This window comes from Myotis nattereri (genome assembly GCF_964212035.1).
Source record: "Myotis nattereri genome assembly, chromosome: X".
Classification (NCBI taxonomy): Eukaryota; Metazoa; Chordata; class Mammalia; order Chiroptera; family Vespertilionidae; genus Myotis; species Myotis nattereri.
Genome location: NC_138078.1, coordinates 109,501,929 through 109,570,557, shown reverse-complemented (window position 1 = coordinate 109,570,557; position 68,629 = coordinate 109,501,929). Strand labels below are relative to the sequence as shown.

At 47.5% G+C, this 68,629-nt stretch overlaps 2 pseudogenes across 2 annotated transcripts; one reads left to right on the top strand and one right to left on the bottom strand.

Moving 5' to 3' along the window:
* Positions 1 to 15,321: 15,321 nt before the first annotated feature.
* LOC308510981 (60 kDa heat shock protein, mitochondrial-like) lies at positions 15,322 to 21,629 on the top strand (annotated as a pseudogene). The gene is made up of 2 exons: positions 15,322 to 15,347; positions 19,951 to 21,629. The product of its transcript is annotated as a 60 kDa heat shock protein, mitochondrial-like (transcript).
* A 3,803-nt stretch (positions 21,630 to 25,432) lies between these two features.
* LOC308536192 (hsc70-interacting protein-like) lies at positions 25,433 to 26,523 on the bottom strand (annotated as a pseudogene). The gene has a single exon. The product of its transcript is annotated as a hsc70-interacting protein-like (transcript).
* Between the last annotated feature and the right edge of the window lie 42,106 nt (positions 26,524 to 68,629).

The window sequence follows — 68,629 nt, the reverse complement described above, 5'->3', positions numbered from 1 at the left end:
AAGAGTTCACAACAACTGTCTTACTTGGCAAGGAAGAAAACAGTTGGCAACGGAAACAATCCCTTACATTAAAGTTAAGGTCCCTCTGAGTAAAAAAGAGTATTTCTAATGTAAAGGAGGGAGCATGAAAAAATAATAGTTTCTCATGACTTCCACTGAAGATTGAGCATATGACAGAGTCAAAACAAACATACAAATTAAAACAGACAGTGGACGGACTTTCAAATGACCCAAATCAGCTGTCACTGTTTGTCCCAATAGCAGCAATGCTTATGTGAGAATATAGTTTAACAAACATACAAAACAAGTCACATGATAAGAGAGGTTCAGCTTCTAAAGTAAATTGAATATGTTCTTTAAAAATTCTCATGTCCTCCCCTCTGACTATAATTCTTAATTTTCCAATCAGAAAATTACCCCAGGTGATCCAGTAACATGTAGAACTTCAGTAACCTAACTTACTTAAAAAAAAAAACAAATATCCCAACCATTTTTAAAATATTTAAATTGATATGTTAGGGTTAAAATTATAGAAGATATTTAGATCCAAATATATTTTCTGAATAGAAAATATTTCAGTTTTTGATTTAAAAAAATAAACATAAAAAATATATAAGTGACACATTTTCCCAAGGAGCTCTGAATTAGTACCTTTCCCTCTAACTTTCTTCAAATTAAGAGAATCTATGGAGTTCCCTATACTGCACAAGTATTAATGAAAGAAAATAAGACTTTCTAAGAGCATCAAATACATGTTTTGCTATTTACAAACATATATACTCCTCTCTCTCTCTCTCTCTCTCTCTCTCTCAAATATATTCTTATTGATTCAGAGAGGAAGGGAGAGGGAGAGAGATAGAAGCATCAAGGATGATCCCTGGCTGATTTGGCTCAGTGGATGGAGCATCGGCCTGCGGACTGAAGGGTCCCAGGTTCGATTCCGGTCAAGGGCATGTACCTTGGTTGCGGGCACATCCCCAGTAGGAGGAGTGCAGGAGGCAGCTGATCGATGTTTCTCTCTCATCAATGTTTCTAACTCTCTGTCCCTCTCCCTTCCTCTCTGAAAAAAAAACAATAAAATGTATTTTTTTAAAAAAAGAAAGAAACATCAATGATGAGAGAGAATCATTGATCGGCTGCCTCCTACACACCCCGTACTGGGGATCAAGCCCACAACCCGGGCATGTGGCCTGACCTGGAATCAAACTGTGACTTCCTGGTTCATAGGTCGATGCTAAACCACTGAGTCACACCCGCCGGGCTCAATTCTAATTTATAAATTCATTCCAAGGACATATACAACTTGAAAAGCTTTGGAAATAGTTTCAAAAAAACTAGGTTTGTTTTTTTTTTATTGCTTACAGTATTACAAAGGGTATTACATATGTGTCCATTTTATCCCCCCGCTCTAGACAGTCCCCTAGCCTCCCCTATCCCCCAATGTCTTATGTCCACTGGTTATGCTTATATGCATGCGTACAAGTCCTTTAGTTGATCTCTTACCCCCCTACCTCCTGCCCCCCAACCTTCCCTGGCCTCCCCGCTGCAGTTTGACAATCTGTTTGAGGCAGCTCTGCCTCTGTATCTATTATTGTTCAAAAGTTTATAATGGTCTCTATTATCCACGAATGAGTGAGATCATGTGGTATTTTTCCTTCATTGACTGTCTTATTTCACTTAGCATAATGCTCTCCAGTTCCATCCATGACGTTGCAAATGGTAAGAGTTCCTTCCTTTTTAGAGCAGCATAGTATTCCATCGTGTAGATGTACCACAGTTTTCTAATCCATTCATCTACTCATGGGCACTTAGGCTGATTCCAGATCTTAGCTATGGTGAATTGTGCTGCTATGAACATAGGGGTGCATATATCCTTTCTGATTGGTGTTTCTGGTTTCTTGGGATATATTCCTAGAAGTGGGATCACAGGGTCAAATGGGAGTTCCATTTTCAGTTTTTTAAGGAAACTCCATACTGTCTTCCATAGTGGCTGCACCAGTCTGCATTCCCACCAGCAGTGCAGAAGGGTTCCTTTTTCTCCACATCCTCTCCAGCACTTGTCATTTGTTGATTTGTTGATGATAGCCAGTCTGACAGGTGTGAGATGGTACCTCATTGTTGGTTTGATTTGCATCTCTCAGATGATTAGTGACTTTGAGCATGTTTTCATATGTCTGTTGGCTTTCTGAATGTCCTCTTTTGAAAGGTGTCTATTTAGGTCCTTTGCCCATTTTTTGATTGGATTGTTTATCTTCCTTTTGTTAAGTTGTATGAGTTCCCTATAAATTTTGGAGGTTAGGCCCTTATCAGATATGACATTGGCAAATATGTTTTCCCACACAGTGGGTTTTCTTGTTGTTTTGTTGATGGTTTCTTTTGCTGTGCAGAAGTTTTTTATTTTGATGTAGTCCCATTTGTTCATTTTCTCTTTAGTTTCAAGTGCCCTAGGAGCTGTATCAGTGAAGAAATTGCTTCGGCATATGTCTGAGATTTTGTTGCCTTTGGATTCTTCTAGAATTTTTATGGTTTCCTGTCGTACATTTAAGTCCTTTATCCATTTTGAGTTTATTTTTGTGTATGGTGTAAGCTGGTGGTCTAGTTTCATTTTCTTGCATATATCTGTCCAATTTTCCCAACACCATTTATTGAAGAGACTATCTTGGCTCCATTGTATGTTCTTGCCTCCTTTGTCAAATATTAATTGAGCATATTGGTTCGGGCTGATTTCTGGGCTCTCTATTCTATTCCATTGATCTATATGCCTATTCTTGTGCCAGTACCAGGCAGTTTTGAGAACAGTGGCTTTGTATTACAACTTGATATCTGGTATTGAGATCCCACCTACTTTGGTCTTTTTCAGGATTGCTGCAGCTATTCGGGGTCTTTTTTTATTCCAGATGAATTTTTGGAGAGTTCGTTCTAGATCTCTGAAGTATGCCGTTGGTATTTTAATGGGAAGTGCGTTGAATTTATAGATTGCTTTGGGTAGTATGGACATTTTAATGATGTTGATTCTACCAATCCATGAACACGGTATGTTCTTCCATCTGTTTATGTCTTCCTCTATATCTTTTTTCAACGTCCTGTAGTTTTCTGAGTAGAGGTCTTTTACCTCTTTAGTTAAGTTTATTCCTAGGTAGCTTAATTTTTTTGGTGCGATGGTAAAAGGGATTGTTTTTGTAATCACTCTTTCTGAAAGTTCACTATTGGTGTATAGAAATGCCTCAGATTTCTTGGGGTTAATTTTGTATCCTGCTACATTGCCAAATTCATGTATTAAGTCTAGTAGCTTTTTGATGGAGTCTCTAGGGTTTTGTATGTATAATATCATGTCGTCTGCAAATAAGGACAGTTTTACTTCCTCTTTTCCAATTTGGATGCCTTTTATTTCTTCTTCTTGCCGAATTGCAATGGCTAACACTTCCAGTACTATGTTGAACAGGAGTGGTGAGAGGGGGCATCCCTGTCTTGTTCCTGTTCTTAGGGGAAATGGTGTTAGTTTTTGTCCATTGAGTATGACGTTGGCTGTGGGCCTGTCATATATGGCTTTTATTATGTTGAGGTATGATCCTTCTACTGCCACCTTGCTGAGAGCTTTTATCAAAAATGGGTGTTGAATTTTGTCAAATGCTTTTTCTGCATCAATTGATATGACCATGTGGATTTTTTCTTTCAATTTGTTTATGTGATGTATCATGTTTATTGATTTGCGGATATTGTACCATCCTTGCATCCCTGGGATAAATCCTACTTGGTCATGGTGTATGATCTTTCTGATGTACTGCTGGATCCGATTTGCTAAGATTTTCTTGAGGATTTTGGCATCTATGTTCATGAGGGATATTGGCCTGTAATTCTCTTTCATTGTGTTGTCTTTACCTGGTTTTGGTATTAGGGTGATGCTGGCTTCATAGAATGAGCTTGGAAGTGTTCCTTCCTCTTGAATTTTTTGTAGTAGTCTGAGGAGGATAGGTTTTAGTTCTTCCTTGAATGTTTGGTAAAACTCCCCTGTGAAGCCGTCTGGTCCTGGGCTTTTGTGTGCTGGAAGCTTTTTGATGACTGCTTCAAGTTCTTCCATAGTTATTGGCCTGTTGAGATTTTTAGATTCTTCCTGATTGAGTTTTGGAATGTTGTATTTTTCTAGGAATTTGTCCATTTCCTCCAGGTTGTCTAGTTTGTTGGAGTAGAGCTGTCCATAGTATTTTTTAACAATCATTTGTATTTCTGTGGGGTCTGTTGTTATTTCGCCTCTATTGTTTCTGATTTTGTTTATTTGGGTCCTCTCTCTTTGCTTCTTGGTGAGTCTGGCTAGAGGTTTGTCAATCTTGTTTATCCTTTCAAAGAACCAGCTCTTGGTTTCATTGATTTTCTGTATTGTTTTTTTGGTCTCTATGTCATTTATTTCTGCTCTAATCTTTATTATCTCCTTCCTTCTGCTCACTCTGGGCTTTTCTTGTTGCTCTCTTTCTAATTGTTTGAGTTGTAGAGTTAGCTGATTTACTACCATTTTTTTCTTGTTTTTTGAGATAGGCCTGTAGAGCTATAAACTTCCCTCTCAGGACTGCTTTCATTGTGTCCCATAGGTTTTGGATTGTTGTGTTTTCATTGTCATTAGTTTCCAGGATGTTTTGAATTTCTTCTTTGATCTCATTGGTAACCCAATCAATATTTAATAGCATGCTATTCAGCTTCCAGGTGTTTGAGTATTTGGGGTTGTTTTTATTGTAGTTTATTTCTAATATTATGCCATCGTGGTCTGCGAAGACGCTTTTTATGATTTCAATCTTCTTGAATTTGGGGATACTTTGCTTGTGACCCAATATATGGTCTATTTTTGAAGATGTCTTATGAGCATTTGAGTAGAATGTATATTCCCTGGCTTTGGGGTGAAGTGTTCTGAAGATGTCTATTAAGTCCATCTGATCTAGTGAGTCATTTAGGATTGCTGTATCTTTGCTGATTGTTTGTCTAGAGGGCTTATCCAGTGTTGTCAGTGGTGTATTAAAGTCCCCTACTATGATTGTATTGTTGTTGATCTCTCCTTTGATATCTTCCAGGAGTTTTTTTTATGAATTTGGGTGCTCCTGCATTGGGTGCATATATGTTTACCAGAGTTATATCTTCTTGTTGTATTGATCCCTTTAGTATTATGAAGTGGCCTTCCTTATCTCTTGTTATGGCCTTCACTTTGAGGTCTATTTTGTCCGATATAAGTATTGCTACCCCAGCTTTCTTTTCCTTTCCATTTGCCTGAAAGATATTTTTCCATCCTTTCACTTTCAGTCTGTGTGAGTCCCTTCTAATGAGGTGGGTTTCTTGTAGACAGCAGTTGTATGGGTCATGTTTTTTTATCCATTCAGCCACTCGATGTCTTTTGTTTGCAGCATTTAGTCCGTTTACGTTTAAAGTTATTATTGAAAGGTACTTGTTTGTAGCCATTTCTGTTTTTGTGTGGCTGTTTTCTTTCTGAGCTTTTTATTTCTTATTTTTATACCAGTCCCTTTAGCATTCCTTGCATTGCTGGCTTGGTGGTGATAAACTCCCTTAGCCTTTTTTTGTCTGTGAAGCTTCTTATTTCCCCTTCAAGTTTGAATGATAGCCTTGCTGGATAGAGTATTCTTGGATTCAGTCCTTTGCTTTGCATCACTTTGTAAATTTCTGTCCATTCTTTTCTGGCCTGATGTGTTTCTGTTGAGAAATCATTTGACAATCTAATGGGAGATCCCTTGTATGTAACTTTCCGTCTCTCTCTTGCAGCCTGTAAGATTCTCTCTTTGTCCTGAACATTTGCCATGGTAATTATGATGTGTCTTGGTGTGGGTCTTTTCGGGTTCACCTTGTTTGGGACTCTCTGGGCTTGTGTGACTTTTTTCTTCCCCACCTCAGGGAAGTTTTCTGAAATTATTTCTTCTAATAGGTTTTCTAATCCTTGTTCATCCTTCTGTTGTTCTGGTACCCCTATTATTCGTATGTTGTTTCGTTTCATGTTGTCCCAGAGCTCCCTTAGGCTCTCCTCCTGTCTTTTAATTTTTTTCTCCAATTGCAGTACATTTTGGGTGTGTTTTGCTTCCTTGTCTTCTAATTCACTAACTCGGTCCTCCGCTTCTCCTATCTACTGTTGATACTTTCAATGGAGTTTTTCATTGCAGCTATATCACTCTTCATTTCTTCTTGGGTCTTAAGTTGTTGATTTTTTCATTTGTTTCTTCTAGCTTCTTCCATATGTTGTCGATTTTTTCATCTGTTTCTTCTTGCTTCTTGCAGAGGTTGTCAATTTTTTCCTCCATCCGATTTATGCACTCTAGGACCCTTATTCTGAATTCTTTTCCTGTCATGTTGCATGCCTCTGTATTACTTAGCTTCTTTTCTGGAGAGTCCTCCTTCTCTTTCCTTTGGGGGTTTCTTTGTCTACCCATGTTTGATCTCACTGACATATCTAGACGTTGAGTCGTTCAGTGGTTGCTCCCTTGGTGGCAGTGACTCCTTGGTCTGTGGTTGCTCTTCGGGCGGTTTCGGTAGCAGCTGCTCTTCAGTTGGCAGCAGCTCCTCTGGTGGGTGCTGTTCACAGCTGTGGTGGCTCTTCTGGCTGGTAGGGCGAGGTTTCACGTACAGCTGCTGTTCCTCAGCAGAGGGTGTGGTGCTCAGGAGGTTGCTGTGCTTGGATCTGCTTGACATCAGTTACATTTGACTTTTCTTCTGTTGAGTCCATTCAGGCTGTTACAACAAATACACCACGGACTGGTGGCTTATAAATATTAGCCTGTGTTCCTCCCCGATCTGAAGGCAGAGATGTCCAGGTCAGAGCACCAGCAGATTCCGTGTCTCCAAGAAAACTAGCTTTTAAGTAACAAGAAAACGGTTATAGAAGAAAGTTTAAATTAAAGGAAAAAATTGTTTTTATTTATTCAGGAGTGGGAACATCCTCCATGAAAATGTGTGCCTTGACTGTGGATGGCTGGGTGGCCTTATCACACCTTAGGAATTCAAATGCTTTTTACAATGACAAGAAAGAGAGTTTCATCTCATTTCTCTCCCAGGGTAGATGTCTGTCAACAGAAGGTGGACATCAATAAAAGGAGGGGCTTGCACAATCAACCCAGAAAGTCAGCAATCTATGAATAATCCAGAACCAAGTATTTATCTCCTCTGCCACACACCCTCCCTCCCAGCCAGTGAGCAAGATAATTACTCTCAAGTCAAGCTAAGTGCCCCCCAGTCACAGTGGCCCAATGCTGACATACAAAGCATACAAATAATTCTCACTCTGGCATAAAAGTGACAACTTTCTTGGAAGAAAAGCAGATACTGTAAATTTCCCAGTCTTCCTGAGATATTTTTTAAAGTAATTTTTACTTCTTTAGAAAAAGTGCCATGGGAAACCATCTGTAATAAAATGCCCATTCTATAAAATAATTCATCTATACTAATAAAAGGGTAATATGCTAATGAGACTGGGAGGCCTTCCAGATGTTCTTCTGGACAAAGCCATGGTGGCGGGGCCAAGGTAGAGGCGGATAGAGGCCAAGAGGGGAGGGCAGTTGTGGGTGATCAGGCTGGTGGGGTGCAGGGCCATTGGGGGTAAGCAGACCAGAAGGGGGGCCAGTTGGGGACAAGCAGGCCATCAGTGGGGGTCAGTTGGAGCTGATCAGGACAGCGGGGGGGGGGCAGTTTGGAGTGAGCAGGCCAGCAGGGGGACAGTTGGGGATGAGCAGGCCAGTGGGGAGGGAAGGTAGGGGCAAGCAGGCCAGCAGGGGGGGCAGTTTGGGGTGGTCAGGCTGGTGGGGGGGCATTTGGGGGCAAGCAGGCCAGCAGCGGGTGGGGGGCAGTTGGGAGCGAGCAGACCGCCAGGCAGAGTGGTTAGAGGCAATCAGGCAGGCAGGTGAGTGGTTAGGAGCCAGCAGTCCTGGATTGCAAGAGGGATGTCCAACTGCCGGTTTAGGTCCGATCCCTGTAAACTGGAAGTAGGACATCCTTCGAGGGGTCCCAAATTGGAGAGGGTTCAGGCCAGGCTGAGGAACATACCCTCCCCCATGAACGAATTTGGTGCACCAGGCCACTAGTCTATATATATAAAAGCTTAATATGCAAATTGTGCCCCTGGGAGTTCAACTGGGAGACAGGGAGTTCAATTGCTTGCTTTGACATGCGCTGACCACCAGGGGGTGGTGCAGAACAAAGGAAGGCCCCGGCCAGTAGTCAGAAGGTCCTGATCAGCCCTGATCGCCAGCCAGGCCTAGAGACCCTACCCGTGCACGAACTTCATGCACCGGACATCTAGTATCCTATCTAATAAAGTGGTAATATGCTAATTGACCCTCATGCTGTCGCAAAGATGGCAAGAGCCAATAAGGAGAGAATATGCTAATTGACTGCCCTGCCCTCAAAGATGGCAGTGCCCACAGCCAATAAGGTGGGAATATGCTAATTGACTGCCATGCCCTCAAAGATGGCGGCGCCCACAGCCACAAGATGGTGGTGCCCAGTCCCCTCAGCCCCGCCAGGGCGTCAGGCGTGCGGCAAAGCCAGGCCTGGCCACTCTGCACATCTGCCTCTAGAGCCTCCCAGTTCCCTCAGCCCCGCAGCCACCCAGGGCCAGCCTGAGGCACAGACAAACCTCGGATGGTGGCTGCCTGGCCGCCCGAGGCTCAGGTAACCAGGGTCTGCTGAGGCTTGCCCTGCCGGCAGTGGCAGCAGCAGAGGTGCGATGAGGTGTTGCATTCCCCTGATCACCAGGTCACCTCCTGCCCCTGAGGGCTCCCGAACTCTGAGAGGGGGCAGGCTGGGCCCCCCTCCAGTGCATGAATTTTCATGCACCGGGCCTCTAGTTTTTTTAATAAAAGGGAGTCCTTAGTTTTTACAAATGTTTATTGAAGTATTTACAGATAAAATGATATCTGGGATTTGCTTCAAAATCATTCATTGGGAGATAAAGAATGGGTGGAGATATAAATGAAACAAGATTGAACATACTGATAATTGTTGAAGCTGGATGATGGGTATGTGGTCAGTCATTCACCGTAACAGTCTCTCTACTTTTATGTTTGAACTTTTCCATAATAAAGATTTTCCAAAATCCATTATGAAATTGGTAGCATGGTTTGGGGGAGGCTCCGTATAATATGAACCTTATCCAATGGTGTAGGTAGAGCTGCCCCCCTTCCCAATCACCTAGACCAGACCCATCCCCAGGTCTGGGCATATACTACCACCCCCTAGGCCTGGGAGCACAAATCCCAGCAATGTAGTCAGCCCTTCCAAGGACAGCTCCAGGAGAAGTACACAGGCCCTGGCAGCAGACTTGGGAGGTAAAGGGGTGCCAGGTACCTGAAACATGGGCTAGCAGGGGCACACCCCTTGTTCCAGGGGCTGGGCTCCTGGCCCTGTAGGGAGGGGCATGGTTGGAAGAGGACAAAAGTGGGGACTCTAAAGCACGGAGCTCAGGACAGAAATGCCTCTTGCCTGGGTCTAAGAGCAAGACTATACTATCAGCTCACTAGTATACAATGTAAGCACTGAAAAATCAAAAACAATTTGAAGGTGCTCAAATCACACTATATGGAAAAAATGTCTACTGGCCTGCCCTTTCATTTTAGGTAATGATGACAAGGAGCTTGTGCCTCACTGTTTCACCATGTGGTTCCAGCCATAAGGAATACATAATACATTTTAAAACATCGACACACACAAAAAGTAATTGTGGGCATGTGAAGTTTGCTTTGCTTTAACAGAAGAATGGATAAACAAATTGAGGTTCATGCATACAATAGAATATTATTAAGCTGTAAAAAGGAATGAAGTACAAATATATGCTACAATGTGGATGAATCTTGAAAACATTATGCTAAGTGAAAGAAACCAGACACAAAAGGTCAGCTATATGATTTTATTTATATAATATGTCCAATAATAGGTAAATTCATAGAGGTGGAAAACAGATTGATGGTTGTCAGAGGCTGGGGGGATGGGGAGATGGGGAGATGGGGAGATGGAGAATGACTAATGGGAACAGGGTTTTGGAGTGATGAAAATATTTTGGAACTAAAGAGTTGATGGATGCACAAAATTGTGATTGTCACTGAATTGCTCACTTTTAAATGGTTAGTTTTATGTAAATTTCACCTCAATTAAAGAATGACAATATAAGTTAGAATATGAGATGTGCTACCATAGAATATAAGAGAAGGTATCAGTGCAATCAAGAAAGCGCTTAGGAAACCTTAACTAAATGCAAAAATGAGGCTGTCTAGTTTCAACTGCAAGAGCCCTGCCCTGCCCCTTCTCTGATGCTTTGGTCAAATAGGACTCCACCTTTTCCCCCTTTAGACAGAGTCCACAGATTAAACACATTCTCTCCCTTTCCTCTTTTTATTTTTCTCATTTTTATTAGGAAATACCTCAGACTTACACAAAGATATAGGGAATAATACTATCAACACCTATGTATGTACCGCCAAGCTTTAGATATGTAACATTACATTTCTTAAGTTGAAGCCCACTGTTGAAGCCTCCTCAGCAAGATCCCCTTCCCTTTCTTTCTCCAAGACATAACCATCATCCTAAATGAAGTGTTTTATCTTTCCCACACATGCTGTTGCACTTGCCACATTGGTACACAGCTCCCATGAGCATGCTTTTTACTCCTGATACTTGTATCCACAATCAATGTATGGTGATCAGTTTGCATGGTTTTAGACTTCATGTACATGGTATTATGTTTGTATCCTTCTGGAACCAGCTTTCCCCCCTTATGCATTTTTCTGCTGCCATCACCCACTCTCAGCCCCCCTACCTCTCAGCCCCCGTGAGTTCTGGTCTCCGCAGTCCAGCCCTTGCCATCCTGTTCAGTTTACCTGCAACAGTTCCAAGCCAGTGAGTTAAGGCAGGTCCTACCTTGGGTGAGTCTCAGCCTCTTCCCCTGTGGCTTTAATAGTGCTTCTCATACCTTTAAACTAGTGCAGGGGTCCTCAAACTACAGCCCGTGGGCCACATGCAAATACAAATATTGTATTTGTTCCCGTTTTGTTTTTTTACTTCAAAATAAGATATGTGCGGTGTGCATAGGAATTTGTTCATAGTTTTTTTTTAAACTATAGTCCGGCCCTCCAACGGTCTGAGGGACAGTGAACTGGCCCCCTGAACTAGTGCTTCTCAAGCCTGCACTGCATCAGAATCCCCTGCAGAGCCTGCTAAACACAGGCTGCTGGGCTACCCTTAGAGTTTCTGATTGAGTAGGTCTTGGGTGGAGCCCCAGAATTCCTGGGTGATGCTCATGATGCTGTTTTGGGGATCGAACTATGAGAACCACTCTTCCAAATCAATGTCTGGGCCCAGGCTCAGTAGCACCATCTGGCCTCCAGGCATGCTGGGCCACCTATGAGGTTTCCTTCGAAACTGTTCTAGAGCCCCTCTGTCTAGCAGACATATAATGCAAGTCACGTGTAATTTTAACTTTTCTAGCAGCTGCGTCAAAAAAGAAACTGGCAAAATTCATTTTAATAGTATATTTTAATTCAATATGTTATCATTTAAACAGGTAATCAGTATACAGTTTATTAGTGAGAGCGGTGACACCTTTTATAGTGAAGCACATCTCAAATCAGACAGAGCAGCTCTAAAGGCTTGACATCAAAAATTGTTTCCAACTCGACCTTTTAATTTATTTTGGACTGCCATAAAATAATTTAAAGCAGGCGTACAAAATGGTGGAGAGTGATACTTTTCAAAACAAAGAGGTAAGAGATATGACTTGGGATTATTTATCTAACTAAACTCTGCCTGCATTTCAGTTTATTAATTGAAACAAACTTATTTTAATTAAAACAAATGCTGTCAAATATAGCTATAAGAAATAAAAGATGTCATTGGATAGCACTTTTTGGGTGATGAAGTTTGAAATGATATGAGTGTTTAATACAATTAACATGGATTTATGAAAATGAAAAGCCTAAGAAGAGTGAACAAGAAATTCTTTCTTCTTTATCTTCTATTTCTCCAAACTGCAAGATGAAATGAGAGAAAAGTAACACTTACAAGGCATTAACCAGCTCCAATGACTTTCTAAATCTAAGAAAATAGCCCTGTGTGTACCTGCTGCATTTGTGCGCTATATCCCAACGAGGAGAGAACACCACGCTTCCCTCTTGTAACCTGCCTTGCAGATAATTTGATTCTGTCCAAGAGAGCTATTGTGACATTTGGTCCACACTAAAATGCCTTGATATTTGGTTCTGTCCAGAACGCCCATGCTTAGGAAGCATCCTGGGTTCAAAAAGCCCATAATGTTTATATACACTTCTGATTTATAGGATTAATACATAAAAATATAAAGTTGTATTGGTCCAATAATTGTATTCTGGCCTTATTGCCAATAGTAACCTTTCTTGCCTCAGTAGCCTCGCTTGCAATGGCACATGGGGTTAGGTAGACAGCTCAGGGCTCCAATCTTGCAGAAAAGCATAATTTAAATATCAAGGACCTTCTGACATAGACCAAATGTCTCTGTGGACTTTTGGGCAGGACCACATATCTGCTAACTGTTACCTGCACCTTTGGGTATAGGATGCTTCTATAACCCATGGCTTCAATTGTGATCATGCCAACTTGTCTCCCTCTTGCCTAGCACCCCAAATGCCTTTTCTTTCCCTTGAGAGCCCACACTGGTATTTAAATAAATCTCTCCACCTTAAAAGCCTGTGCTCATTCTATAAGTGACACTCCCAGACCCTCAGTTTCCATATCACCCATATAAGAGGCTATTATAAAACATGCAGCTATGAAAGTGCCATAAAAGAGAGAAAGTTATTCATTTAAATATAGTCAAAGATAAGATAAACCTTGAGACTTAATTACCAATTCAGTGATTAACAATAATCATACTATGACTAAGCTTCTTTTCTTTTGACTGTCACATGAAATACAAAAATCTACAACCAAAAGTTTAGGTATTAATCATTAAATGTGGTCCTACTTGAAATTGTTATCATTTTGCTATTTGTAAGTCGTCCTTGTCTCCTAGTTCTTAAAGGAGACGAATTTCTTTTTTTAAACTTTATTTTTGTTGTTGACATGATTACAGATGCCACCATTTACCACCCCCCTTTGCCCACCTCCACCCAGTCCCTGCCCCCACTTCCCTCTGGCCATCCCCACCTGTTTGCTGTGTCTGTGGGTTAGGCATATATGTTCTTTGGCTAATCATTTCACCTTCTTTCATCTAGTCCTTTCCACCCCCCCTCCTGTCTGACAGCTGTCAGTCTGTTCCATGTATCCATGCCTCTGCTTCTATTTTGTCAGTTTATTTTGTTTATTAGATTCCACATGTAAGTGAGATCATATGGTATTTGTCTTTCTCTAACTGGCTTATTTCACTTAGTATAATAATCAGACTGCATTTCTATGGCCAAGCAATGAAGGCCCAACCACACAGCCCAGCTACTTTAGCTGCTGCATCTAGTAACTGCTTTCTAAACAAATATTGGGCTTATGTACCGATTTCCTTAGTCTTTACACATAGAGGACAGAAGACCTCACGAGAACAAATGAGTAGCCATGAAGTATAGTTCAGTACATAATGTGTTTTATATTACTAGGTGTGTGAGTAGTCTATTAACATTCTAAGTAGTTAAATTTGAATTTCAAAACTAATTTTAAACAACATTTTAAAATTAATTTACTGGGAGAATTAAAAAAAAAATAAAGCTGTCAGTAACAGGAAAATGCCAGGAATGGTTGGGTGATATTCAAAGCGACACACAGATACCTGGATTTGCTGGCTCTGCTCTCTGCAGGATCCACAACCATTTCAGATCCTTCCTGTTTTTGGTTCAACTCCTCGCTGTCTTCCTTACTTTCAGCACCCTCAGCCCCTTCTTCGGTTGTTTCTTTAGTGAAGAATAAGACAGACTTTGGGATCAGACATTCCCAGAAGAAAATCCCAGTTCATAATGAACGGGTCACACATAAACCCTCAGGAGAAGCAGGAGGATGGAAGTAACTAGGAGAAGACGAGCTGGGCACCTTCCTGCTAGTTGCGGCAACACCCCCGTGGCCCGCACATTTCTGCTGCTCAATTGTTTGCACGGTGACAGTACTTCCCTTTTTGTAGTAAACCTGTGCTGCTGGTGGCTTCTGGCCTTGCGGAGAAAAAGGGATCTGAACAGCCAGGGTATTCTGTATGTTCTAGTCAGAACTGTCTTGGGGAAATAGTTTTGCCTCCGCGACAAATTCTGTGTGAAGCTCATTAGCCCCTCACCCCCCCGAATCTTTCATTTTTACAAAGTCCAGGGATCAGTTCTCAAAGTGTGGGGACCAAGCCTGTAAGAATGTTGACACCTTCAGCAGCCAAGAGCCAGCACCAGGCATGCGGTTTGCTGGTGCCCTTCCTTCCGTTCCCCTCCCCCCGCTTCCTCCCGGCTCCCTCCTGAGCCCCTGCCCCTGGGAAGTCGGACCTGGGTCTGTGGGCCTGAACTGCACTGATGAGCTCCGCTGTCTTAGTGGAGGGCGGGCGGGAGAGGGCGCAGCGGAGGGAGGGAGGGCGGGAGAGAGCAAAGGACTTTTGGGGGGGGCGGGGGGCGGGGGAGGCCATAATGGGGTTGGGCTTCTCCTGGGCCTGCGGTGTGTTGAGGGCCCGGCCCACCCGAGTGAGCATGACCTCCGCTGCGCCAGCTGTGCCCACCACCTGCTCACAGGCGGCCCGCCCCCGCCGTGCCCCGCCCCCGCCGTGCCCCGCCCCCGCCGTGCCCCGCCCCCGCCGTGCCCCGCCCCCGCCGTGCCCCGCCCCCGCCGTGCCCCGCCCCCGCCGTGCCCCGCCCCCGCCGTGCCCCGCCCCCGCCGTGCCCCGCCCCCGCCGTGCCCCGCCCCCGCCGTGCCCCGCCCCCGCCGTGCCCCGCCCCCGCCGTGCCCCGCCCCGCCGTGCCCCGCCCCCCGCCCCTCCGTCCCCCCCACCTCGCGACCCAACCGGACCTTATCCCCTATCCGCTCCCCAGATTCTCACCCTGGGGGGCTTCGGCCTCTTGCGTGGGCTCCTCCTTCCCTTCCTCCGCCATCTCCCCAGCCGCAGACTCCTCCTCCACCTTGGCCTTGGGCTCTGGGGCCAGGAAGCCCTCTCTAGAGCCTAGGGCTCTGTCGCCAAGGCCCTCGGGCAGCACAGCTGCAGCCCCCTCCCCAGAGGCATCTGGCTCCGAGAGCACGCGGACCTGGGCCGCCTGACCTGGCAGGTGATGTCTGGGCAGAACGACACTGCGAACGGCGTTGGGGCGCAGGAGGACGTGGTCGTTGTTGGACAGATCGCGCAGCATTCCGCGCACCACGTCCAGGAACATCATGTGGAAGCCCGCCAAGGGTAACAGGTTGGTGGGGTCCAGCAGTAGGTTGTGGGGTCGCACCACGATCTCCTCGTCCTCCTCCTCCTCGTCCTCCTCGTCCTCCTCGTCCTCCTCGTCCTCCTCGTCCTCCTCCTCCTTCGCCTCCTCCTTCACCTCCTCCTCTTTATCCTCCTCCTCCTCCTCCTCCTCAGCGGGGCCAATGTCAGGATCCTCTTCACGGGCACCTCCCTCGGGGTCTCCCACTGCCCCGGCCTCCTCCCTCAGGCTCTCTATGGCCGCTGAGATTTCTGCTGCCACCATGGCGGCGGCTGCGTCCCCCCCGCCCCCCTGGGGCATGGAGTTGAAGATCAGGGCATCTTGATCTCCATCTGCCCCTATCCAGGCCCCCGCCATTCGCACGGGACTCTCCCGGCCCCCTGGGGCCGGGCTCCCATCGTCACTATCGGACATAACAGCGAACAGTACCTCCTCCGGCAGCGAAAGGCTCTGGTGTCGACTGCCAAGATGGCGGCCGGGAGCGGAGGCCGTTGACAGGGCCCGCGACAAGGGGCGGGGCGGAGGAGGAACTGGCTGTCCACTGGCTAACGGCCTCTGATGGGCAGGTGCGGACGGCCAACCCACCCACCAAGGCTTCGCCACACCACGGGGAGGGGGGGGGGGGCACGAGCGTCAACAAAGGGCCGCGCCTGGGCCTTACAAGCTCCAAGCTCATTGGCTGGGAAGCGAGGATTGACATGCCCTGTGTCCAATGGCAAAGGCCCTTAGCTTCTAGGATGGCTCACAATCAGCTCTCTTTTCTACGAGGCCTGAGGGTTCTGAGCTACCTTCAAGTCCACACAAGTCCTGTTCTTTCAATGTTGCAATTGTCTGAAATCTATAGTGCAGCAATTTTCAACAGTGCCATAAGAACTTTAAAAACATGCAATACCTGACTAGTTAGGGGCACTGATCTCTTTTCCCATTTAAAAAAAAATTGACAGCCGTAACCGGTTTGGCTCAGTGGATAGAGCGTCGGCCTGCGGACTGAAAGGTCCCATGTTCCGGTCAAGGGCATGTACCTTGGTTGCGGGCACATCCCCAGTGGGGTGTGTGCAGGAGGCAGCTGATCGATGCTTCTCTCTCATCGATGTTTCTAACTCTCTATCTCTCTCCCTTCCTCTCTGTAAAAAATCAATAAAATACATTTTAAAAAATAATAAAAATATTGACAATGGGAGATATTTGTAATACTATCAACAATAAAAATATATTTAAAAAATTGATGACAGCCAACACCAGGGGCCCCCAAACTTTTTAAACAGGGGGCCAGTTCACTGTCCCTCAGTCCGTTGTAGGGCCAAACTATAGTTTAAAAAAAAACTATGAACAAATTCCTATGCACACTGCTCATATCTTATTTTGAAGTAAAAAAACAAAACCGGAACAAATACAATATTTGTATTTGCATGTGGCCCACGGGCCGTAGTTTGAGGACCCCTGGCCAACACACTAGCTGTTATTGTGAATGAATCAATATTGTACCTAGTTTTCTTAAATCAGTAATAAATATGTTTTTTGGTGTGCCACAGAATTTAAATAATTAGTTTATGTGTGTCATGAGATGAAAAAGGTTGAAAATCACTGCTGTAAAGGGCAGAGAGTAAAAATTTTGGGTTTGGTAACTCAGAGGTACATTTGAAACCACTATGTAGATACTCATTTAACAACAGAGAAAACAAATGTCCACAACTATTTTATTCTTGAAACTAAAAATATAATGCTAATTGAATACAATATTTATAATAAAGGTCTATTAATAAGAAGAGTGTAAGTCTTTTGGGAGAATAACATTTTGCTTAATTGGGGTTCAAAGTTAGTGATATCTATCAAAATTGATTGCATATGTTCATCTGTTGAACTGTAATGAGGTTTTACATAATTTATCTTTTAAAAAATATGGCGAGTGTTTTTTAAAGGGTTTAAAAATCATGCTCAATTGCATACAGCTATTTCTCATTTATATAATAGATGCATTTTCATCTGCTTGAGTACAGCAAAGGGTTAGAATCTGAATCAATTTATGACTTCAGAGATGTGCTATTTCAAAAGTGTACTCCGTAGAATTTACTTAACTGCTTCTACCACTGATCCTTTAAATAAGCAAAGCAGATGATATCATTCCTTGAATTTGTTTTTAAACACTAGCATTTTAATTGAAATACAGGTATAAATCAGAAATTCCTGGTACAGTGCCTGCACTTAGTCTTATTTAATATAGGAATTGGATGTACAATGAAAAAATTATCATTTTCTTTATCCTTGGAGCAGAGGGAAGGAGAGAAAGGACAGCTGGAAATATGGTTGCAGTATTTAAGAGCTGAATAAGAGAACAATAAATCTTTCATAATGCCAACAACAACTGCACAATGAAGAACAACCTTGTATCTCATCAATTTTATAATTCATGCTCTATCAGAAGTTAGGTTCCCCTCTATGTATCTCAATTAATTCAAACCCCACACCCTCCAAAATACAAAGACAATTTAATTGGTATTCCCTAAGTAGAAGATCAAACATCAAAGGGAAGTCCTCCTTCTGACATCTATTGATATGATTTCACCAAAGTTGAAATCTAACAATTGAAAATGAAATATCTTGGCCAAGTAAGAAACTTCAGTTGTTAGTGGTATTACCCCACTGTATTACATATTAAATCAAACCTAGCATTAAATATGCTTGCACAATTATGCTGTGAATTACATAGTAGTGATGATGCTAGTGAAAAAGGACTATCATTAACCCAAGAAGAATAAGGGGGGGAATGTGAAAACAAGTAGGAAGCCAACAAAAAGTTGGTCATTTTCTGATGAGGAAAGGTAATTTTAAATATAGAAATATAAAAGGGGAAATATTACCTTAATCCTTCTAGCCTATCTAATAAAATACAAAGATGCAAATTGACTGTACCTTTGCTACGCCCACCAGCCAATCAGAGCAATATGCAAATTAACCGCCAACAAAGATGGAATCTAATTTGCATACAGTAGGCAGGGCAGGACAGTGGGAACCGCCATCCAGGCAGGGCTCAGGCGGGTCACGGCAATCGTGGGAGCCCAGCCCCGTGTGCAGCCCCGGCTGGCGCGGGGCTCAGGAGCTGCGATCAGCAAAGCAGGACTGGGGATTGGTGAATGGGCGCAAGGCAGACCTCCTGGTCCTTCCCCTCAGCCGGCAGGCTCCTATCAATCTTCAGTTTCTACTGAAAGGAATGTGGCGCCTCCACTGCGCAGCCTCCCAGGACTCGGACTCGCAGGCTTCGGAGTGGAGACTTCAACAAGGACTTCAGCGCCTGCTCAGGGGAATAACCGCCACCTCCCTACTCCACAGCTGCTTCTGTGTCTGCAAGAAACTGCGCATGCTCCTCCCTGTGACATGGGCGGGGCCAGAGCCTGAGTTGAGCGGTTCCACGATAGTGATAGCAGCTGGACCAGTGCAGGGATGGAGGGAGGGAGGGCGGGGAAGGAGCAAGGGGGAAGCCCTGGTTCCCTGCTCCTCCTCCCACAGGCATGGCCCTTGCTGCTATGATGATAAAAGGAGTTGTGTTTTTCTAACTGTCTGGGTAAAGGAAACAAGTGTCTGTTGACTTCTGATCTTACTCTCAGAGCTGCCAGTTAATCCCTCTGGATGCATCATATCCAGCCTCCAAAGGATCCGAGGGGCAGGATCAACCTTTGTTCCATAGTTGAGGAAACTGACCAATAAACACATGTGTCTCATGCCTCAGTGTCAACTCCCGCAGAAATCTCCGGGTAATGACTCAGATTCTATATCTAAGGGTATATTTTCTTCTGTTTTCATGTTTAATTCAATAAATAATACAATAAAGAATAAAATGAGTTCAGAGGGCTCAGCATTGTATTCCCAGAGCCTTTGGTCCCACACAAACCGCAGAGTTCAGTCATCCTGAGATGAAAGGAAAGGAAAGAGAAACGTGAAAGGTTTCCCGGCTCAGTCACAGAGACATCTCATAACCACATATTAAGGACACGACATTAGCTTAGGGGTGGAAAGGACACAAATGGAATAGAAGATGGAGCCATTTGGAGTGAGCAGGCTAGCATGGGGGCAGTTGGGGGCAAGCAGGCCAGCAGGGGGGGCAGTTAGGGGCAAGCAGGCCGGCGGGGTGGGGGGTAGTTGGGGTGAGCGCACTGGTACAGGGGACAGTTGGGGGTGATCAGGCTGGCGGGGGGGGGGGCAAGTTAGGGGCAAGCAGACAGGCAGGTGAGTGGTTAGGAGCCAGCAGTCCCAGATTGTGAGAAGGATGTCCGACTGCCAGTTTAGGCCCGATTGCTGTAAACTGGCAGTAGGACATCCTTCCAGGGGTCCCAGATTGGTGAGAGTGCAGGCTGGGCTGAAGGACACTCCCCCTTCCCCCGAGTGCACAAATTTTTGTGCACCGGGCCACTAGTATGTTAATAATATGAAACATTTTATATATCAGACGAGAGCAGAATTAAGTAATTCAACTCTACTGCAGCATTATAAATATCCTGTTCCCTCACTCACCACTGATGGCCTGCCTCACAGCTCACCTGCACTGCAGCTACCCCACATAAATGCCTTGATTACACAAAGTCCTTTGTCAGATTAGGCCAGTTTCCAGGGCACTGGCTTCTCATCTCACTCAGGCTTATGTCAAAGATGTAAATTTTGGCACAGGTGCCCAAGCCTCAGTGTTTCAAGGTATAGACCTTTTAGCTGATGCTGTACCATTGCTATAGGGCCAAAGAGAAGAACAGTTATTATTAAACAGAGTTTGGGCAGTCCCAAAGTAACAAAAGAAAGTGTGATATTTGCAAAGTCCATTGCCTTAAGAGATAAATATAAAAATATTGGTGCTAAACTTGTTCAAGCTGTTGCCAATAACACAAATGAAGATGCTGGGAATGGCACTACCACTACTACTGTACTGGCACACTATCTTGCCAAGGAAGGCTCTGAGAATATCAGTGACTGTGCTAATCCAGTGGAGATCAGGAGAGATGTGATGTTAGCTGTTGGTGCTATGATTTCTAAACTTAAAAAGCAGTCTAAACCTGTGACAATCCCTGAAGAAATAGCTCAGATTGCTACACTTTCTGCAAACAGAGACAAAGAAATTGGCAACATCATTTCTGATGTGATGAAAAAGGTTGGAAGAAAGGGTGTCATCACAGTAAAGGATGGTAAAACACTGAATGATGAATTAGAAATTATTGACGACATGAAGTTTGATGTGGGTTATATTTCTCCATACTTTATTAATACACCAAAAAGTCAAAAAAGTGAATTCTAAGATGCCTATGTTATATCTAGGGAAAAGAAAATTTCTAGTATTCAGACAATTTGTACCTGCTCTTGAAACTCCCAATGCTCACCATGAGCCCTTAGTCATAATTGCTGAAGATGTTGATGGAGAAGCTCTACGTACACTCATTTTGAATAGACTAGGAGTTGGCCTTCACGTTGTAGCAGTCAAAGCTCCAGGTTTGGGTGACAATAGAAAGAACCAGCTTAAAGTCATGTCTATTGATATTGGTGGAGCAGTGTTTGGAGAAGAAGGATTGACTCGAAATCTTAAAGATGTTCAGTTTCATGACTTGGGAAAAGTTGGAGAGGTCATTGTGATCAAAGGTGATGCCATGCTCTTGAAAGGAAAAGGTAACAAGGCTCAAATAGGGGAAAACATACTCAAGAAATCATTGACCAGTTAAATATCACAACTAATGAATATGAAAAGGGAAAACCTAAATGAATGTCTGGTAAAACTCTCAGATGGAGTAGCTGGGCTGAAGGTTGGTGGGACAAGTGATGTTGAAGTGAATGAAAAGAAAGAATAACAGATGTGTGCCCTCAATGCTACATAAGCTGCTGTTGCAGAAGGCATTGTTCCTGGAAGGGCTTGTGCCCTGCTTTGGTGCATCTGGCCTTGGACTCATTAATTCCAGCTAATGAAGGTTTTAAAAATTGGTATAGAAGTTATTTATAAAGCATTCAAAAATTCTGCAATGACTATTGCTAAGAATGCAGGTGTCAAGGGATCACTGATAGTTGAGAAAATTATGCAAGGTTCCTCAGAAGTTAGTTATGATACTATGCTTGGAGATTGTGAATTTGGTGGGAAAGGAATAATTGATCCAACAAAGGCTATAAGAACTGCTTTATTGGACACTGCTGGAGTGGCCTCTCTGTTAACAACAGCAGAAGCTTTAGTCACAGAAATTCCTAAAGAAGAGAAAGACCCTGGAATGCATGAGAATGGGAGGTGGTATGAGAAATGGCATGTTCTAATCCTAGAATAGTGCTTTACCATCATTAATGAGAACTGTGAAAGGAAGCTCAAGGCAGTGCTCCTCACCTATAACTTCAGAGAAGTAGGTTGAAGGAAATGACTGAAGACAAGGCTGGCTGATGCTTAAGAAAATTACTATAACCATCAGCTACTGCTTTCAGTTGACAATGTACAATGGTCTACTGCTGTCATTGTCCATGCCTCCCGATAATTTTTGTATTTTTGTTTTATTTATTTAATTTTTCATTTTCAATTACAGTTGATATACATCATTACATTAGTTTTAGGTATGCACCCCAGTGACCAGAAATTATATAATTTAATACTTAATCATCCCAATAAATCCTGAAACCATCCAGCACCACACCTAGTTATTAGACTATTATTGACTACATTTTCTATGCTGTACTATATATACCCATGACTATTCTGTAACAACCAATTTGTACTTCGTAATCTCTTCACCTTTTTCACCCATCCTCCCAATCCCCCTCCCATGTAGCAACCAACAAAAAGTCCTCTGTATATATGAGTCTTTCTGTTCTGCTTGTTCATTTTGTTTGTAGATTCAACTGTTGACAGATAGGTATTTATTGCCATCTTATTGTTCATCTTGTTATCTTCTTAAATAAGACTCTTTAACATTTCATATAATACTGGTTTGGTGGTGATGAACTTTAGATTTTTCATGCATGTAAAGCTCTTTATCTGTCCTTCAATTCTAAATGATACTTTGTAGGGTAATATTCATTGTAGGTCCTTGATTTTCATCACTGTGAATATCTCTTGCCATTCCCTTCTGGGCAGCAAAGTTTCTTTTGAAAAATAAGCTAACAGTCTTATGGTAGTTCCCTTGTAGGTAACTTACTGCTTTTCTCTTGCTGCTTTTAAGATTCTCTGTTTGTTTTTTCCCTTTTGCATTTTAATTATGAAGTGTTTTGGTGTGGGCCCCTTGGGTTCATCTTGTTTGGGACTCTGGGCTTCCTGGATGTGTATGTCTGTTTCCTTTACTAAGTTAGGGAAATTTTCTGTCATTATTTTTTCAAACACGTTTTCAATTTTTTGCTTTCTCTCTTCTCCTTCTGGCACCCCCATGATGCAAATATTGGTATGCTTGAAGTTGTACCAGAGTTTCCTTACACTATCTTCATTTTTAAAAATTCCTCTTTCTTTTGCTGGTCTGATTAGGTGTTTTGTTTGTTTGTTTGCTTCCTCATATTTCAAATTGCTGATTTGATTCTTAGCATCACCTATTCTGTTGATTCACAGTAAATTATTCTTTATTTCAGTTAGTGTACCCTCCATTTATGACTGGTTCTTTTTTATACTGTTGTTCTCACTAAGTTCCTTGAGCATCCTTATAACCAGTGTTTGAACTCTGCATCTATTAGATTGATTGTCTCAATTTTGTTTCATTCTTTTCCTGAAGTTTTGGTCTGTTCTTTCATTTGGGCCATGTTTCTTTGTCTCCTCATTTTGGCCACCTCCCTGTGTTTGTTTCTATGTACTAGGTAGAGCTGCTGCATCTTCCAGGCTTGGTAGTGTGGCCTAATATAGTAGACATCCTGTAGGATCCAGTGGCACAGCCTCCCCAATCACCAGAGCTGGACACTCAAGGTGCATACCTGTGTGGTCTGTATACACTCTTATAGCAACTTGATGTCAATGGGAAGGATTTACCCAGGCCAAGGTCAGTCACTGCCTGTGTTCTGCCCAGGACCACCAGGCATAAGCTACAAAGTGATCTGCAGATGGATGCTTCTTGTGTTGGGCTTGGAAGTAGCCAGGTGAGGCCAAGCTGTGAACCATGGTTGGCTGCTGCCAGTGCTGGGCCTGGAGCCACTTAGCAAGAGGTATGGGGCTTGCTGAGGCCAGATGATGCTTATTTGAGAGATTTTTGGAAAATCTGAAACATGAGCCAAGACAGGCCATTCCTATGGTAAAGCCACTGGAAACAGCTTGGGTGGGCTCCAAAGGTGGGTGAGGCAGGATCTCAGGGAATAATCACGTGGGGGCAGACAGTGTGATCAGGTTGATGGAGTCTCATATGGCCCCCGCCTGCTGGTTCTGTAGGGGAAGGGCCCATCAAAGAACAGTGGCTTCTGCCTAAACTTCTGTCTGGGAGAAAGCTGTCCCTCCAGCTCTCGCCCTGATGCCAAACAATTCAGTTTCTCCCCATATGTCTCTGGTGCCTTTCAAGCTGCTATCCCCACACTGGAGCTAAGAGCAAGTGAGTTCAAGTAAATCTGTACAGGGGCCCTTTAAGAGGAAGTGTCTGGGACTCCAGCAGCCTCAGCCTCCCTCAGCCTCAATTCCCACTGGTTTTTACAGTCAGAAGTTATGGGGACTTCTCTTCCTGGGACTGGAACCCTGGGCTGGGGGGCCTGGTGTGGGACTGGAACACCTCACTCCTCAGAGGGGACCTCCACAGTCAAGATATCCTTCCTGATTCTTATCCAACGCATGTCAGTGTAGAACCAACCTGTTCCATGCCTCCACCCTTCCTACCAGTCTTGATGTGGCTTCTCCTTTAATTCCCTAGTTGCAGGCCTTCCATTCAGCTCTATTTCAGGTGGTTCTGAATTATGATTATTCTGTAGTTTAGTTGTAATTTTGATGTGGTTGTGGGAGGAAGCATTTTTTACCTATTCCAGCATCTTGACTGGAAATCTTAGTTTGTATTTTTGAATAAAAATACATTTGTACATTCCCAATAAATGCAAGAGTCATATACCAATGAACTGTTTTCAGTTTAAATCAGTGAGTCATTTTTACTACTATTCTGTTAAAATCAGGATTTTAGTGCTTGCCATCACCTGATGAGAAGTTAAGAAGCAGTCTTTCTGTGGAGAGTAAGAATACTTGTGTAAAAAATAGAGAAATATCCAATTATGTGAAACTTTGTGTAATAAAATTTGTTTAAAGTTAAAAAACAAATAAAATATAAACCAGCTCTTCACCACAGTGTAAGATTTACATGCTTCTGTACAAGGATACGTGATTTAAAATGTAGTAAGATTGCTGCTGCCCTGCCAAGTAATTTCCGTCCCTACCTAGTTCCTACTACAATACTGGTGGTTCCAGTAGTTTTATGAAAATAAATCATTTTTAAATATAAAGCATTTAAAAAGACAAATCAAAATGCCTCAGTAACTTTGTATTCAAATCAAATTTTATCTATTTAAATGTTACATTTTTCTTCCCACTAATTGGCCTTTATTTTACTCAAACTGAGCAATAAATTTTCCATTCTGAAGTATCTTCTTTGCCCAATTAATTCAAAGGAAAACACCAAAATAATTAGTAAACAAAAATGTAGGGTTTTTAAAAATATATTTTTTACTGATTTTCAGAGAGAAAGGGAGAGAGAGAGAAACATCAATGATGAGAGAGTATCATTGATCAGCTGCCACCTGCACACCCCCTACTGGGGATCAAGCCCACAACCTGGGCATGTGCCCTGTTTGGGAATTGAATCGAGACCTCTTGATTCATAGGTTGACGCTCAACCACTGAGCCACACCAACCGGGCTAACACACCCTTTTTATTTGTTTTGAAATATTAAAGTTTAAAAGTGTTTAAAGTTTGTAATTCCTAGTAGGAGAACATTATCTGAATGAACATTCTAATGGAAAATCACTATAAAATATTACAGCTTTATGTTGGGCAGAGAGGTAAGGATTCTCTTCAAAGCTTTCTTCATGAGAAGTTCAGAGGTACACTGGTTTGTATTTTGCAACATCCATTTGGGAGATTTAGGTTGCTTTTCCTCCAGCAAGGCTTTTATTTGTAAGAAGGGCATTACACTTGACCGCCAAATTTGACTGACAAATTACTGATGAGATTAACAACCTCTGGGTTGCTCTGATATTTTGACATATTTGCCAGGTTCTGGGCCACATCCTGAAAGGCCACTATAACTTCTGGATCCTGCATGGATTCAATAACCTCTGGATCACAAATAATTTCATTGAGCCCAGGCATTCCTACTATTCAGGCATGCCTCTTCCCAATCCAGGCATTCCTCCAGAAAAAAAATTACCAGGCATTCTTCAAGGAAAGCTAGCTGGAAATGAGCCATACAGAGCTCCTGATTGTCCTCTGGCTTCTTCCTCCCTCTTGGCTCTCTCATTTTGTTAGGAGTCTTCTTAACCCTTTCCATTCTTTCTTTGACCTCTCACTCTTCAGGTTTCCACTCATATTTCCTCCAGTGTTCTGCAATTTTCTGGACCCTTGGTTGAACTTCTTTCATCATTGCACTAGCATCTTCATAATCCAATTTACACACAAGGTCAATATAATGGACTGCTTCTTCCCAGTGGTCCAGAAGTCTGTGTGCTCTGCCTCGCCATTTGCAAGGCTGAGCTAAATAACGATTTATTTCAATAACTCTGTCAGTCTCCAACGGCAGCAGCTGGCTTCTGTAATTTGATGAAGACACTGGCTGTCTTGGCATACAGAATGGCCAAGTGAGGATTCAGCTTGATGGCATCTGTGAACAAGTCAATGGCTTTCTGTAGTTCACCATTACTTAGGGCATCAATGGCAGCCACACTTTTATCATTTGCCTGATCCATCATGGCCTTCAGTTATCTCTACACTTCCATCTCTCATTTCTTGAGAGGCATCAGAATTGGGTTCAATCACACCTTCATGGTCATTTCCGAGATCATTTTTCTCACTTAATGTTTCCTCTGATTTTACATTTTCTGCTACCTTCTTACTATCTGTTTTTTCCTTCTTAATATTTTCCTCTGATTTAGTTTTATGAGTAACAGGTAGTACTTTACACCTCCCCATGCTGCGCATCCACTCCCCCAAGAAGGCATTTCCTCAGTATGCAGAATGCTTGGATCCTGCTTACACATTTACACCCAGGCCCAAAGCTCCGTCACTTTGCACAGGTCTATGGTCATGAAGCTGAGGAAGGCCACAGGTGAGGCTGAGGCTTCAGCCTATTTCCAGGCTGCAGCACTAGCTCAATGTGACCATGTAGAAGGGGTTTACATACTTTATCTTGCAAATATCTTTTTCACACAGATGTTGGCAAATATTGATATCAATCCAGGAGCTAGGTATTTCCAAGCATATGTTTTTTAAAATTTTATTTTTCAATTACAGTTTACATTCAATATTATTTGTTATTAGTTTAAAGTGCACAGCATAGTGGTTAGATCATGTAAAATATATTTTACAAAGTGTTCCTCCTGATATTTCCACTACCCACCTGACACCATACATAGTTATTACAATATTTTGACTCTATTCCCTATGCTGTGTTTTATATTCTCATGACTATTTTGTAACTATCAATCTCCACTTCTTAATCCTTTTTCCTATTTCACCCAGTCCCCTTCTGGCAACTATGAGTCTGTTCTCTGTATTTATGAGTTTATTTCTGTTCTGTTTGTTTGTTTGTTTGTTTTGTACTTTAGATTCAACATGTAAATGAAATCATATATTTATCTTTCACTGACTGACTTATCTCACTTAACACAAGCATGTGATTTTAATTGAGCATATTTATATCTTGGAAAAAATTTATAGAATTCTGTTAGATTTTTCTCTCAATATTTGCCTTTTAGCATGTCATTATATTATAGACTAGAGGCCTAGTGCACGAAATTCATGCATGGGTGTGGTCCCTAGGCCTGGCCAGTGATCGAAGCGTGAGCGTCTGGTATGGAAGGGCAGGTCTCAGCTGACCTCTAGGCCCTGGGCAGCACCTGGGCCCCTGGGCCCCCACGTGCCCCCCTTTGCCTGAGTCCTGGCACCCAAGTCCCCACATGGAGATGCAGTGAACACAGCTGGACGCTGTGGGCTGGGGCGCAGCGTGGGCCTCTGGGCCGCCCAGCGGCTCTGCACAGAAGCCAGGCGGGCAGCTCACTCTCTCTTGGCCAGCCTCGCAGACTGGCTCCTGCGCAAACCCACCAGGAGTCCGACCAGCCCCTGTGGTCCCAGCAGCTGTGGCCTGGCTCACCCAGAAGAGGCCACACAGGTGTGGGGTGGGCTCCTCGCAGGCACCCAGCACCTGAGCACAGGGGCTTCTCTGATGCAAGCCCTGGCCTCCCGGGAGAGGGTAGCAGGGAGATTGAGAGTGATCTCAGTGGACATCTCACATTCTCACCGCACATCTGTCCCAGTTATTCCTGCCCCCAGGTAGCCGGCTAGAGGTGTCAGCCCCCTGCCCAGGAGCTGTGGGAGGTTGGTCACCACCCACCCACCCCCAGTTCCCTGTCCCAGCCCAGGGTCCAGTCTCAATCGGGCGATCAGGGCCTGCCGGCCACTGGTCTCCGTCTACAGGACGATTGGTCAGGGCCGGGCCCCCCGCCCAGCTCCCTCAGCACCTGGGAGCTGGGTGGTGGCCCTGACCCCTGCTGCTGCTGCTGGTCACCATCTGTGGGGTGATCAGTTGGTGCTGGACTGCAGCCCCACCTCCCCACTGCCACCACTGGTCACTATTGGAGGGGCAAATGGGGCCGTGCTTGCACTTGTCTTAGCCAGGTGCCGCCTGCTCACCTGCTCCACCATCCCCCCCCCCTCCGTGGTCCCACTCTCCTCGGGGCCCATTGGAGCAGGCAGTGCCTCTACTGCTGCCCACTGCCAGTGCTGCATTGTCACCCCCTGGTGGTCAGTGCCTGTCATAGCGAGCAGTCAAATTCCCAGTAGAACAATTTGCATATTAGGCTTTTATTATATAGGACTAGTAGCCCAGTGCACGAAATTTGTGCACTGGGGTGGGGGGGGGAGGGGCCCTCAGTCTGGCCTTCACCCTCTTCAATCTGAGACCCCTCAGGGAATGTCCAACTGCCTGTTTGTGCCCACACTTTTAACAGATAACAGCTCCATTGTTGTTTCTTTCTTATGCTTAAAACCATTGGAATTAGTAGGTATTCAAAGTGTGTATACATTTTGGGGGGACACCCTGTATATCTCTAGTCAGCAGTGAAAGAAACCAACAGCAGATTTGGAACCCCCAGACAGGGAACCTCGCTCACTCCCCACATGTCTCCCCACTTCACTTTCCACCTTCGTGGCAGCAGGAGAATCAACGTTTTCTCTCATTAATTCGGAAAAGCACGTCCTGTCACTGGCTGCCCTGCAAGAGTGCGCTAGGCCCCAAGCAAGCGAGGCTCAGTCAGGGCAGCCTTCGCTCATGGGTGCTGGCACCCAAACTGCACATTCCTCCTCTACAGTCGCCCCGACTATCCCACTGTTTCACTGAGAGGACGGAATTCCTCTCCACCTCTGGGTTCTTGATCTTGAATGCTGACCGAAGGCACCTCAGCTAGGGCCGCCCGTGCCCACCAGGTGTGCCTGTCTGCACCTGCTCCCGCCTCAGCACCTGCATTAACCCCCCAGAGGAGATCACACAGCTGCACTGGCCTCCGTGGGAACAAGGCATCACCACTCCGCCCTCTCACTGTCATCTCACAGGCGCCCACCCTCAGCACCCAGAACACCCAGACACTCTCCAAAGGACGTGAGCGCATCAGAGGGGATGTGTGCACATCCTGTGGGGGTGTTAGGCATCCCGGGTTGATGGAAGTGCGGTGCAGAGGTGGGGAGAACTTGTGCACGCCTCGGTTTGCAACTGTTGCAGCCACGGGAGGGTGACAGTGTGCTGGGGGATGTTCGTATGCCAGGGGGGGATGTGCACACCGGAGGCCTCTGGCTTTGCAGATCCGCAAACCCCCGTGGTGCGGCCAGGAGGATGTCAGTCTGGCCAGCCATGGTGGCTGTCCTTGCGATCTTGCACCTTCTGGGCCAGGAGGCGGATCTTGCGCAGCTGCTCCTGGGCTCTGATGGCCTGCAGGCGCTACTTCAGCTCAGCCTGCAGGCTCCGCTTGGAGAGCTCACAGCTGTCACCACCGCCATGTGGGGAGTACAGGCCGCCCTGCCCTGGCCTGCCTTCCCTGTCCAGAGGCTCTCAGCGCTGCTCACCTGCCCAGAGTGACTGGGGCTGAGCTGAAGCCAGGCATCTTCCCCTTTCCAACCCCGGCTGATCCGCCCATGTGCGAGTTGCGGCCCTGCCAGGCAGGGTCACAGATACGGGTCACGGACCGCGGACAGCCTCAACCGCTGCCCCCCCGCCAGACAGGGACACAGATTCGGGTTCCGGGACCCCAGACAGCCTCAAGCACTGCTCCCCGCCCGGCAGGGTCCCAGATACCTGTCCCGGGACCGCGGTCAGCCTCAAGCACTGCTACCCGCCCGGCTGGGTCCCAGATCCGTGTCCCAGGACTGCGGTCAGCCTCAAGCGCTGCCCTCCGCCTGGCAAGGTCACAGATCCGGGTCCCAGGACCGCGGACACACTCAAACGCTGCACCCCTCCGTGAAGGGTCACAGATCCGGGTCCCGTACCTCGGAGAGCCTCAAGCGCTCCCCTCCGCCCGGCAGGGTCACAGATCCGGGTCCCGGGACCGCGAACAGCCTGAAGCACTGCCCCCCGCCCGGCAGGGTCACAAATCCGGGTCCCGGACCGGGGACAGCCTCAAATACCGCCCCCCGCCCGGCAGGGACACAGATCCTGGTCCCGGACCGTGGACAGCCTCAAGCACTGCCTCCTGCCCAGCAGGGTCACAGATCCGGGTCCCGGGAGCTCAGACAGCCTCAAGCACAACCCCCCGCCCTGTAGGGTCACAGATCCGGGTCCCGAGACCAAGGACAGCCTCAAGTACTGCCCCCTGCCCGGCAGGGTCACAGATCCGGGTCCCGGGACCGCGGACAGCCTCAAGTACTGCCCCCAGCCCGGCAGGGTCACAGTTCCGGGTCCCGGGACCTCAGACAGCCTCAAGCACAGCCCCCTGCCCTGTAGGGTCACAGATCCAGGTCCCCACGGACAGCCTCAAGCGCTGCTCGCCGCCCGCAGAGTCAGAGATACGGGTCCCGGGACCTAGGATGTCCTCAAGTACTGCCCCCCGCCCGGCAGGGTCACACATCCGGGTCCCCGGACCGCGGACAGCCTCAAGCACTGCCCCCCGCCCGGAAGGGTCAGAGAACCCCGTCCGGGGACCGTGGACACACTCAAACGCTGCCCCCCGCCAGGCAGGTTCACACATCCGGGTACCGGATCTGCGGACAGCCTCAAGCACTCCCCACCCCCCAGGCAGGGTCACAGATGCGGGTCCAGGGATCACGGACAGCCTCAAGTGCTGCCCCCCGCCGGCAGGGTCACAGATCCAGGTCCAAGGACTGCAGACAGCCTCAAGGACTGCCCCCAGCCCGGCAGGGTCACAGATCCGGGTCCCGGAACGTGGACAGTTTCAACTGCTGTCCCCCGCCCGGCAGGGTCACAGATCACGGTCCCGGTACCGCGGACAGCCTCCAGCGCTGCCCTCCGCCAGGCAGGGTCACAGATCCGGGTCCCGGGACCAAATAAACACTCAAACGCTGCCCCCCGCCAGGCAGGGTCACAGATCCGGGTCCCGGGACCTCGGACAGCCTCAAGCGCTGCCCCCCGCCCGGAAGGGTCAGAGAACCCCGTCCGGGGACCGTGGACACACTCAAACGCTGCCCCCCGCCAGGCAGGTTCACAGATCCGGGTACCGGATCCGCGGACAGCCTCAAGCACTCCCCACCCCCCAGGCAGGGTCACAGATCCGGGCCCAGGGATCGCGGACAGCCTCAAGCTCTGCACCCCGCCCTGCAAGATCACAGATCCGGGTCCCAGGACCGCGGACAGCCTCAAGCACTGCCCCCGCCCGGCAGGGTCACAGATCCGGGTCCCGGACCCTGGACAGCCTCAAGCCCTGCCCCCCGCCCGGCAGGGTCACAGATCCGGGTCCAAGGACTGCAGACAGCCTCAAGCACTGCCCCCAGCCCGGCAGGGTCACAGATCCGGGTCCCGGGACCGCGAACAGCCGCAACTGGTGCCCCCAGGCCGGCAGAATCACAGATCCGGGTCCCGGAACGTGGACAGTTTCAACTGCTGTCCCCCGCCCGGCAGGGTCACAGATCACGGTCCCGGTACCGCGGACAGCCTCCAGCGCTGACCTCTGCCTGGCAGGGTCACAGTTCCGGGTCCCGGGACCTCAGACAGCCTCAAGCACAGCCCCCTGCCCTGTAGGGTCACAGATCCAGGTCCCCACGGACAGCCTCAAGCGCTGCTCGCCGCCCGCAGAGTCAGAGATACGGGTCCCGGGACCTAGGATATCCTCAAGTACTGCCCCCCGCCCGGCAGGGTCACACATCCGGGTCCCGGGACCGCGGACAGCCTCAAGCGCTGCCCCCCGCCCGGAAGGGTCAGAGAACCCCGTCCGGGGACCGTGGACACACTCAAACGCTGCCCCCCGCCAGGCAGGTTCACAGATCCGGGTACCGGATCCGCGGACAGCCTCAAGCACTCCCCACCCCCCAGGCAGGGTCACAGATGCGGGTCCAGGGATCGCGGACAGCCTCAAGTGCTGCCCCCCGCCCGGCAGGGTCACAGATCCGGGTCCCGGGACCGCGAACAGCCGCAACTGGTGCCCCCACGCCGGCAGGGACACAGATCCGGGTCCCGGAACGTGGACAGTTTCAACTGCTGTCCCCCGCCCGGCAGGGTCACAGATCCGGGTCCCGGGACCAAATAAACACTCAAACGCTGCCCCCCGCCAGGCAGGGTCACAGATCCGGGTCCCGGGACCTCGGACAGCCTCAAGCGCTGCACCCCGCCCTGCAGGGTCACAGATCCGGGTCCCCGGACCAAATAAACACTCAAACGCTGCCCTCCGCCAGGCAGGGTAACATCCGGGTCCCGGGACCTCGGACAGCCTCAAGCGCTGCCCCCCGCCCCGCAAGGTCACAAATCCGGGTCCCGGACCGCGGAAAGCCTCAAGTACTGCCCCCCGCCTGGCAGGGACACAGATCCGGGTCCCAGACCGTGGACAGCCTCAAGCACTGCCCCCTGCCCGGCAGGGTCACAAATCCGGGTCCGGGACAGCGGACAGCCTCAAGTACTGCCCCCCCGCCTGGCAGGGACACAGATCCGGGTCCCAGACCGTGGACAGCCTCAAGCACTGCTCCCTGCCCGGCAGGGTCACAGATCCGGGTTCCGGGACCTCAGATAGCCTCAAGCACAACCCCCCGCCCTGTAGGGTCACAGATCTGGGTCCCGGTACCAGGAACAGCCTCAAGTACTGCCCCCCGCCCGGCAGGGTCAGACATCTGGGTCCCGGTACCAGGAACAGCCTCAAGTACTGCCCCCCGCCCGGCAGGGTCAGAGATCCGCGTCAGGGGACCTTGGACACACTCAAACGCTGCCCCCCGGCAGGCGGGGTCACAGATCCGGGTCCCGGACCGTGGACAGCCTCAAGCACTGCCCCCCACCCGGGACGGTCACAGATCCGAGTCCCGGGACCTCAGACAGCCTCAACCACAGCCCCCCTCCCTGTAGGGTCACAGATCCAGGTCCCCACGGACAGCCTCAAGCGCTGCCCGCGGCCCCCAGGGTCACACATCCGGGTCCCGGGACCGCGGACAGCCTCAAGCGCTGCCCCCGGCCCGGAAGGGTCAGAGAACCCCGTCCGGGGACCGTGGACACACTCAAACGCTGCCCCCCCGCCAGGCAGGTTCACACATCCGGGTACCGGATCCGCGGACAGCCTCAAGCACTGCCCACACCCCAGGCCGGGTCACAGATCCGGGTCCAGGGATCGCGGACAGCCTGAAGCGCTGCTCCCCGCCCTGCAGGGTCACAGATCCGGGTCCCGGGACCTCGGACAGCCTCAAGCGCTGCCCCCTGCCCCGCAAGGTCACAAATCCGTGTCCCGGACCCCGGACAGCCTAAAGTACTGCCCCCCGCCCGGCAGGGTCTCAAATCCGAGTCCCGGACCGCGGACAGCCTCAAGTACAGGCACCCGCCCGGCAGGGTCACAGATCCGGGTCCCGGGACCTCAGACAGCCTTAAGCACAACCCCCCGCCCTGTAGGGTCACAGATCCAGGTCCCGGGACCTCAGACAGCCTCAAGCGCTGCCCCCCGCCCGGCAAGGTGACAAATCCGGGTCCCGGACCCCGGACAGCCTAAAGTACTGCCCCCCCGCCCCGCAGGGTCACAGATCCGGGTCCCGGGACCTCAGATAGCCTCAAGCACAACCACCCCCCCGATGTAGGGTCACAGATCCGGGTCCTGGTACCAGGAACAGCCTCAAGTACTGCCCCCCGCCCGGCAGGGTCAGACATCCGGGTCCCGGTACCAGGAACAGCCTCAAGTACTGCCCCCCGCCCGGCAGGGTCAGAGATCCGCGTCAGGGGACCTTGGACACACTCAAACGCTGCCCCCCGGCAGGCAGGGTCACAGATCCGGGTCCCGGGACCCCCATGCCTTGCAGGGACACAGATCCGGGTCCCGGACCATGGACAGCCTCAAGCACTGCCCCCCGCCCTGTAGGGTCACAGATCTAGGTCCCCACGGACAGGCTCAAGCGCTGCTCGCTGCCCGCAGGGTCAGAGATCCGGGTCCCGGGACCGAGGACAGCCTCAAGTACTGCCCCCCGGCCGGCAGGGTCACACATCCGGGTCCCGGGACCGCGGACAGCCTCAAGCGCTGCCCCCCGCCCGGAAGGGTCAGAGAACCCTGTCCAGGGACCGTGGACACACTCAAACGCTGCCCCCCGCCAGGCAGGTTCACACATCCGGGTACCGGATCCGCGGACAGCCTCAAGCACTCCCCACCCCCCAGGCAGGGTCACAGATCCGGGTCCCGGTACCGCGAACAGCCGCAACTGGTGTCCCCACGCCAGCAGGGACACAGATCCGGGACCCGGAACGTGGAGAGTTTCAACTGCTGTCCCCAGCCCGGCAGGGTCACAGATCACGGTCCCGGGACCATGGACACACTCAAATGCTGCCCCCCGCCAGGCAGGGTTACAGATCCGAGTCCCAGACCGCGGACAGCCTCAAGTACGGCCCCCCGCCCGGCAGGGTCACAGATCCGGGTCCCGGGACCTCAGACAGCCTGAAGCACAAACCCCCGCCCTGTAGGGTCACAGATCCAGGTCCCAGGACCTCGGACAGCCTCAAGCGCTGCCCCCCGCCCCGCAAGGTCACAAATCCGGGTCCCGGACCCCGGACAGCCTAAAGTACTGCCCCCCGCCCGGCAGGATCACAGATCCGGGTCCCGGGACCTCAGACAGCCTCAAGCACAACCACCCGCTCTGTAGGGTCACAGATCCAGGTCCCGGGGCCTCGGACAGCCTCAAGCGCTGCCCCCCGCCCCGCAAGGTCACAAATCCGGGTCCCAGACCCCTGACAGCCTAAAGTACTGCCCCCGCCCGGCAGGGTCAAAAATCCGGGTCCCGGACCGCGGACAGCCTCAAGCACGGCCCCCCGCCCGGCAGGGTCACAGATCCGGGTCCCAGGACCCTAGACAGCCTCAAGCACAACCCCCCGCCCTGTAGGGTCACAGATCCGGGTCCCGGGACCGCGGACAGCCTCAAGTACTGCCCCCAGCCCGGCAGGGTCACAGATCCGAGTCCCAGGACCCTAGACAGCCTCAAGCACAGCCCCCCGCCCTGTAGGTTCACCTATCCAGGTCCCCACGGACAGCTTCAAGCGCTGCTCGCCGCCCGCAGGGTCAGAGATCCGGGTCCCGGGACCGAGGATATCCTCAAGTAGTGCCCCCCGCCCGGCAGGGTCACACATCCGGGTCCCTGGACCGCGGACAGCCTCAAGCACTGCCCCCCGCCCGGAAGGGTCAGAGAACCCCGTCCGGGGACCGTGGACACACTCAAACGCTGCCCCCCGCCAGGCAGGTTCACAGATCCGGGTACCGGATCCGCGGACAGCCTCAAGCACTACCCACCACCCCGGCAGGGTCACAGATCAGGGTCCAGGGATCGCGGACAGCCTCAAGTGCTGCCCCCCGCCCGGCAGGGTCACAGATCCGGGTCCAAGGACTGCAGACAGCCTCAAGCACTGCCCCCAGCCCGGCAGGGTCACAGATCCGGGTCCCTGGACCGCGAACAGCCGCAACTGGTGCCCCCACGCCGGCAGGGTCACAGATCCGGGTCCCGGAACGTGGACAGTTTCAACTGCTGTCCCCCGCCCGGCAGGGTCACAGATCCGGGTCCCGGGACCAAATAAACACTCAAACGCTGCCCCCCGCCAGGCAGGGTCACAGATCCGGGTCCCGGGACCCCCACGCCTTGCAGGGACACAGATCCGGGTCCCGGACCGCGGACAGCCTCAAGCACTGCCCCCCTCCCGGGAGGGTCACAGATCCGAGTCCCGGGACCTCAGACAGCCTCAAGCACAGCCCCCCGCCCTGTAGGGTCACAGATCCAGGTCCCCACGGACAGCCTCAAGCGCTGCTCGACTCCCGCAGGGTCAGAGATCCGGGTGCTGGGATCGAGGATATCCTCAAGTACTGCCCCCCGGCCGGCAGGGTCACACATCCGGGTCCCGGGACCGCGGACAGCCTCAAGCGCTGCCCCCCGCCTGGCAGGGTCACAGATCCGGGTCCCGGGACCGCGGACAGCCTCAAGCACTGCCCCCCGCCCGGCAGGGTCACAGATCCGGGTCCAAGGACTGCAGACAGCCTCAAGCACTGCCCCCAGCCCGGCAGGGTCACAGATCCGGGTCCCGGGACCGCGAACAGCCGCAACTGGTGCCCCCACGCCGGCAGGGTCACAGATACGGGTCCCGGAACGTGGACAGTTTCAACTGCTGTCCCCCGCCCGGCAGGGTCACAGATCACGGTCCCGGTACCGCGGACAGCCTCAAGCGCTTCCCCCCGCCTGGCAGGGTCACAGATCCGGGTCCCGGGACCAAATAAACACTCAAACGCTGCCCCCCGCCAGGCAGGGTCACAGATCCGGGTCCCGGGACCTCGGACAGCCTCAAGCGCTGCACCCCGCCCTGCAGGGTCACAGATCCGGGTCCCCGGACCAAATAAACACTCAAACGCTGCCCCCCGCCAGGCAGGGTAACATCCGGGTCCCGGGACCTCGGACAGCCTCAAGCGCTGCCCCCCGCCCCGCAAGGTCACAAATCCGGGTCCCGGACCGCGGACAGCCTAAAGGAATTCCCCCCGCCCGGCAGGGTCACAAATCCAGGTCCGGACCGCGGACAGCCTCAAGTACTGCCCCCCGCCTGGCAGGGACACAGATCCGGGTCCCAGACCGTGGACAGCCTCAAGCACTGCCCCCCGCCCTGTAGGGTCACAGATCTGGGTCCCGGTACCAGGAACAGCCTCATGTACTGCCCCCCGCCCGGCAGGGTCACAGATCCAGGTCCCCACGGACAGCCTCAAGCGCTGCCCGCGGCCCGCAGGGTCACACATCCGGGTCCCGGGACCGCGGACAGCCTCAAGCGCTGCCCCCGGCCCGGAAGGGTCAGAGAACCCCGTCCGGGGACCGTGGACACACTCAAACGCTGCCCCCCCGCCAGGCAGGTTCACACATCCGGGTACCGGATCCGCGGACAGCCTCAAGCACTGCCCACACCCCAGGCAGGGTCACAGATCCGGGTCCAGGGATCGCGGACAGCCTGAAGCGCTGCTCCCCGCCCTGCAGGGTCACAGATCCGGGTCCCGCGACCTCGGACAGCCTCAAGCGCTGCCCCCCGCCCCGCAAGGTCACAAATCCGTGTCCCGGACCCCGGACAGCCTAAAGTACTGTCCCCCGCCCGTCAGGGTCTCAAATCCGAGTCCCGGACCGCGGACAGCCTCAAGTACGGGCCCCCGCCCGGCAGGGTCACAGATTCGGGTCCCGGGACCTCAGACAGCCTTAAGCACAACCCCCCGCCCGGCAGGGTCACAGATCCGTGTCCCGGGACCTCGGACAGACTCAAGCACAACCCCCCGCCCTGTAGGGTCACAGATCCGGGTCCCGGGACCGCGGAGAGCCTCAAGCGCTGCCCCCCGCCCGGAAGGGTCAGAGAACACCGTCCGGGGACCGTGGACACACTCCAATGCTGCCGCCCGCCAGGCAGGTTCACACATCCGGGTACCGGATCCGCGGACAGCCTCAGGCACTCCCCACCCCCCAGGCAGGGTCACAGATCCGGGTCCAGGGATCGCGGACAGCATCAAGCGCTGCACCCCGCCCTGCAGGGTCACAGATCCGGGTCCCGGGACCTCGGACAGCCTCAAGCGCTGCCCCCCGCCCCGCAAGGTCACAAATCCGGGTCCCGGACCCCGGACAGCCTAAAGTACTGCCACTTGCCCGGCAGGGTCACAGATCCGGGTCCCGGGACCGCGGACAGACTCAAGCACTGCCCCCAGGTCGGCAGGGTCACAGATCCGGGTCCAGGAACCTGGACAGCTTCAAGCGCTGCCCCCCGCCCAGCAGGGTCACAGAACCGGGTTCCGGGAGCGCGGACAGCCTCAAGCACTGCCCCGCGCCCTGAAGGATCACAGATCCGGGTCCCGGAAAGTGGACAGCTTCAAGTGCTTCCCCCCGCCCAGCAGGGTCACAGATCACGATCCCGGGACCGCTGACAGCATCAAGCGCTGCCCCCAGCCCGGCAGGGTCACAGATCCGGATCCCGGTACCGCGGACACACTCAAACGCTGCCCCCAACCAGGCAGGGTCACAGATCCGGGTCCCGGGACCGCGGACAGCATCAAGCGCTGCCCCAAGCCCGGCAGGGTCACAGATCCGGATCCCGGTACCGCGGACACACTCAAACGCTGCCCCCAACCAGGCAGGGTCACAGATCCGGGTCCCGGGACCTCAGACAGCCTCAAGCACAACCCCCAGCCCTGTAGGGTCACAGATCCGGGTCCCGAGACCAAGGACAGCCTCAAGTACTGCCCCCCGCCCGGCAGGGTCAGACATCCGGGTCCCGGAACCGCGGACAGCCTCAAGCGCTGCCCCCAGCCCGGCAGGGTCAGAGATCCGTGTCCCGGGACCGCGGACAGCCTCAAGCCCTACCCCAGCCCCGCAAGGCCACAGATCCGGGTCCCGGGACTGCGGACAGCCTCAAGCACTGACCCCAGGTCGGCAGGGTCACAGATCCGGGTCCAGGAACCTGGACAGCTTCAAGTGCTTCCCCCCGCCCAGCAGGGTCACAGATCACGATCCCGGGACCGCTGACAGCATCAAGCACTGCCCCCAGCCCGGCAGGGTCAGAGATCCGTGTCCCGGGACCGCGGACAGCATCAAGCGCTGCCCCCGGCCCGGCAGGGTAACAGATCCGGATCCCGGTACCGCGGACACACTCAAACGCTGCCCCCCACCAGGCAGGGTCACAGATCCGGGTCCCGGGAACGCGGACAGCCTCAAGCGCTGCCCCCAGCCCGGCAGGGTCACAAATCCGGGTCCCGGGACCGCGGACAGCATCAAGCCCTGCCTCCCGCCAGTCAGGGTCACAGATCCGAGTCTAGGGACTGCAGACAGCCTCAAGCACTGCCCCCCGCCAGTCAGGGTCACAGATCCGAGTCCAGGGACTGCAGACAGCCTCAACCACTGCCCCCAGCCCGGCAGGGTCACAGATTCGGGTCCTGGGACCACGAAGAGCCGCAGCTGGTGCCCCCTCGCCAGCAGGGTCACAGATCCGGGTCCCAGAACCTGGACAGCTTCAAGCGCTGCCCCCAGCCCGGCAGGGTCACACATCCGGGTCCCGGGACCGCGGACAGCATCAAGCCCTGCCCCTCGCCCTGCAGGGTCACAGATCCGGGTCCCGGGACCGCGGACAGCATCAAGCCCTGCCTCCCGCCAGTCAGGGTCACAGATCCTAGTCTAGGGACTGCAGACAGCCTCAAGCACTGCCCCCCGCCAGGCAGGGTCACAGATCCGGGTCCAGGGACTGCAGACAACCTCAAGCGCTTCCCCCAGCCCGGCAGGGTCAGAGATCCGTGTCCCGGGACCGCGGACAGCATCAAGCGCTGCACCCCGCCCCGCAAGGTCACAAATCCGGGTCCCGGACCCCGGACAGCCTAAAGTACTGCACCCCGCCCGGCAGGGTCACAGATCCGGGTCCCGGGACCTCAGACAGCCTCAAGCACTGCCCCCTGCCCTGTAGGGTCACAGATCCGGGTCCCGGGACCGCGGACAGCCTCAAGTGCTGCCCCCCGCCCGGAAGGGTCAGAGAACCCCGTCTGGGGACCGTGGACACACTCCAATGCTGCCGCCCGCCAGGCAGGTTCACACATCCGGGTACCGGATCCGCGGACAGCCTCAAGCACTGCCCACACCCCAGGCAGGGTCACAGATCCGGGTCCAGGGATCGCGGACAGCATCAAGCGCTGCACCCCGCCTTGCAGGGTCACAGATCCGGGTCCCGGGACCTCGGACAGCCTCAAGTACTGCCCCCCGCCCTGAAGGATCACAGATCCGGGTCCCGGAACGTGGACAGCATCAAGCGCTGCCCCCAGCCCGGCAGGGTCACAGATCACGATCCCGGGACCACTGACAGCATCAAGCGCTGCCCCCAGCCGGGCAGTGTCACAGATCCGGATCCCGGTACCGCGGACACACTCAAACGCTGCCCCCCACCAGGCAGGGTCACAGATCCGGGTCCCGGGAACGCGGACAGCCTCAAGCGCTGCCCCCAGCCCGGCAGGGTCACAAATCCGGGTCCCGGGACCGCGGACAGCATCAAGCCCTGCCTCCCGCCAGTCAGGGTCACAGATCCGAGTCCAGGGACTGCAGACAGCCTCAACCACTGCCCCCAGCCCGGCAGGGTCACAGATCCGGGTCCCGGAACCTGGACAGCTTCAAGCGCTGCCCCCCGCCAGGCAGGGTCACAGAACCGGGTTCCGGGAGCGAGGACAGACTCAAGCACTGCCCCCCGCCCTGAAGGATCACACATCCGGGTCCCGGACCGTGGACACACTCAAACGCTGCCCTCCGCCAGGCAGGTTCACACATCCGGGTACCGGATCCGCGGACAGCCTCAAGCGCTGCACCCCGCCCTGCAGGGTCACAGATCCGGGTCCGGGGACCTCGGACAGCCTCAAGCGCTGCCCCCCGCCCCGCAAGGTCACAAATCCGGGTCCCGGACCCCGGACAGCCTAAAGTACTGCCCCCCGCCCGGCAGGGTCACAAATCCGGGTCCCGGACAGCGGACAGCCTCAAGTACGGCCCCCCGCCCGGCAGGGTCACAGATCCGGGTCCTGGACAGCGGACAGCCTCAAGTACGGCCCCCCGCCCGGCAGGGTCACAGATCCGGTCCCGGGACCTCAGACAGCCTCAAGCACAACCCCCCGTCCTGTAGGGTCACAGATCCGGGTCCCGAGACCAAGGACAGCCTCAAGTACTGCCCCCCGCCCGGCAGGGTCACAGATCCGGGTCCCGGGACCGCGGACAGCCTCAAGTACTGCCACCCGCCTGGCAGGGTCACAGATCCGGGTCCCGGGACCGCGGACAGCAGCAAGCGCTGGCCCCAGCCTGGCAGGGTCAGAGATCCGTGTCCCAGGACCGCGGACAGCCTAAAGTCCTGCCCCTCGCCCTGCAGGGTCACAGATCCGGGTCCCGGTACCGCGGTAAGCATCAAGCGCTGCCCCCAGCCAGGCAGGGTCACAGATCCCGGTCCCGGGACCGCGGACAGCCTCAAGCACTGCCCCCAGCCCGGCAGGGTCACAGATCCGGGTCCCGGGACCGCGAACAGACTCAAGCACTGCCCCCCGCCCTGAAGGATCACAGATCCGGGTCCCGGAACGTGGACAGCTTCAAGTGCTTCCCCCCGCCCGGCAGGGTCACAGATCCGGGTCCCGGGACCGCGAACAGCCTCTAGCGCTGCCCCCCGCCCGGCAGGGTCACAGATCCGGGTCCCGGAACATGGATAGCTTCAAGCGCTTCCCCCCGCCTGGCAGGGTCACAGATCCGGGTCCAGGGACCGCGGACACACTCAAAGGCTGCACCCCGCCTTGCAAGGTCACATATCCGCGTCCCGGGACCTCGGACACACTCCAACGCTGCCCCTCGTCAGGCAGGGTCACAGATCCGGGTCCCGGGACCTCGGACAGCCTCAAACGCTGCCCCCCGCCCGGCAGGGTTACAGTTCCGGGTCCCGGACAGCGGACAGCCTCAAGCACTGCCCCCCGCCTGGCATGGTCACAGATCCGGGTCCCGGGACCGAGGACAGCCTCAAGCGCTGCCCCCCGCCTGGCAGGGTCACAGATCCGGGTCCCAGGACCCCGGACAGCCTCAAGCACTGCCCCCCGGATGGCAGGGTCACAGATCCAGTCCCGGACCGTGGACAGCCTTGCCCTTTGCTGTCAGCCTTCAGTATGCAAATTAGCCACCACCTTGTTGCTTCAGGGTGGGGGTCCCCATGGGGTGCCTAGCCTGTCTGGATGAGGTGATGATGGCTGTTTGCAGCTAGTCACACCACCTTCAGGGTGGGGCTCCCCATGGGGTGCCTGGCCAGCCTGGATGAGTGTCTGAGGGCTGTTTGTAGCTGGTCACACCCCGTTCAGTGTGGGGGTCCTCACTGGGGTGCCTGTCCCATCTGGGTGAGGCGCTGAGAGCCTTTTTCAGGCTGTCGGCCGACTGAAGCTCCCAACTTCTCCTTTTTTTCTTTTTTTTTTTATTCTGGGATTTATTTACCTTCTATGGCTGTCACTGGAGCTGAGAGCTGGCTTTAGCTCTGAGCCTGGTTGCCTCTCTGAGACCTCGGCTGCTGAAAGCAGGGATCTGGGTTTGTTTGGATTCTATAATTGAAACACTGTTGTGATCCTGCTGGCTGAAGCCTGGCTGGCCCAAAGCAGGTTTCTGGATTTTGTTTAACTTCTATAATTGCAACATTGTTTCTTAGAGTAAAGCTCAGAGGCCAGCAGCGGCAGGTGGGGAACCTTGGCTTCCTCCATCACTGGAGCAAGCAAGCCTCCTGTTCACTTCAGCTGCCTGGCTGCTGGCCGCCATCTTGGTTGGTAGTTAATTTGCATATCGCCCTGATTAACCAATGGGAAGTGTGTCGGAGCTACGGTTAATTACCATGTTTGTCTATTATTATATAGGACTAGAGGCCCAGTGCACAAAAATTTGTGCACTCGGGGGGGAGGGGGGGTCCCTCAGCCCGCCTGTGCCCTCTTGCAGTCTGGGACCCCTCAGGAGATAACAACCTGCTGGCTTAGGCCTGCTCCCGGGTGGCAGAGGGCAGGCCCAATCCCTAGGTGCAGCCCCTGGTCCGGCTCAGAGCAGGGCCGATTGGGGAGTTGGGGTGCCGCCCCCTGTCATACACAAGCAGGATGATCAGGAGGTTGTGATTCCACCCTCAGTCACGCTCAGGGTAAGGCCAATTGGGGGGTTGGGGCACCATCCCCTTGTCACACTCAAGGCAGGGTCGATGGGGAGGTTGTGGCGCCACCCCCTGTCATGCACAGAGCAGGGCCAATCAGGGGGTTGGGGCATTTCCCCCTGTCACTCACAGAACAGGGCCCATCAGGGGGGTTGGAGCTCTGTACCCTGTCACCCACAGAGCAGGGCCAATCAGGGGTTTGGGGCGCAGCTCCCTGTCACCCACAGAGCAGGGCCCATCAGAGGGTTGGGGCGCTGCCCTCTATCACCCACAGAGCAGGGCCAATCAGGGGGTTGGGGTGCCACCACTCTCACACTCAGGGCAAGGCCGATGGGGAAGTTATGGCTCTACCCCATCACACACAGAGCAGGGCCCGTGGGGGTTGGGGTTGGGGTGCTACACCCTGTCACACACAGAGCAGGGCCGATCAGGGGGTTGGGGTGCCACAGCCTGTCACACAGAGCCGCAGGGCGATTAGGGGGTTTGGGCGCTGCCCCCTCTCACGCTGATCCTGGTGCCGGGAGGCCTCGCGGCTCCACTGATCCCAGTGCTAGGAGGCATATTACCCTTTTACTATATAGGGTAGAGGACTGGTGCACATGTGGGGGCCGGCTGGTTTGCCCTGAAGGGTGTCCTGGATCAGGGTGGGGGTCCCCACTGTGGTGCCTGGCCAGCCTGAGTGAGGGGATGATGGCTGTTTGCAGCTGGTCACACACCCTTCAGGGTGGGGGTCCCCACTGGGGTGCCTGGCCAGTCTGGGTGAGGAGCTGAGGGCTGTTTTCAGGCTGGGGGTGACTGAAGCTCCCAACTGCTCCTTTTTTTCTTTTTTCTTTTTTATTCTGGGCCAGCTTTAGCTTTGAAGCTTGGCTCCAGCTCTTAGGCCTCCACTGCTGAAAGTAGGTTTCTGGCCTTTGTTTACAATGTTGCGATCCTGCTGGCTGAAGCCCGGCAGGTTTCTGGGGTTTTGTTTAGCTTCTATGTTTGTTACATAGTTGATTGCAGCTCACAGGCCTGCAGCGGCAGGCGGGGAACATTGGAGTTCTCCGTCACTGAAGCAAGCAAGCCTCATGTTAGTTTCAAGCTGCCTGGCTGACGGTTGCCATCTTGGCTGGCAGTTAATTTGCATATTGCCCTGATTAGCCAATGGGAAGTGTAGCGGTCGTACACCAATTACCATGTTTCTCTTTTATTAGATAGGATTAGTCACTTCCAATTGAAGTTTATGTGGAAGCTGCTCAATTGCACAGTTAGGTGAGTGTGAAATATGGAAATTTCCTTTGCACTTTCATAGAGGTCTGAAAAAAGCTGCTGGAACTACTGTCTGAGCTTGGATATATATCCACTGCAACTATGGGTGGAAATAGAGATCTTGCTCCTTATTTTAACTTCTGGCAGCATGCGAAGCATATAAAACAGCCAGACAGTACTTTAATTTGAATGATTTTAGTTGTCATTGAAATGACTCTACCACAGTATAACTTTTGTATATAAGCACTCTTTGCCTTGTAATTGTGGGTTGAATTGATTAAGAAATATTATCAAACCTACAATAAAAGCTTATTTCTAAAGTCATTCAGTTATACATGATAATATGTGAAGGGGATTTTGTCAATTAAATAATTCATTCTCCACCTTGAGCTAAAAAATATCACACACACACACACACACACACATACACACACACAGCTTTACCACTATAAAGCAATATAATTGCTCTGTGATAGAGCAAGTAAGAATATTCAGCTTCTATTCCTGACAGAAGTTCACAGAACTGTGGTAGTTAAGTTCATGAAAGTGAAAGAAGCTTCCCATTGATACTATTGGTTGGATAACACATGAGAGATTCAAATATTGTCTGCAATGCAACTGCTGATAAATAATACAATTAATAATCATAATAGTTAAATACCTTACATTTTCACACGTTTTGTATATTTGTTCACGAACCTTTTTCTGCTCCACACATATTTGTACTACCATCAGTTTTAACACATCTTAGCAGATACTAATTCAGGTTACACTCAGTTATTTTCCAATTTCTTAAAAAATATTCTCCCCAGAGTAGATCCATGCAGACTATTCATAGATACTAATTCTTCAGTCACTTTAAACTCCTTACCCACCTCTCAGTCCTGGTCTCCTCATTCCTGTCACCACCAAATTCCTGGGATAACAAGTATGAAATTTTTTTCTAGGCAGTGCAAGTATTACCAGGACAATCTCAGGCAAGTCTTGAGACTCAGATCTCCCAAAGAAAATAAAAGTTCTAATTGGATGTCTCTCAAATCTCTTGAAGTAAGCCCATAGCTCTGCCACTTGGCATCCCAAGAAAAAGCTCATTAGGAAGCTGCCAATGAAAAACTATGGCTATGACTTAAATGACACACTAGAACAGATGTATTTAATTGATATCTTCAGAGCATTTCATCCAAAAGCATCAGAATATACATTCTTTTCAAGTGCATATGGAACATTTTCTAGGATAGACCACGTGTTAGGGCACAAAACAAATCTCAATAAATTTAAGATGATTGAAATGATAACAAGCATATACTTTGACCATAATAGTATGAAACTAGAAGTCAATCACAACGGAAAAAAAAAACCTGAAAAACACTCAGACACCTGGAGGCTAAGTAACATGCTACTAAATAATGAATGAATGGGTTAACAATGAGATCAAGAAAGAAATAAAAAGATACCTTGTAACAAATGAAAATGAGAATCCAGCAACCCAAAATCTATGGGACACAAAAGCAACCCTAAGAAAGAAATTCATAGTATTACAGGCCTACTTCAAGAAATAAATTCTCAAATAAACAATCTAACTTTGCACTTAAAGGTACTAAATAAGAAAAAATAAACAAAACCCAAAATGAGTAAAACAGAGAAAATAATAAAGATCAGAGAAGAAATAAATGAAATAGAGTCTAGAAAACAGTACCAAAGATCAATGAAACCAAGATTTGGTTCTTTGAAAAGATAAGAATGATGAGCCTTTAACTAGACTCGTCAAGAAAAAAAGAGAGTCTTAAAAAATTGTGACAGAGTAAGTGGAAGCTACAATGACATTCTCCCAGGACCAAACTGGAAATACAACTAAAATATTCCTTCTTTTACCATATAAGACCCTGTGTAATCTGGCCTCTGTCTGCCACTGGTCTCATAGTTTCTAGAACACATGAAGTTCTTTCCTACCCATGGGATTCCATATGCTTGAAGTCAGCCTTGGGAAGAGTTTTACCGGAATCCTTAGCCCCTACTTCTATGTAAACTTGTGTGAATTATTTTCAACACAATGGTAAAGTGCGATGAAATCTAACAATCTGCTGTCAAAGCTTTGCACCCTGGTTTGAGGCTATAATTTTCTGGAGAAAGAAATCTCTTGCCAGTGAGCACTCAGTACAAGGACTATGTATGTTGAGAGGGGAGTAAATTTTTCTTTCAGAACAAAGGCACTCTGAGGACTGGCAGAGGCCCTGTTTCAACTCTTCCCATAGCTGACTTCTCATTCTTTGAGTCTCAACTTCAATGTCACCTTATCAAAGAGGCCTTCTCTGACCTCAGTCATTTTCTATCTCAACACCATGTCTATTTCCTTCATAGAACTTATCACCATCTCTAAATATAGATTTGCTTGTCTGTCTTTCTCTCTGTAAGTTCCATGAGAACAGAGACCTTGTTTGTCTTGTGGGATGCTGTATTTCCAGCACCTAATACACAATCACCCCCTGAGAAGTGTCAGTTGATGAGAAAGAAAAAAACTCCTGAGGAGAGAATGCAAAAATAAAGAGAAGGGTCTAGCTTAGCACCTTGCTCAGGTGCCTCTTGCCATCCTGATTGGCATCACAAAAAGTCTTCATTTCATAAGGAAAGTCCCAAGTTCAGCCAGCCATTCTCAAATACAGCAGCACATCAGAATTCCCTGGGAATTAAAAAAAAAAAAAAAAAAAAAGGTGGGATAGTTACTCCTCCCAATCAGGTCAAGGTTTCATTTCAGTCTGGGGCTCTGGCAGACATTCTCAGTGCACTACATCTGCCACTGGGTGGAGCAGTGTGATTGTGTTTTACAATAGAAACCAGGCTTTGCTACAGAAAGATAAATTACAAGCTTTTATGATTTTAGTAGAGGTCCAATGCATGAAATTCATACAAGAGTAGGCCTTCCTTCCCCTGGCTGCCGGCGCCGGCTTCCCTCTGGCACCCGGGACCCGGGCTTCCCTTGCAGCCCCTGCTTCGTCAGGAAGGTTGTCTGGTCTAATTAGCATATTACACTTTTATTCTTGTAGATCAGTGATGGCAAACCCTTTGAGCTCGGCGTGTCAGCATTTTGAAAAACCCTAACTTAACTCTGGTGCCGTGTCACATATAGAAATGTTTTGATATTTGCAACCATAGTAAAACGAAGATTTATATTTTTTATATTTATTTTATATCTTTAAATGCCATTTAACAAAGAAAAATCAACAAAAAAAATGAGTTCGCATGTCACCTCTGACACGCGTGTCGTAGGTTTGCCATCACTGTTATAGATAGTTGTTTTGACAATTCTTTTTTTAAAATTTTATTTATTTATTTATTTATTTTAATTTCTTCATTGGTTAAGGTATTACAAATGTGTCCTCATCCCCCCATTAACCCCCAACCTCCCCCCCCCCGCCTCCGCCTGCACTCATACTCTCATCTCCCTGTTGTCCATGTCCATTGGTTTGGCTTATATGCAAGCATACAAAAACTTTTTTTTATTGATTAAGTTATTACATATGTGTCCTTATCCCCACGTTACCCCCCATCACCCCCACTCATGCCCTCACCCTCCCTGTTGTCTGTGTCCATTGGTTAGGCCTATATGCTTGCATATAAGTCCTTTGGTTGATCTCTTTCCCTTACCCCCACCCGCCCCTACCTTTCTTTTGAGGTTTGACAGTCTGATCAATGCTTCTCTGTCTCTGGATCTGTTTTTGTTCATCAGTTTATGTTTATTATATTCCACAAATGAGTGAGATCATGTGATATTTATCTTTCTCTGACTGGCTTATTTCATTTAGCATAATGCTCTCCAGTTCCATCCATGCTGTTGCAAATGGTTAGAACTCCTTTTTTACCGCAGTGTAGTATTCCATTGTGTAGATGTACCATAGTTTTTTAGCCACTCATCTACTGATGGGCACTTAGGTTGTTTCCAAATCCTAGCTATGGTGAATTGTGCTGCTATGAACATAGGGGTGCATATATCCTTTCTGACTGGTGTTTCTGGCTTCTTGCAATCTATAGATTCAATGCACTCCCCATTAAAATACCAATGGCATATTTCACAGACCTAAAACAAAATTTCCAAAAATTCATCTGGAATAAAAAAAGACCCCAAATAGCTGCAGCAATCCTGAGAAAGCAGAACAAAGTAGGTGGGATCTCAATACCAGATATCAAGCTGTATTACAAAGCTACTGTTCTCAAAACAGCCTGGTACTGGCACAAGAACAGACATATAGATCAATGGAATAGAATAGAGAACCCAGAAGTAGACCCAAACCACTATGCTCAATTAATATTCGACAAAGGAGGGATGAACATACAATGGAGTCCAGACAGTCTCTTCAATAAATGGTGCTGGGAAAATTGGACAGATACATTAAAAAAAATTAAACTAGACCACCAACTTACAAATAAACTCAAAATGGATAAAGGACTTAAACATAAGATGGGAAACTGTAAAAATACTAGAGGAATCCACAGGCAGCAAAATCTCAGACATAGGTTTTGACAATTCTGACTTCAGATCTTCTCATTCTAGGAGGATTGGCTAGGCAGTGCCTCAAAGAAAGTTCCAGTCCTGATTTCTTTTCCTTATTCTTCCAGGTACTCAATAAAAAAACACCTGCCTAAAGTTTCCCTCACTTCTTCTAACCCACTTCCACAAAGCTCTGCCATCATCCTCTCAGCTCCAACCCTTCTCTTTACTCTTTTCCACATATAAGAGTGTGTAAACTTAAGGTATATAACAGTGATGGTTTGACATGTATATATTGTGATATGATTATGTAATAAGGTTAGTTAGCATCTTTATCATGTCATATAATTACCATTTTTTGTGATGATGATATTTAAAATCTACTCTTTTGTCAACTTTCAAGCATATAATATTGTTAACTATAGTCACCATGTTATACATTACATCCCTAAAATTTATTCATCTTGTAACTGGAAGTTTGTACCCTTTAATGAACATCTCCCTGTTACCTGCATCCCCCCGCACTGATAACCACTATTCTATTATCTGTTTCTATGAGTTAAATGGCTTTTTAAGATTTCACATATAAGTGAGGTCATACAGTATTTGTCTTTCTCTGTCTGACTCATTTCACTTAACATATGCCCTCAAGGAAATCCATCCAAGTTGTCACAAATGGAAAGATTTTCTTATTTTTTTATTGTTGAATAATATTCTGCTAATACATATATAATCACATATTTTAATCCATTCATCCATCAATGGACATTTAGGTTTTTTTCATGTCTTGGCTGTTCTGAATAATGCTGCTTTGAATATAGGAGTATAGATATCTCTCTGAGATAGTGATTTCACTTCCTTTGGATATACTGAGTGTCCAGATTATTATGACCACCTGATGTTTGTAGGCAAATTAGCTATAATTTTGCACTGAAGTTGCTAGAGGGCCAGACCATTATAAATAAGGAAGCAGGTTGTTTACCACAACAGTAGAAGTGATTTTTTCTGAACATATGGGTAAACAACGCGATTTAACAGCCATTGAACGTGGGATATATTTGAACGTGAGTGGCCAGATTATTATGACTACCTGACATTTGGAGGCAAATTAGCCGTACACTGCATCTTATGGGATATGGAAGCTGAAGGCCTGCTCGAACACCTTTGTTGTCTGCAGTTACCAAGATAAAACGTCTCCAATTCGCACAGGAACACAAGGATTGGACAGTCGAGCATTGGGAAAAAGTCATGTGGTCTGATGAATCACGTTTCCAGTTGCATCATGCAGATGGCAGCGTGAGAATTTGGCGGAAACAGCATGAAAGCATGCACCCCCTACATGCATGAGTACAAGCCTTCAAGCTGGTGGGGGCAGTGTTATGGTTTGGGGCATGTTTTCCTGGCATGATTTGGGCCCTTTAATTTGTGTGGAACAACGTCTGCATAGCACAACATACCTAAGTATTGTTGCTGATCAAGTTCATCCTATCATGTTGATGGCATATCCCAATGGAGATGGCTTCTTCCAACAAGACAATGCACCATGCCACAGTGCTCGTATTGTGCAGGAGTGGTTTCAAGAACATGAGAGAGACTTTACCTTGCTTAGGTGGCCCCCACAATCACCAGATCTCAATCCAATGGAGCATTTGTGGGACAAAGTTAAAAGAGCCATCAGGCAGCTGGTTCCACAACCATCAAATCTCACAGAACTGGACAGTGCTATTCATCAGGCATGGTGTCAGACTCCTCGCATCACCTTTCAACATCTCATGGAGTCAATGCCAAGAAGAATCGCCACAGTATTGAAGGCAAAAGGTGGCCCAACAAAGTACTGATGGGGTGGTCATAATAATCTGGCCACTCACATTCAAATATATCCCACATTCAAAGGCTGTTAAATCGCATTGTTTACCCATATCTTCAGAAAAAATCACTTCTACTGTCGTGGTAAACAACCTGCTTCCTTATTTATAATGGTCTGGCCCTCTAGCAACTTCAGTGCAAAATTATAGCTAATTTGCCTACAAACATCAGGTGGTCATAATAATCTGGACACTCGGTGTATATTCAGAAGTAGTATTGCTGGATCAAATGGTGGTTCTATTTTAATTTTTTTGAGGAACCTCCATACTGTGTTCCATAGTGGCTGTTTCAATTTGCAGTTCCACCAATAATGCATGAGGGTTCTCTTTTTTTCTGCATCCTCACCAGCACTTGTCATCGCTTGTCTTTTTTTTAATGATAGCCATTCTAACAGGAGTGAGATGATATCTCATTGTGGTTTTAACTTGCATTTCTCTGATAATTAGTGATGTTCCACATCTTTTTATGTCCATTGTCCATCTATATGTCCTCGTTGGAGAAGTGTATATTCAGGTCCTTTGCCCATTTTAAAATTGAATTGTTCATTGTTGTTGTTTTTCTATTGAGCTGTATGAGTTACTTATGTATTTTGGATATTAACTCTTTATCAGATATATAGTTTTTAAATATTTTTCTCTTATTCCATATGTTGCCTTTCCTTCCTTCTTTCCTTCCTTCCTTCCTTCCTTCCTTCCTTCCTTCCTTCCTTCCTTTCTTTCTTTCTTTCTTTCTTTCTTTCTTTCTTTCTTTCTTTCTTTCTTACTTTCTTTCTTTCTTTCTTTCGTTGTTAATCCTCACATGAAGATATTTTCTCCATTTTTTTTAGAGAGAGTGGAAGGGAGGGGGAGAGACAGAGAGAAACATCAATATGAGAGAGACACGTTGATTGGTTTCCTCCTGCACACACCCCAACCAGGGCTTGGAATCAAGCCTGCAACCAAGGTACATGCCCTTGACCTGAATCGAATCCAGGACCCTCAGTCCACAGGCCGACACTCTGAGCCAAACCAGATAGGGTTGCCTTTTCCATTTTAAAAAATTGTTTCCTTAGCTGTTCAGAAGAATTAAAAAGTTTGTTGTAGTCCCATTTGTTAACTTTTGTTTTTGTTGCTTGTGCTTTGATGTCACATACAAAAAATCATTGCAAACACCAATGTCAAGGTACTTTCCCCCTGTTTTCTTCTAGGAGTTTTACATTTTTAGGTCTTACATTGAAGTCTCTAATCCATTTTGAGTTAATTTTTCTCAAAGGTGTAAGATAAGGGTACAATTTCATTCTCTTGCATGTAAATATTCAGTTTTCCCAAAACTTTTTAAATTTTTTTAATATTTTTTTATTGATTTCAGAGAGGAAGAGAGTGGGAGATAGAAATATCAATGATGAGAGAGAATCATTAACAAGCTGCGTCCTGCACGACCCCCACTGGGGATCGAGCCTGCAACCCAGCCACATGCCCTTGATCAGAACCTAACCTGGGACCATTGAGTCTATAGGCCGACTGAACGAAACCGGCTAGTGCTTCCCAACACTTTTTATTGAAGAGACTATCATTTCTTCATTGAGTGACCTTGGCTCCAGTGTCTAATATTAGTTGACTGTATATGATGTGTTTTTTTTTTTCTGGGCTCTCTTTTCTGTTTCACTGATCTATGTGCTTGTTTTATGCTGGTACCATAATTTTGTTTACTGTAATATAGTTTGACATCAGGAAATGTGATGCCTCCAACTTTGTTCTTTCTCAGGTTGCATTGACTATTCAGGGTCTTTTATGGTTCCACACAATTCTTGGGATTATTTGTTCTATTTTTAGGGAAAATGTCCCTGTAATTTTAATAGGGATTGCACTGAATTTGAAACTCTGCTTTTCTTTCTCTTCTCTTTTACCTCTTTATCCTGTCTTCCTCTTTTTTTTTCTAGGAACCACGCTGTGTCTTGGTTTTCATACATGTAAAATGAAGATAAGGGTAACATTGTTGTGAGAGCCCAATACTATCTGCCAAATTGGCATATGGTATCTTGGTAGACCCTCACAACAATGCTACCTTGATCCACATAGTAGTGGTAGCTGCTTTGTTTAAGCAAGGACAGATTTTTTGTTTTTGTCTCTTTAAATCCTCATTTGAGGATATTTTTTCCATTGACTTTTAGAGAGAGTAGAAGGGAGGGGGAGGGAGAAAAAGAGAGAGAGAGTGATATATATAGAGAGAAACATTGATGTGGGCGAGACACACCTTTTGGTTGCCTCCCACACGCACCCTGACCAGGACCGGGGATTGAACCTGCAACCCAGGTATATGCCCTTGACTGGGAATTGAATCTGCAACCCTATGGTGTGTGGGCTGACAGTCTAACCGCAGAGCAACACCAGCCAAAGCTAAGCAAGCAGTTTTACTAATGCCTATTTCCAAAAACATGCATTATGTAAAGTAAGTTATACGTGAATAGTATTTGGGGGAGAAATCTCCACATTCACTGCTTATTTGTCTTTTGCTATAATACATCATTAACCAGTTTCTGAGTGAATTGAATGGGAAGGGGCAAATGTGGTAGCAGAAGAGGCTAGGAAGAGCTGTTTTGTTTTCATCTGGAAAATGGAGGTAATAGTACTTACTTCATAGGCTTGTTGTGAATACTGAATGAGTTAATACAGGTAAAAGTTAGAACAGAGCCTGGGACATAAATAACATATGACATATCAAGACACAATTCCTGCCTTCAAGTAGCTTAGCGTTCAATTGGATAGATAAGATTCATGCAGTAAAAGGCAATAGTGCATGTCACCATGTATCACTATACGCATAGGTTGCATGTAGTGTTAGGCCCTAAGATATGATAGTTATAAAGACAGTCTTGATATAAACTGAAAGTGCCAAAAAAGTAGAGCTACCAATAAAGGCACCAAGATCAGAACAGCGAGAAAGTCCTTTGAGGTGGAGTGATCAGAGATGGTTTCATGAAAGATTTAGGACTTGGGGTAGGCCCCAGAAATATGCCAGGGGCTGGGTAGGTGGAGATATAGTAATACAGTAGAGGCAAGGGAAATGCCTGTGACATGGAGTGGGAGGTCAAACTTATTTGAAATGCACTTAAGGAATCCCCTTGCACATACTTGTCTGGTAAAACACTAAATTAAGAGAATATCATCTCCTAACATCTAGAGCTAGTCCTATCCTAACAGCTAGGCCTTGGTGTTGCTAGAAGCAGACTTGACATCAATAACAACACCAAACTAAGGCGTGATGTTCTGTTGAACTGAAGCAATTTCACAGGACATCATTATCAGACAAATAAACTCGGGACTATGATGGATCAAGGCAAACACAAAACAACCCCACAGTGTTTGAACCCAGACAAAATAAAAACATTGTCCAAACCACAAAGATGACCCATTATCTCTCTCTCCCAGCTAATATGACAACCACTGCTTCTTTACCAATTATAGCTTCTGTCTCCCAACCTAGATAAAATTTATTGAAATACTCAATCACAGAATTGCTCTGCTTTCTGATGGCACCCAACCTAGAGTGAACCGTATCTTCCTTTGACACTTCCTCAAGTCACCCAACCAAAGCTCGATTCCTATAAGTCTTTTTAACAACCTTTTCATTAGATGCCTTACAGTTCTCCATGGTGTCTGTCTTCCTCACTGCAACAAGCAATAAAACCGGCCTGATCCACTGCATGTGTGTTCCTGGTAGTCTTTGGCTAAAGGACATTGACATTATCATTACAGTAATTGAGGGCTACAGATACAGACCCACCACTTAGCTTCATTTTAAGAATTCAGAAATAATTCCAGAAATGTCTGACACAGAAGCAGCTCACCTTAAACAAATGAAATGATAGAGGCACTCACTGGATGCTGTAGGAACAGAAAAAAGACTTCTTTCAGCAACAAATCACAATCCTACAATTCACTGTGCATAGTACTTTCCTTTTTTTTTCTGATCACACTTCAGTTACAGAGATAATCCGACTCCTATCTGCTGCTGTTTCTACAACCAACACCTGAACAGTGTCTTTCCATTTCCCAGTAAGACATCCAAGGCTGGTATTTTTCTGTAATCTCTGGCTTAAGGCCCATGGAAGATGAGTCCAAATTTCAGGCTGGTTAAATACAATTTTCAGGAAAAAATTGCAATTGATGCTCATGAAGCATCATTTTATGCCAAACTGCTAACCTACTGAGGGGGTAGAAGAGGTGGTATAACTAAAGCATATGACACTAATCTTATTCTCACGGAGTGTACAACCTGACCTGGAGACAGCAAATCATTACAAGCAGAACAAGAACATGGACACAGAAGAATGTGCTAAATGACATAGTTCTTCTAATGTCACATTAACTTATTCCATGAATGCAGAGAAATTTCACAGCAAGAGCTCACCGTGGGTCAGGGGAGCATAGGGAGGGTTTGTGGAGGAAGAAGGGAAGGTAAAATGAAAGTTCTTTTGGGGGGATTTCATGGTTTAATTTATCTTCAGTATAAATTAAATTTGGATAAGTAATTAATTTTAAGTGGGTTGTGCAATGTTCCTTTAGGGCCATTGGAGTCAACCCAGGATGTTCCCAAAACAGAGCTAGAAGTGTTTGCTTTTTACTGCAATCCCAGCTCTCCTGGGAAGTGTTGCCAAGCAGCTGTCTACACAAATCAAATATAATTTTTCCCACATTTGGGAAAATCATAGAATCATAGGCATGTAAAGGTTGGCAACTTCTGGTTTGAAGGGCTTCCAGGGAGAATTTCTGTATCACTGATATCTTCAAATCCCCACCTGTTACAAGTGACTGATATTCATCCTCACCATCATTCTTTGTTGTCACTATATTTGATTTTAGCCACTCTGATGGGTGTTTGGTTATATATTTATTTTTATATATAACATTTCATATACTTTGTTCCCAAGCATTTCTTTGTGGTTTCATTTTTTAACATATTATACATAGGATTCCATACAGTGTGGTTTTTTAAATTTAACTATAGTTGGTATACAATATTATATTACTTTCAATGTACAATATAGTGATTTGACATTTTTATACCTTACAATGTAATCACCCCACTAATTCTAGTAATCACCTGTCACCATGCAAACCTATCACAACATTATTGACTATATTCCCCTTCAACTTTTTCACCCATCCCCTTATCTCCCTACCCTCTGACAATAATTTCTGTGGTCTCTGCTTCTATGAGTCTGTTTTTGTTTTGTTTTGTATGCCTGTTGTGGGTTGTTGTTGTTTTTCTTTGACATCACATATAAATGTGTGATTTTGTCATCAATTCACCTACACTGAATACCTAGATCGCTTCCATATCTTTGCTATTACAAAGACATAGATAGGCAACTGACATGAAAAAAATGCTCAACATTACTAATTATCAGAAAAATGCAAATCAAAACTATAATGAGATACCACCTTACACCTGTCAGAATGGCTCTCATCAATAAATCAACAAACAACAAGTGTTGGCAAGGATGTGGAGAAAAAGAAACCCTTGTGCATTGTAAATTGATGGGTTTGTAAACTGGTGCAGCCACCTTGGAAAACAGTATGGATGTTCCTCAAAAAATTAAAAATAGATGTACAATATGACCCAGCAATTCCACTTTTGGGTATTTATAATAGGAAAATGACAACACTAATTTGAAAATATATAGAGACCCCTATGTTCATACAGTATGTTTTTTTACAGTGTGGTTTTTATTTATTTTATTTTTATTTTTAATATATTTTAATTGATTTCAGGGAGAGAGAGAGAGAGAGAAAGAGAGAGAGAGAGAGAGAGAGAGAGAGAGAGAGAGAGAGAGAGACAATAAGAGAGAATTATTGGTCTGCTGCCTCTTGCATGCCCCCCACTGAAGATCGAGTCCATAACCTGAGCATGTGCCCTGACTGGGAATCAAACCATGACTTTCTGGTTAATCGGGCAACACTCAACCACTAAGCCACACCAGCTGGGCTTAACAATTTTTTAATATATATATTTTTTAATTTCAGAGAAGAAGGGAGAGGGAGAGAGAGATAGAAATATCAATGATGATATTGATTCATTGATTGGCTGCCTCCCGCCTTTCCCCTACTGAGCATCAAGCCTGCAACCTGGGGATGTGCCCTTGACTGGAATCAAACCCAGGACCCTTCAGTCTACAGTCCAATGCTCTATCCACTGAGCCAAACCAGCTAGGACATTAACAAAATTTTATTTATCTTCTGTAGGTGCAATGTTGTATAGCAGATCTCTAGAGATTATTCATTTTGTTTAAAAAACCTTATGCCCACTGATAAGTAACTTCTCATTTGCCCCAGCCCCAGCCCCTGGAAACCACCTTCCCCTTTTTAATTCCAACCTGCGCACATTTGCAAAGGTTCATCATATTACCATTCCTGAACATTATGGTGAATGCCAGTGAGAGCATTGAGAAAAGGGAAGAACCCCCCAGAAATAAATTTTTAATTGTTCATGCAGAAAATTACCTTCTCAGTATAAAAATAAACAAATGTACATATAATCCTGACATTCTACCTTATGGATTCTGGTCAATGTACATATCCCCTGTAGTCTGAGAACTCTTCTATTTGGATAGGATTGATTAGCTTAGTAAATTAAAATTAAAAAAAAATATTTTTATTGATTTCAGAGAGGAAGGGAGAGGGAGAGATAGAAACATCAATGACGAGAGAGAATCATCAATTGGCTGCCTCTTGCACACCTCTATTGGGGATTGAGCCCACAACCCGGGCATGTGCCCTGACCGGGAATTGAACCAGCGAACTCTTGGTTCATGGTTCAACGTTCAACCACTGAGCCATGCCAGTTAGCAGTAAATTAAATATTAAAGGAGTTGTATGGTGTCATGTGTAATCTTGGCTCAGTTACTTGACCTCTGTAAGCCTCTATCTCTTTGTCTATAAAGTTGGGAAAATATACTGGTAAGCCTCTACCTCTTACATTGTTTTGTGGATTAAATACAATAATACACTTAAATGCTTAGCACAATTGCTGGCACATAGGAAGTGGTCAATAAGTATTTGCTTTTATTATTTAAGGTAAAACAAATCATTACAATAGAAAGTAGCATACTGTCCTGGGAAAAATCACTGAACTGGATGTCAAGAATCCTAGATTATAGTTCTAATTCTGCCACAAAATACACATAATGGCCTTGGGTAAGTGAAAAATCTCTCTGGACCTTAGTTTATTCACTTTAAAAAAAATAGGGACATTGGGCTAGATGGTTTCTAAGGGTCTGTTCAATTTTAAATATCATTCCACAACAATTTTGTAATTCCCCTATTACAGAAAAGTCCACAATCTTCCTACTACTATCCCAAAGATATAGTGTAAATTACTGGACAAATGGATGTGTAAGTAACTGGATTTAAAAAGTATCCATGCAGTTATCAGAGGAAAACTTGTACAGGCCCCTCATCGGTACTATAGCATTTTTCTACTACATGGCTGTAGTCTGTTGTGAAGAGTAGATTACAGCAGGTGCCCTGCAATAACAAGTTGGGGAAGACTGGCACAGCACATTAGGGCATCATTAGGATGAAGAATGAGGTTGTTGAGCCTATGCCTTATCTTCAACATTTATGTGCTTCTACTTTTTGCATTTGGAACACATGGGGATACTTCAGAAGCACCCACACAATAGTTCATTAATGACTACATCTGGAACAATTAAAAACATTGGCACTGATCTTGCCTGTTTTGTGTGTATGAACTGTTACCAAAGTTTTGTTCCTGGAAAAAAAAAAAAAAAAGAAGGAAAAAAAAAGCTGTCTCTGGAGCCTGGAAGTCTGTCGTTTTTTGTTTTTTTTTTTAGAAGCAGCCTCATAAGGGTGAGTTCGTTCCTTTTATTTTCTAATATATTTTTTATTTATTTATAAGAGAGGAAGGGAGAAGGAGAGATAGAAACATCAATGATGAGAGAGAATCATTGATCATCTGCTCCTGCACACCCCCGCTGGGGATCGAGCCCACAACCTGGGCATGTGCCTTGACCAGGAATTGAACCATGACTTCTTGGTTCATAGGTTGACACAATCACTGAGCCACACTGGCTGGGCAGCCTGTCCATTTTTTTATGACTACATTCTTGGATTGAGAGGCTATGTGGCAAAGTGGTCCTTATTGATTTTGGAGGGTACTAAAAACACCTAGTCTTGAAATTGACTCTCTGAACCTGTTGTGGAAAAGACTTAGCAGCACTTCATAAAAGCTCACTTTCAGACTTCCCTTTCTCTAGAGCAGTGATTCTCAACCTTCCTAATGCCAGGACCCTTTAATATAGTTCCTCATGTTGTGGTGACCCCCAACCATAAAATTATTTTTGTTGCTACTTCATAACTGTAATTTTGCTACTGTTATGAATCGTAATGTAAATATCTGATATGCAGGATGTATTTTCATTGTTACAAATTGAACATAATTAAAGCATAGTGATTAATCACAAAAACATGTAATTATATATGTGTTTTCCGATGGTCTTAGGTGACCCCTGTGAAAGGGTCGTTCGACCCCCAAAGGGGTCGCGACCCACAGGTTGAGAACCACTCCTCTAGAGGAAATAAAATAAGAAATAAATAACTTTGGTAGAAAACATGTTGATTGATTAATATGTTGTTTCTAGAGAAAGAAACTAGCAAAATAGCTTTTGATTTGAGAGCTGGTCAGTTCCATTGGTTGAGTATGATGTCAGGGTACCCATGTGGGACCTACAAAGGATATGAAATGTGCAGGGAACCCAGGGGGCACAGAGGTAGCCAAAGGACAGATTCTACCTACACTTAGGAACAGCATCATTTTTCTATATGGATCGGACAAATAGCATAAACATGGAGAAACCTGGATACCTATGCCCCTAGCAGAAGTCTAACAAGCAGGAGGTAGTTAATACATAATCCACACCTTATGGTGTACAAAGGAGTCTCACCGGGAATTCCATGTGTTTTTCCATGCATAGCTTTGTGGGATAGGTGCCTTTTGCTGAAGAAATTAGATTGGATCATTGCTTACTCCTTGAGGGTGATGAGGTTCTAAAGAAATGATTCTCACTAACCAAGGTCATAATAGATGAATTTCCAAAAATATTTCCAAGATAATGTGGGGGAATGACTTAATAGTGATTCATACTCATTGCGTATTTAGTATGTGACAAGGACAATGAAAAATTCTTTACAGCCTTAGCTGGTTTGGCTCAGTGGATAAAGCATTGGCCTGAGGACTGAAGGGTCCCAGGTTCGATTCCAGCCAGGGACACATGCCCGGGTTGCAGGCTCAATCCCCAGTAGGAGGCGTGCAGGAGGCAGCCAATTAATGATTCTCTCTCATCATTGATGTTTCTATTTCTCTCTCCTCCCTTCCTCTCTGATATCAATAAAATATATTTTTAAAAAGTCAAAAGAAACAGAAGTTTTAAAAAATTCTTTACATGATTTATCATATTTATACTTCATAATAGTCCTGAGATATGCTATGAGGTAGTATATTTTCCCCACATTGTAGATAAGGAAATTAAGCCTCAGGCAGAGGAAGTAATCTACAGGAAATAAATGACAGATTTTATGTGACTCCAAAGACATGACATTCATCATAATGATAATAGAAGTCACAGCCCCTTCCTCAAGTATCTATGAAGACAATGGGGAGGGGATAAGGAAGAAGGCCTATAAGCAGAAAACATAAGTCTCTCTCTTTCTGTCTATGACTCAGCTGCAGCTGTGACTCATAGAAGGCTGAAGGTCACTCAGCAAGTTGGAAATGACCCTGGGCTTGTATTAGAGCCAGCATATGAGTGCTATAGCTCTGGTTGTTATCCTAAACTGACCTCGCTCACCACCACTCCCTCAAAGTTAAACATTCTTCAGTCTTCCACTCCTGCCTTCTCTCAGGTAAATGTGATCAAAGACAATAAATATGTGCCTGAGCGTGTTGTTGGGCAGATCGGGAGGGCAGAAGTGGGTTCTGAGATATAAGAGAGATTGACAAAGAAGCAATTTCCAGGGTCCAAGAATTGGACAGCATCCCAGCATTTGTGTAGTTGGTGAGAATGGGGGCTCTGGCCCCTCTGATGGGGCTGATGTTGACTAGGTTATAGGCTTTCCTCCCACAGATGCTGAGAAAATAGAATGCCTCTCTCTCTCTCTCTCTCTCTCTCTCTCTCTCTCTCTCTCTCTTTCTCTCTCTCTCTCTCTCTCTCCTTCATTGTATTACCCAGAGTGGAAATAAATTTCTCTATGTCAAGCCCTGTTCTCATCAGCAGATGCAAAATAAAATAGCTGCCTTATATAATGCGCTGCAATTTCCCACATTAAATGAAAGTATGTTGATTAATCTATTTACATCTGGTTTGCAGAGTTGGTGCTGAGATAAAGGAAACTAATGGTGGGTATTCATTTCCAGCAGTCTCTGTACTAAACATCAAATTTCTAACTGACACTTGGAGGCATAGATAAAAATTTGTGATTGTTATTATAAGTTGTGGGATAAGGGAGAATGGGGACTGCAACTTATGTATCTATTCTATGGGGTACTTTAGACCTTTATAACCTTGGTAAATCCTAAGGTTTCCAGGCCTAAGGTTTTTGTTTATTGGGTCTCTGTTGTTTTTTTTGTTTTGTTTTGTTTTGTTTGTTTTTTTACTTGGCAGCATGCCCATCCTGGTCTCCCTGTTTTCTTGCCCACACATTGCTTTAGTTTCAAATACAGCTGACTTGTACACATCTGACTCATTCCCCCCCCCAAAAAAAGAGGCCTGCCCACTCTTGCCAGGGTAGCAGACCAGCAGGGATCAATCACCCAGTCTGAGTAGCACCAGGCTTTTCAGACTTGAGCCTTAGGTTTTCTTTCTCAGATTTTGTCCTTCCACTCTTTAGAGCACCCCCCTTATCCTGAAGACACATACACAACACATATACTCTCAATCCCCTCTTCCCACCAGCAATTGAAGGCCCTTCTAATAAAAGGCACTATGAGGCAGATTCAGACATTTGTAAATACCTACTTGTCTCCTCTTGGATGTGTGGGCTGTAACCTTCACTTATTCCAGTTATATAACCATTGGTCAGCCAATTCCCATAAGGCTCTTCTCTGACCTAGTTACACCTTGGAATTTAATGATTTCATAGGTTACAAGAGGTGTGGCTGCCAGGTTGCTATAGAAACCTTTACTCTACTGACCTTTATTTTATTTACCCTAATAAAAAATAGTTAAAACAAAGTTAAATAACTATTCAATGAGGGGTTGGGTATAATTCAAGTATAATGTATTCTTTCATGCTGAGTAATACTTGCAAGCCTTCTACCTCAGACAAATTCAATTTGTCTCCTGGGTTTTTTTGTTTTGTATGGTATTTTGACATTTTCAATTAAATAATCCTATTGGGTTCCAAAAAGAAGGGAATTCCTCTTTAGTTGTGTATGCTGTTGTTAAAAGACTAGCTTCATCGTCATGCCTAGACTCCACAGGCTGGAATGGAATGGGGGGGAAACTGGAGCATTGATAAGGAATGGCAAAGGAAGAGTTGGCAGTATCAGAAGTCTGGAAAACCTGAGGTCACATTAAAAAATAATCAGCTAAGATTTATGCTCTAGGCCCAAGGGGTGAAGCCACAAAAGCCCTGAATCCTGTGCTTGGGAGAACAGTGAGCAGAGTTAAGTGTGTGGGAAACCAGAAATGAGGCCCCAGGCAGCTGGCTGGGGAACAGCATAAGTCCCTAAGAACAAAAATTGAACTTGGAGCTGAACGGCTGATAAAACATTGTGACCTTAGATGCCTCCTGCCCAGGAACGGGGGCACCAAGGAACAGTTTGGGGGAACTACTACTCAAAGTTACCCTCAAATAAAAATAATAAAAGCCTTATTTGATAAGGACAACCTATATTTTAAATATTAAGTAAAATGTGAAAAAAGACATATTGAGATGTTCGCTACTTCTGCTCTTCTATCACATACCATCTAAAAAGAAATAGTGTGCTTGCTATGTTAACTCAGCTTCAAGATAGCTCCCTGGCCACACACAGTGGTCCTTCTTTTTGGCCCATATCCCCACCTCCCACCTCCCACTAGTAACTATTTGCTATCCTTAATAGGTATATAGATATTCTTCCTTATAGATATAGAGTTGCCACTGTGTCCCAGGATGAGCCTTGGTTTCCAAGTAATAGAGAATCAAAGTTTACACATAAATAATATGGTATTATCATTAAGGCCTGGGATAGGGTGGTGGGGGATGCGTTTTAAGGCAGCTTTAATTCCTAAGAGAGCCCAAACTCTTAGAGAGTAAAGCTCACAGAGGTAACTTTCTCCCAAGGGCCTCACCTAGGGCTGAACAATATCTGTGGAGCCCAGTGGCTTAGCCAAAGTATTGGCCAAGGATGAGGAACAAAATGGAAAGACCAAAAAAAAAAAAATAGGAGAACAAGAAGGAGGAGGTGAAAGAAAAAGAAAAAGCCCACCACAGATCAGGTGTTCCTCTTGCCAGCATCTCTAATGGCTAGAGCACTGCTCAAAATTGCCTGACTACTGAGGATCCTGAGGCCTTCACAATCCAATTTTGAATGCTTCTGACACCTAGTAACATTTGCAGTTGAGTTACTCTCAAGATACAGATGTAGAACTGAATCATAGCAGTTGGTGGTCTTAACTATAAGCCACAGAAACCACCTCTAGCTAATTTAGGGAGAAAATGTATTTATGTAAAGGTTTTTGGTAGCTCACAGGGGCTCTAGAAGAGCTAGGGAGCCTAGCTCAGGTCTATGCAAGCCAGAACAATGTCCATTGCATTGCATTACTAGCTTACTCAGGATATTACTATAGTTGCCACCAGTAGGCAGTAGACATGGCAATTTGCCCCCTAACACTCTCTATATTGAACTGGGAATTCTATCTTGATGCAGCCACCAATACTCATCAATGGGCACGTCCACAAATATTGGAAAGGCATTTAGAGCCTAGGACATAAAAGAGAAGAACTGTATTTATTTGCTAGAGCTGCAATAACAAAATAACACAGACTGGTGGCTTAAACAGAAGAAATTTATTTTCTCACAGTTCTGGAGGCTGGAAGTCCAAGATCAAGGTGTGGCAGATCTGGTTTCTCTTGATGCCTCTCTCCTTGCCTTGCAGAGGGTCACTTTCTCACTTCCTCATGTGGCTCTTTCCCTTCTTATAAGGACACCAGTCATATGGGATTGGGGTACTACTCCATTCCTTCTATCCTTCTAAGGTCAAACCAGGCTAATTCGCCTCCCCCTCCAAAAAAAATGTTATCTAATACCACCTACCTCCTCTTCTCTACCAGACTTCTATTGAAGCTCCAGCATGCTTTGTTACTGCACTTACCCAAATTAAAACATCTGGAGTTCTTAAACCACCTGCTCTGATATTCTTCTAGATGAAATATTGTACTTCAAATTGGCTCATCTAATGGTAGCTAGTTCCAGTACAATTATCAACTCATGTCCCAAGGACCAGATAGATGAATATATCTAGAAACATTTGGCAATCATATTCCTCAAGGTAAGCTCTGGAGAAAATGATTTAGAATGTGGTCCCACTACCCTTATAAAGATCATACTGTTAATCTAAAAAGGTTATATACTAATGTCATGTTTTTACTATCATAAATACACTATTTTCTTTTTTCCATGTGGTTTTAGGTCAATGAAAAGTGTTACCCCAAGAGTTCATCTATCTAGCTCTCATTCTGAAAATTTTCATAATCCTCTTTTGTAAATTGATAGTCATTAATTTTCCCTAATCAATGGCTGTTAGTAGAAGTGACACAACTAAAATTCTGTTTGAAAAGAGTAAAATGAAGTTGTTTTGTTTATTGGCCCCCACATATACATCTCTGGGCTCAATCTAAGGGCCTCTTTTCTTTAGCCAAAATAGACAGAATGCTCTATTCTTTGGCCCCACAGTTAAGGCAAGAGAGGGATTGGAAGAGATATAATGCTACTCCTCACAAAGCAGCAATTTTGAATAGTGGAAACCAATGAAGGATAAAAAGACAGTCAGAACTACACTTTTTAAAAAATAATTTTTTATTGTTGAAAGTATTACATAAGTCTCCCCTTCCTCGCCCCCCACCATTGACTCCCTCCAGTCCACCCCTGCTCCCTACCCCAGGCCCTCACCGAGAGCTCAACTTTTTTAAAAAATATGTTTTTATTGATTTTTAGAGAGAGAAGAAGGGAGGAGAGATAGAAACATTGGTGAGAGAAAAACATCACTGATTAACTACTTCCTGTATGTAGTAGTATCAGTAGTAGTATTTACCTTAGTGTGGTGGTGGTAAAAGGAGACCTCTCTATTTGGGAGTTCCTCGGGACCTGTAAATCCATTTTGTAATGATTTTATTTATTTATTTTTAAAACATATTTTTATTGATTTCAGAGAGGAAGGAGAGGGAAGAGAGATAGAAGTATCAACGATGAGAGAGAATCATTTATCGGCTGCCTCTCGAACGCCTCACACTGGGGATCGAGCCCATAACCTGGGCATGTACCCTGACCAGGAATCAAACCGTGACCTCCTGGTTCATAAGTCGTCCAACCACTGAGCTACACCGGCCAGGACATTTTGTCATGATTTTAGTGGAATGAATCATGAGGGTTCAATTGCTTAATTCCACTGAAATCCTAGACAGGGGGAATAGTTTCAGTCTTGTGGTTTGAAGAGTGTGTGTGGGGAGTGATGACAAACAAAACCAGAGAAGATAGTTATCTATTATGTACATTTCAACAGCCTCTGCAAAGGCTGGCCTAAAAAATCTTTTTAAAATAATACCATCATGATATCTCCAGAAGATCTCTGTTGAAGCAAAAATTATCTAAGTGCCAAAACCCCAAATCTGGACTGCTAGCACTTCACATATACACATAAATTCATTTTCAGGATTGCTTTTTCCTGGAAATGACTCTTGGCATTAGAGATCAGTTTAGAGACTGACAACAAAAACTCAGAGACAATGCTGGTAAAAACATAGCAACCAGTGTTCTGGGAGGGGAGCCCTGATTTCTAGTGTGGTGTAAATACTCCCACCACGGCTGATTTCCACTACCAACCTGACATCACTGAATGTGGACTTGGAAAGAGTTGCTCAGTAGCATCTCTTTATATAACATTTCCCATAACAAAGATGCAGTAGACCTAAGTAACTTCAAGAGTATAGGTAAGAGTAAAAAGTAGTACAATAATTATGAAGTGATAAGTTTTGAGTATTTATTACTTTGTCTTTAATGTAATTTATTTAATTGTAAGTTTACAAAATTTATTTTTAAATAATGGCTGTGTTTAACATCCAGCTTGTAAAATTTCTGATATCTTAACAATTGGCCTTCATGAGCCAGTGTGAGCCAGCTCCTGGCACAACAGGGCCCTGGTTTATGTTTGGTTGATCAGGGTGAGAAGATTGATCTGGATTCATTGTCCCAAAGCCTTCAGATCTTATAAATCACAGGCCTCTACTCCAGTCTTGTCAGCAGCTTTTTCCCCCCACTCCACCCCTGCCTTCTCCATTTCTTTTTTTAAGTAACTTTTTATTTTTTTTATTATAGTTAATATGCAATATTATATTAGTTTCAGGTATACAACCTAGTGGTTAAACATTTATATAACTTATGAAGTGATCACTGTGATAAATCTAGTACCCATCTCACACCATATACAGTATAGTTATTATAATACTAGAGGCCCGGTGCACAAAAATTTGTGTACTCGGGGGGAGGGAGGGTCCCTCAGCCTGGCCTGTGCCCTCTTGCAATCTGGGACCCCTTGGGGGATGACCACCTGCTGGTTTAGGCCCGCTCCCTGGGGAATTGGGCTTAAGCTGGAAGTCAGACATCAGTCTGGCAGCCCGGGAGCCCTCAGGGGATGTCCACTTGTCAGCGGGGAGCAGGCCTAAGCTGCAGTCCAACATCTTTAGCACTGCTGAGGAGGCGGGAGAGGCTCCTACAACCACCGCTGTACTGGCAGCCATCAGACTGGCTGTGGCTGAGCAGAGCTCCCCCTGTGGGAGCGCACTGACCACCAGGGGGCAGCTCCTGCATTGAGCGTCTGCCCCCTGGTGGTCAGTGTGTGTCATAGTGACCAGTCATTCCCAGTCTTTCTGCTGTTAGGGTAAGTTTGCATATTACCCTTTTATTATATAGGATAGAGGCCTGGTGCACGGGTGGGGGTCGGCTGGTTTGCCCTGAAGGGTGTCCTGGACCTGGCCAGCCTGGGTAAGGGGCTGATGGGTGTTTTCAGGCTGGCCACACCCCCTTTAGGGTGGAGGGTTTCCACTGGGTGCCTGGCCAGTCTGGGTAAGCTGCTGAGGGCCGTTTTCTGGCTGGCCAAGCCCCCCGGTGACGGAAGCTCCCAGCCTCTCCTTTTTCTCTTTTTTTTTAATTCTGGGATTTATTTACCTTCTATAATTGAAACTTTGTTGCTTTCAGTGGAGCTCAGAGCCGGCCGGGAAGCTTGGATTCCTCCATCACTGGAGCAACCAAGTCTCCTGCTCACTTCAGCTCCGTGGCTGCCGGCTGCCATCTTGGTTGGGTTAATTTGCATATAGTTGCTCTGATTGGCTGGTGGGTGTGGCTTAAGGAGTATCAAAGGTGTGGTCAATTTGCATGTTTGTCTTTTATTAGATTAGACTATTTACTATACTAGAGGCCCAGTGCATGAAGTTTGAGCACGGGTAGGGTCCCTAGGCCTGGCTTGCAATCAGGGCCAATCTGTGGGGTGACCATTGGGGCAATAGGGGCCCCTGCTTGCACCTGCCTTGGTTGGCCTGGCATCACCCACTCACCGGCTCTACCCCCCACCACCGCTGCTGGTCATCTTTCTCTATGGGGCGACCGGTGGGGTGATTGGGGGGCCCATGCTGGCACCCACCTTGGCTGGCCTGGTGCTGCCTGCTTGCTGGCCCTGCCCCCTGCTGCCACCATTGGTCTGGGCCTGCAGGCTGGGGGCAGCTCCTGCATTGAGCGTCTGCTCCCTGGTGGTCAGTGCACATCATAGTGACTGGTTGTTCCTCCAGTCATTCCTCCATTTGGTTGATTATTAGGGTTTTATTATCTAGGACTAGAGGTCTGGTGCACAAAATTTGTGCATGGGAGGGGGGTCCTTCAGCCTGGCCTGTGCTCTCTCTCAATCTGGGACCACTTGCCCCTGCCTGCCTGTTTGCTCTCCCCTAACCACTTGCCTGCCTGCCTGCTCAGTGCATGTCATAGCAACTGGTCGTTCTGGTTGTTCCACCATAATGGTCGCTTAGGCTTTTATATATATAGATTCCCTATGCTGTACTTTACATCCCCGTGACTCTTCTGTAGCTACCAAATTGTACTTCTTAATTCCTTCAACTTTTTCACCCATCCCTACACCCCCACTTCCCACCTGGCAACCATCAACATGTTCTCTGTATCTATGATAAATAGATAAAGAAAAATTGATGCATATATACAATGGAATATCACTCAACCATATAAAATAATGCAGTATTTCCATCTGCAATAACATGGATGGACCTAGAGGATATTGTGCTGAGTGAAATAAGTCAGTCAGAGAAAGACAATTTCACTTACATTTGGAATCTAAAAAATAAATAAACAAACAAGTGGAACAGAAACAGATTGGCTTCCCTCTGAACACTCTCCTCACTCCTCAAAATATGTACATCCCACTCACTCTTCTTCTTCTGGTCCAAACACTAAGTCATCTCCCAGGCCCACCACCAGGAATCAGGCTGTGCCGAGTGGACTCACAGGGCGGTTACCTGATGAACTTGACTTGGCCAGCCAGCTGTGTCCACATGCACTAGCCTTCTCCCATATCAGAAGCCAGTTGCACAGGCCTGCCTGGAGACCAACTGGTGGTTTCCATCAAGATAAAACAAACATGTGAGAAATCAGACCCTTTTCCCTGTCAGGGACTGCCATGCCTTGAGCCCTGTGCTCTGCCAGGCTGAATTGCTCAAAATATTCAGTACGACTGACCAAGGCTCTCGCTATGGACCACTAGATTTTTTTTCATGTGTTGCATCCGACTTGTGTGTTCTTCAAACTTTCTCTTCTCTTATCACCCTTCAGGATTCAGCTCCTGTATTACCTACTCCAGGAAGCCTTCCATGAACACCTTCCCAAGCAAGATTGCCTTTCTTTTGAGATACCACCATACTCCGTAATGCTGTGTTTTCCTCCCTAGGCTGCAAGTCTCTCAAGCGAACAAATAGTGTTG